Source organism: Motacilla alba, chromosome 2 (genome assembly GCF_015832195.1).
Source record: "Motacilla alba alba isolate MOTALB_02 chromosome 2, Motacilla_alba_V1.0_pri, whole genome shotgun sequence".
NCBI classification, from domain to species: domain Eukaryota; kingdom Metazoa; phylum Chordata; class Aves; order Passeriformes; family Motacillidae; genus Motacilla; species Motacilla alba.
In genome coordinates, this window is record NC_052017.1 from 88,234,252 (window position 1) to 88,305,820 (window position 71,569).

General features: G+C 41.1%; 2 protein-coding genes and 1 long non-coding RNA gene across 5 annotated transcripts; 2 read left to right on the forward strand and 1 right to left on the reverse strand.

Moving 5' to 3' along the window:
- Positions 1–22,755: 22,755 nt before the first annotated feature.
- On the reverse strand, positions 22,756–33,276 carry IRX4 (iroquois homeobox 4). 3 transcript variants are annotated; one of them, XM_038129652.1, is made up of 7 exons: positions 32,627–33,276; positions 32,033–32,229; positions 27,375–27,440; positions 26,174–26,425; positions 25,496–25,602; positions 24,247–24,569; positions 22,756–24,056 (listed from the first exon to the last, which is right to left on the reverse strand). In XM_038129652.1, exons 3-7 carry the CDS (start codon positions 27,417–27,419, stop codon positions 23,284–23,286), a joined length of 1,500 nt encoding a protein of 499 aa, XP_037985580.1. In that variant the 5' UTR covers positions 27,420–27,440; positions 32,033–32,229; positions 32,627–33,276; the 3' UTR covers positions 22,756–23,283. The 3 variants fall into 3 exon arrangements, with proteins under 3 accessions (XP_037985580.1, XP_037985579.1, XP_037985578.1); XM_038129651.1 differs by having other exon boundaries at positions 27,375–27,533; positions 32,033–32,140; positions 32,627–33,270; XM_038129650.1 differs by having other exon boundaries at positions 27,375–27,533; positions 32,627–33,270.
- LOC119696952 (collagen alpha-1(I) chain-like) lies at positions 32,071–37,883 on the forward strand. Its single transcript, XM_038126912.1, has 4 exons — positions 32,071–32,250; positions 32,702–33,368; positions 33,843–33,878; positions 37,737–37,883. The coding sequence occupies exons 1-4, from the start codon at positions 32,071–32,073 to the stop codon at positions 37,754–37,756; spliced, it is 903 nt and encodes a 300-aa protein (XP_037982840.1). The 3' UTR covers positions 37,757–37,883.
- Positions 37,884–40,489: 2,606 nt separating this feature from the next.
- LOC119698103 lies at positions 40,490–43,203 on the forward strand. Its single transcript, XR_005256066.1, has 3 exons — positions 40,490–40,678; positions 42,937–43,003; positions 43,132–43,203. It is a non-coding gene; the product is annotated as an uncharacterized LOC119698103 (long non-coding RNA).
- The last annotated feature ends 28,366 nt before the right edge of the window (positions 43,204–71,569 follow it).

A 71,569-nucleotide genomic window follows, 5' to 3' on the forward strand; every position in this document is an offset into this window, starting at 1 on the left:
TTACCCTGCCATGTTGATTTTATTCTTAAATGTTATGTCTGTTGCTCCAAAGGTTTGTCCTGTTTAGTCTTTTATTTAATTAATACATGATCTTATTTACTCTTTCTAATGTTAAAACATGAAATTCATTTTTATTCCTTGTTGAACCATTGTCCTCTTTACTCTCAGCAATCCACACTGGATAATAACTCCATGTAGAAATTGGCCTGCTTAAAACCACTCTTGAATCATAATCGATGGGTACTTAAGTTCACCAAACTGTTTTTCGGGTTCATAGGATAATTAGGTTTAAGGATGTGCAAGCTCTTTAGAAAAGAAAATTTAAATCTCACACTCTGAATTTTCTTGGGTGTAGACTGACAGGCAGAATATATGGTATTGAGCCTCAGTACTTGGCTAAACATCAATGTATATGCTGGTAATGACTCCAAAATGTACTCAAGGAAGAGAGCTTTACACTGTGAGGACAGTCTGCATGCATTGCTATATTTGGTACACGCTTAGTAAAGTACACACTTCTAGGGATGGGGTATTCACCACTTCTCTGAACAACTTGTGCCAGGGTCACAGAGAATTTCTTCCTAATATTGAATCTAAATCTACCCTCTTTGCATTTAAACATGCAGATGTTGGGCTTTTTGGGTTGCACCCCTTGCTTTGGAGCATGTTACGGCAGAAGGGATCTCACACTTGCTGGGAGCAGGGTACACCTGTGTCCCTGCACTGCAGGAAGATGGGCATTCTTGTCCCAGCCCCTTCCCTGGCTGACACTTTCTTATCCTCACCCATCCTTTCTTACCCTTCAGCCCATGAAGCAACCATTGTGTTTGGCAATACTTGTAGAAATAAGCAAAGCAACCAAAACCTCAGATGATGAACCTCACAGTATTTATTCCTTCCCCCTCTCCTTGCACTTCTTCTATAAAGGGACCAAAACCCAGCCCCAAACTGACCTAAGTCATGCATTTGTAGGTTCAAACAAAGATATGAGGGATTCCATATGTCAGTAGCTGGGCTTGTAGCTATGTTCTAAGTTGGGTTTATAACTTCTTATTTCAGGTGCTCTGTAATGGAAAAAACCCTGGTCACAAAGTCATTTACACTGTTAGAAATAAATGGGCTTCAGAAAAAAATTAAACATCCATCACAAGAGCTTTTAATGAAGGAATCTTTATCATTTAAATCCAGGCATTATGAAATCATTTTAAAGGTTGTTCTGGGTAACATTTTAAAATTTCAGAATGGCAGGGAAATTCTAAAGGATGGCAGGTAAATTTGTACTTTAAAATGGTCATCACAATAAACCTGTAAAGATGACATGGAGTTTATCAAAATAATAGGATAACTGATATGAAAAATAAAGGATGAGATTACAATTCTTTTCAGCTGACCTAATTTTTTTTAACATAAAACTGGTTTTGCTGGCCTCATTTCCTTTCTTAAGAGATGATGAGTTGATTAAAGACACCTTTATTACTCTGTTCAGGCTGAATATCTGTACAGTTTTTCACATATTACCATGCAAATTTCTCACTATCATGAGACAATATGATATGTGATATGTGAATGATAAATATCCAACAGAGTAATTAGCAAAGTATCATAATCAAGTATGCTTCCACTGAGGTCTCACACAGACCAGCTCTTGCTCTAGTGCAGTCACAAATCACTGAAAAAAAATATAAGAAATATAAAAGAATTGATACGGTTTGCAGGTGCCACAAAAACAGAAGCTGGGGTAAAAAATTCATGAAGCTGGATTGTCTGTACATGATCTTCTTAATTGTTTAATACTCTGGGGGAAAAATTACATATTTTAATATAATCAAATGTAAGACCCCCACACAGGATAAAAAAGAAGATTTAACATTAAGGAGAGAATACTTTGAGAAGCACTGAGCCTGGCAAGGTAATAATACTTTTTCAGTGGAAATATTTTCTCATCTGGTGCTACAGCCAAAAGGATTAGTGTAAGTCTGTGGATTTACAAACAAGAAATCATGGAAGAGGGGGAGAGAGCTGTGTTCTGTCTGTCCACAAAGTTACTAACACCATTGCCAAAATGCAGTCTGATATCTGTTCTTCAAAAAAGAGTAAAAAATCTTGCAGAGTGCTCAGATAAGGGCTATAGAAATGATTTTACAGACAAAAAATTCCACTTTGCAACCAAACCTACAGGAAGCTTAAGGATTTTAGCTTCTCTTAAAGAATCATTCTCAAGAGATGTATGTGCCCTGTATGTAGTTCTCTAACTACCAGAAGTAGTTCCTTTCAGTCAGGCACTTGAATTCAGAAGACAACAATACTCATTCCAGTAATCAGAATATAAAGTGATAACACTGGGTATAGAAAGATTATTTTTTGATTTAAACTTGTACATCAAAACTGAATGTTGAGATTTTTTTCTCCTTCCTAAGTGATGTTTTGCAGTCAGTCACAAGCCTTTAAACACAACACAATACTAGATGAAATTAAATGGATAAATCATAGAGAAAAACAGATGGTATTCTGGTTTTTAAAATCTATTAACCTCTATGAATCTTGCATACACCAACAATTCTCTGTAAAAATCTTTGGCATAATGCCAGAACAAAGGGCTGAGCTTATCATCCATATTTGTTCACATTATTTTTTTCTCAAAGGTGAACAGTTGTTAAACAAATACCACAGGGGTTTTTTTTTGTAGAAGTGTACTCTTCTGTCATCATATCATTATTTCCCCAGCTCTCTCTTTTTAAGTGCTTGAAAGTTGCTTTCAATTGCAAATTAGCCAGGGCAAAAAGAAGATGGGCTCTGAGATCTCTTTTTGTGGAACACATATCTGATTTTAGTGACCTGTGATCCCAGATGTTTGTTGTAAATTAGGGTTGTACGATAAAGAAAGGGTTGATAGAAATATTTGACCTAGTTCTGGTTATTCCTCGTGAAGCCTGATATGTTTTCCTCCAAGGTTTTGCATATTTCTTCCACTGTGTGAGGTTAGGAGGAAGAGCTGCAGATAAGAAAGTATCTGGAAGACTCAACAAGTTATCTGCCTTGACCTTTGGAGAGCCTTAAAGGGAAGTGTTGTCACTCTGAGGAGATGTAGAGGTCATACTAGGCACAGAGCCAGCCTACAACTTTTTTTAGAGTGTGTCAGAGCCAGGGCAAAGTGAAGACAGACTAGACTTAATCCTTTAACCTAACCTGTCAAAACTGCATCAAGTCAGCACTGCCAAATCTGCAGCCACCTCATAACTCAAAAAGGTATGCATGAGTGCATTTATGAATTTGCTTTTGAAAAGAGGTTTTATGGTTTGGTATTCACAGCATTATGAAACCTGGCCACATCACTGGGTATGCAAACATAAACCTAAATGCTGCCAGCTGCATGAGCAATTCATCCCACTGAGGAGTAAAAAGATATGATGTAAGGTTACTGCAAAAGATGATTGTTTTTAAGGGAGATTTACTTCCAAATGTAAAAAAAATGAAGACTTCAAAGAAACCAGGTTTGTGTTGTTTTAACAAAAATGGTGAAAATAACCTATTTGTCAAATCCACAGTAATAGATAAAGCACACAGCACATTAACCTGATATTTTATAATCACTGAGAGTGCAAAAAATACTGTTCCTTTGTAGTGATGATTTCATAAAAGGAGCAGGGGATTTTAGTTATTTGGGAAATTTACCCATATGGATGTGTGAGTGCTGGCTTCTATGTATGTATTTTCACGTGCATTTTGTGTGAACCTGCAAATATTTATAAAAGGAAGCTTCCATGTGAAAAATAACACAAATGCATGCAAAACACGGGGCCATATCCTTACCACTGCAAACTAGGTTGGCTGACAGTGGCATCAGAGCCACGCTCAGACATGACACTTGTCACAGCTCTCTATATGTCTATGAACTTTAAATAATGAATATACTGTGATGCAAATGAAAAGTGCTAGAAAGCTCATTTTGTGCCATTAATCCTTGAGGTTTTCCTTTAGATGGGTAAAACACAGTAACAATTTTACCTCTCCTCAAGGACAATGTTCTGAAAGCTATAGCCTGGGTACAAAAAATGGCTGAAGACTATATCCTTCTCTTGAAAGGTGGGATAGTAACCTGCAAAAAAAAAAAAAAAATCTAATTTTTTGGTCCTGTGTCTGACTTGTGCTGAAAACCTACAACCCCCCTTTATCCTTGAGGGTTTACATGCTCAGAAGCACCCTGCAAGCCACAGCACAGGCTCCTTGTCTGACCCTGGGACAGGCCAGGGATCCAGCCCGTGCTCCAGTGTTTGTTTAAGACTTTACTGTTGGTTCCCTGCAGCACAGCATCCAGCTTGACTCACTGAAGTAGATGGAGCACCCAAGTGGACCTTGCCAGGTCTATCTGTGCCCTCCCAAATGCAACAGCAGGAGGGCAAAGCAATTCCTTCTTTTCCCAGGCTGATGGATCAGACAGCGAGGGGGTTTGTAGGGATCGAGGAGCCTTGAAGAGACTCTGTGTGTGTGTGTGTGTGTGTGTGTGTGTGTCTTGTAGGGAGCTGGTGCTTTAAAGAGATCTGTGTCTGTGAGGGACAAGGACAGAGCACAAGTGTGATCTCTGCCTTAATGATCAATTAAATAGGAAATTGTCAGAAGGAAACACAAAAATGTCAAAATTTTGTTAATAGTTCTTGCTTTCGAGCTCGGAAGCACTATTAATGGCACTTTGAGATTTTCACGCTGGAAACATCAAAACTAGAATGTGGTCTTCCTCCCTCTCAGAAAATGAGTGTGCTCTCATCTTAATGAGTCACCTGAGCAATTCCAAGACTGAATAAAGAAATTCTGATATTTACTTTCCACATGGAACATGACAAATCTGGAAACCTGTGAAAAGTAAACCAAATCATGAAAAGAAAAAGGAAAAGAAAATATAATGCACTGTTGAAAAGAGCAAGGTTATCTGAATTATGAGTAAAGTAGAATAAAAATTATCATAAACACATGTGCCAGGAATTTTAATTCATATGTATCACTGATCTCATGTGTAAACTCCATTGAGGAATAAAGAATTCTACTTTCAGAAGGAGAAATATGTTGGCAGATGTTCCCCTCAGCCTTCATGCTTTCCTGAGGAATGACTGTGACAATCTATTTATATTGTGCATATTAGGCACAAATATTAACTTTTTCAAGTGGATACAAATTGAGTAGTCTAGCTGATTGCTAGCAGGAGGAACACAAGAGCCTGTTGCCATCAAATCAGAATAGGATTGAAAAATACTCAGTATCACTGCTTTTTCTAAGGAACAGAAAGTGTATTGTTTCATGCCTAAATTACTGAGGATATTTAATAAAACATACATACAGAGTAGATATACTCTGGGATATGAATCATAATGCTGACATAAAAGTGAAACCTAGATTATCTGTTACTACTGCTTTTGGATAGAAATTAGTAATTTCAAAAGAAATGTTTAGAAAAAGAGGTTTCCAACTTCAAATGGATACAAAGGACATATTTTGACTTACTGCAAGAAGGCCAGTCCAGGTGTCTGGGAGCACTGGCAACATAACCCAGGCCATAACTCCTCAAGCCTCTAAAGACTTACATATTGCCACAGACCTGAATTTATACTCAGAGCTAAGGATTTCCATAATTCAAAATATATTCACCTGTTTTTCTCATTCACCACAGTCTTTATTCAGGCTTCTATCTGTGCCTTTAGTAGAAAACAACTCCTCTTTAGCTCCTCTTTAGTGAAAATGAGTGTTATGACATGCTTATTTTGTTCAGCAAATATTAAAGAGCCACATCACATGTTTCACAAGCAATTCAGTAAGAATATCCTGTAAAAAGGCAGAAGTTTCTCCAGGACAGACATTGTAACTTTGGACAGTTTAGAATGTATATAGCCACATGTAAAATTATTCTATAGCTAATATTACTGGTGTAGAAATAAATTCAAGGTGGCTGTGGATTAGAAAGTCTCCAGTAGCTGTACTTCAACTGCACCTCAGTATGAAAATTACTGGCTTTGTTACCTTGGAATGAAGAGTGGGAGAGATGGCCTTGCCATACTCCTGTTAAGTGTTTGAGTATCATCCAGTAACTTCAGAATGATAAAGAAGAAAATCAGTTTTTATGTGTCACACAATGATTGCATAATGAAAATGGAGCTCAAAGTAGACTTTGGCCATGCAAACCTATTTTAGTAAATGGAAAATCAGATTGGGCAAGTTTGCCATTTCTAACTTGTCATTTTTGACTGTTTTGTTGTTTTGTCTTGCCCAGATACTCCAGAGACAATTGTCACTGGCAACTAAGCATAGCATTCATGCTATCTAAAGTATACAGGGCAAAGAACTATTTACAGGTATGACTCAAAATGTTGAATATGGTGCATGTTGCTCTACTGAGAAAGTGACACAGGAAAAGATATCAAGAGAAAACAAGGGATGCTTATCAAACAGCTTCTTGGATGTAAATGTATATTTGCTTCAGCTATTTAAAACTTTTTAGCAGGTGCGCCTGCAACTGAAACAGCGAAAAAGCACAAGATGTGGTGGCAGGAGGAGCAGGTATCCATCTTCCAGTGCCACGGGGTAGTCTGTGCTGGCAGAGCATTGTGCTGTTCAGCTGGCAAAGGAGGAGGCATCTCCTGTGCTGGTGAGAATTGTAAGCAGGAAAGCTCTAGTGTGGGCAAAAGTCCCAAAGTCTGTCCCCTGTGTCTCAGGAAATAGAGGTTATTCCAAGGGTCTCGGTGGTGCAATGTAAGCCTTTGTTGTGAGCCCATTCCCAGGGGTGAGGTGGGTTCTTCATATTCGGAAGTTGGTGGTTTACTTGACATTATTCCAAGGAGACAAACTTTTTATTCTGATCAGACTCAGAAACACCCTCTTTCACCTCTGACAGGAGCCTGATTGCTCTAGTGCTTTAGATCTGAGTTACTTGAAGATATCGAATGAAGCTGATCAGATGCTGAAGGGCTGCCAAGATTACAGGACCCTCGTCCCCATCACTTTTGTTATTAATTATGATAAAGCTGTACAAGCTGCAACCTGGTCCATTCAGTGCAGACACTGGGACAGCTTTCCTCCCTTATAGTTCCGTCTTTTCACTTCTCTAGCTATTCTTAGCTTGGGGAACAGTCCCTTGTGGGATGATTGTCATCTGGTGTATATACATTGCAGCAGCTGACTCAGATAACCAGGAAACTACAACCAGCTCCCTCACTGTCCTGGAAACTCAGCAGCTTCAGGGAGCCTGGCCCAGTACCAGGAACAAGAACACAGCCATGGACTGCATTTTATAGAAGAAGAACACGTGTTTCTGATGCTTCATTACTTTTCAGACTAAGACCATAAAGACCTTTACAAAGCAGTGAAATGTAGACAGATACCCAAATTGCAAAAAAGAGATCTGGGTTTGTACACAAACAAGAGATGTCCTAAGGATCTTGATGATGTTTCTATGGTTCCTGCCTTGTATCATCACTGGCAGGTGATGATACCAGAGGTCTCTGCCTGTATTTAAGTTAAAAAACCAGTATATCTTCTTTTGAAAGTATTGCTAACTCCCCTACACATTCCCCTATTGGTCATCTTTTCTGACTGTATGATCTTCTGTCAGTGTGTCTGTTCATAGCAAAGCAAGCAGGGCAAAATTATTAAGTCATTAATAACCCCAGTTGGACAAGGTTACCACATCCACAAAATCCTTTTCTGAAAATCTCTATTACTAAATTCATCCTGATCTGATTTCTGAAAATTGGTTTTCCACAAAAAAACCTGAAGAAAGGAGGAGAAAGGTTGCAAACAACTGTGTGGCAGGATCTCACAAAGATGTTGGAGCCTTGAAGCTGGGAGACTTCCTTCTTCTTGTGTCAGTGAACAATTCTTTCAGCTTGAAATGGGTGTGTAACTTCACCCCAAGGCTTCAGTTTCATGAGCAGTTGAGCCCACAATGTCCTACTGCAGGCAAAAGGAGGAAATCTGGTATACTCCATCCTGGCTTCCTATCCTCCTTCCCCTGCTCTTCCTCCCTGTCTCATCTTCCAGCTGTAGATCTCTGCCTGCTCTTTTTGGATCCTTTGCTGATTCCCACCAGCTCACTAAAAAAGAAAAAAACCTTTTTTTTCCCCATGGGGTACCTTTCCACTGTTTTGGTGGACTAAGTTAGCTGGTGCAGAGCACCCTTGACCTCTGTATTTTGACCCACAGAGACAGCTGAGTTAGAGCAACACCCTTCTATCCCCCTGCAAAAGTGGAGGAAGAAGCTGGGGCAGTGTGCTCCCTGCTCCTTGTCCTTCCACTGCCTAACAAAGGTTTGGTTGCTCCTTCTGTTGTCCCTGAAGGACGGGGGTAGGCTCAGCCCTTGTTTTATATAAAACCCTTGGCCACATTTGAACTTGAGGTCTTCTTTCTATCAGCCATTCTGAATGACAGCACTGCTGCTTAAGCAGAGCACTAGAAGCAATTAGAGGAAGTGGTCAGGGCAGATCCATCACAGCCCCCTGTGCAGGGACCCTTTTCCTGAAGACTTGATAGAGTTGTTCTCCTTAGTGGCCAATGAGCTGTAATTTCAGGCTTCTCTTGACAGCAAATATTTCTGCCAGCTTTGCAAGTCTCTGCATTGTTCTATGACCTGTCATAGGAGCCATCCTGTCACTGTTTCTACTCTGGGGTTCCTACAGCTTTCTGTTTGCAAAGTAAAAATCCCTGGTGCTAAACCTGACTTGGCCCTGGTACAGCCTTTTGCTCTCAGCTTTTGCTCATTACTGTCCAGCATTCAGCTAACTTCTGTTCCTTTTGAGCTGACCTCACAAAGAAACCCTACATTTCAACAGAGTTACAAGGCAGTCAACACACCAGGACAATTTGCCTTTAGGGCCAAGTCTAAGGATCTTAAGGAACTTTAGTATCAATGAAGTTGTCTCCTCACATTCAGAGATCCTCCCCAACAAGCTCTAGCCAATCCCCCAGAGCCTCAGCGCACAGATCTGTGCAGACCAAATGCAGCCTGTGGACAATAAGCAGAGTGGGCAGCTGTTCACACTCTGGAGGAGTAGGAGGCATGAAGCTGTCACAAGGGAGCATGGCCAGTCAGAAGCTGGTATCAGGTTTTTCCATTTATCACTGCTTGCCTTCATCTGTCCTCATGTCAGGTTCAAAATACCCCTTTTCCTCAGGTAGTGAACAGTAAAAACATAGGGTTTTTTTTTTTCTTCTTCTTTATTGTAGGGCCATTTAAAGGAAATTACTTGCTTGAGAAGCCACTCAGCTTTGAGGAGCTATTTACAGCTACTACTGTTATGAGTGAATGGAATCTGCAGGGAAATAAGAGATGCTGCAAATGAGGTTCAGGCAGACAAGTTTCTCTGGATATAAGAGGAGGTAGAACAGTAGCAGTGAGAAACTGACAGAAGAAGGAACAGCATACCTAGTGGGAACAGTGCCAGTCCAGAACTAGGATGAGTGATAAGGGGCATGGGAAAGGAGGGAGAAGAAGAAAGAGAAGATTATGATTCATGAAAGCAAGCCAATTCACCCTTCCTAATTCTGCAGCATGTTCCACTTTAAAGCCTTTAGTGTGGTATCAAAGCAAAGACTGTATCACACAGCCTGAGCAGCTACCACAGTTGCAGGCTAGCAGCAAAGGGAAGAAGTAGCAGCACGCCTGTTGGGATTGCAGGATGCTGATAGCAGGCCTTGCAGGATGGAGAGGCATGCTAGCAATGTCTCCCTTATTTCAACCGGTGTGAGAGGTATTTAGCTCCTGGCTTTACTTGTGAAGATTAATGCTGCTCCCTCTTAACTATTGCTTTGGGGAAAGTCCAGATCAAAAGACACAAACCAGCTCAACAGAGAGTGCTGTTCAGGGGGAGACAGAGAAGTGGCCACCAGATTATTTCATACTTGGGTATTTTGTTTGAACCAGTGCTGAAGAGCTCTGTGCTTGGATTAAGAGAAGTTTGAGAGTGTTGCTGGAACAGCTGGGAGGAAGCTCCAGCCAGGTTGACTTACCCATAGGGGCTGTGCCCACGTTAGGACACCATACCTCAATGCTTAGACAAATTCCTGTTTCTTCTGTCCACCCTATTTTGCCCATGAAGGAAAACTGAACAAGCAAGGAGGGAGTCAAGATCTCTTGCAGCAATCCCCTGCTGTGGGTAGTAAAGGGACTGGGACTGGGAGAGTGAAAGCACAAGCCTTCAGCACAGACAAAGCTTCAGCGTCAGCAATTCTGCTGAGGTCTCTTGTACAGGTCAGCTCCTGGGACTTCCTTCAGAGTGTTGTTAAAAAGAGTTTGAATAAACAGATCTGTTTTGAGCATGTTAGAATGAAGCAACAGCCAGTGAATAGGTAAGGCCTGGAAAGTACTTTCCTAAATTCACAGCAAGAATTTGGGATTCCTCTAACCCGTCGTGGATACTGGAGATCAGAGGACCTGCCATAGGAAGCATCTCTTTCCACTGGCTGTAGAGTAAGTTGAAGTTGATTAGGAGAAACAGCTTATTTTTTTACTTGTCTGTAGGTGGTTTCCCTACTCTTCTCATTATGCAGAAAAAATTCTCTGTAGGGCACAATGAGAAAGGTGAAATTTTAAAAGTAAGAATCTAAGATGAGGCAGTAAGACACATACTTCCTTTGGCTTAGGATGAGACACTTTAGTTACTGTGAAGAAACACAAGATTTTTGAAATGTTTAAAATCCTGTATTTCTGTTGACTTTGATGTGTTAAAAATCCCCATAAACTATTTGTTAATCTTCTGTCTGTGACTGTAATCAAACATAATCCTTTGAAAAATGAAAGTTTTGGAAATGACAGGAAAGGCACAAGCTGTCCTAATTTTCCTGTGTCTACTGCCTTTTTTCTGCTTAAAGCATTCTCTGCTTTCCCTTAAAATTTCAAAGCCTTTGAAATATTTTTTTGCTTTGCTCCTATTTATAAAGAGTATCCAGAGAAGAGACCAGGGTTATGGGTTTACACAATCACTCATACATAGCTGAAGATGCAGCTCCGCATTTGAAGACAAAGCATAACCTGACATTTGTTCACATAAATGATATGATTAATAATTATGAAAAATGATCCAATTTGTGAAAATTACAATCAGGTCATGCACATTATGGGGAAGAGAACCAAATTAATTATGTACAGTATGTAACTGTCAAATAGCAAAACATCTGTAATGAAAAGTCAACAATATATGAGGTTCCAGCTGATTTCTATAATTTTTTCTGGGTATTCATGTTCCTGAGATTCCCAAACTTCTGTACTCCAGCTTATCAAGCTGTATTTGTATAAAAAGAAGATTTTAATGAAGATTTTTGTTCTGTAGAATCAAAATCATAGTCTGGCTACCCATGGCTGCACCCTCCTATGAAGTCGGATTGCAAAACTCCTACCAAAACTGCAGGCAATTACTGAGTTCCCAGTTTTGGAAATCAAACTTGTCATGATAAATAAGCTAACTATGAATCACTTGTTCACTTGAAAAGGTCTAAAGAGTAAATATCCTCTAGGAATTTTGGTCAGAATTGCATCATCAATCCCTTAAATTCTAATAGTGGAGTCACAGATATCACTGTTCCACTGTAAAATTGATTTTGTGTGAAAATTCTGTGAATTTTTACTGTACATATTTGCTTTATAATTAAACTATTTAAGACTTTTTTAGTTTTACTTTCTTTCCCAGAGACTGTAAAAGCATCACTATATCTGAATTGTGCTAATAATTAAAACACAAGCAGTAAGGACTGAAAAATTGCTAAACATGGCAGCATAAAACCCCATCTGCTTTTTTAAAATTGCTTTACTTACTCAAAGAAATCTAAAAATGGGAGCAAGTGTGCCAACTGTGAAAAGTGAGAGCCTCAACTTGCAGTTGGATTAGCTGATATCTTACCCTTAGGTGGGACTATTGTGGCTGAATTCAAATTGTATTCCAATTATAACTTTGGAAGTTGCTAATAGAAAAATAGTAATTATTTTAGAGTACCTGATCCTAACTTAGAAGTAGGAATTTTTCCTCCAACTCTATTTTCAAAATCAATAATCTTGTGACTCAATGTGTACATTTACTTGAAAATGGAAAGCACACATTTGTACAAAATACAGATTAGGGAGAATAAAACCCCATTTCAGAATAGACTGGGTGTTCACAACAGACTCACTGGGGAGTTTGATCTTATAGTCAATGACCACGTATTTCCATCTGCTTAGTTTTTCTTATATGACTACCTCAAAAGAATTCTTGCCATATGACATTTGAATCCTTTGGGGTCTTTGAAAACAAGAAGAAATGAGAAGACTACTTCAGCAAGGTTTGTAAATATATTTGTCTGTCCATATGTATTAAAGTATACATATAGTTTTTATCTTATGCTGTACTTGAATTTATTAAAAATAAATGAAATGCACTGAATTTTATTAAAGCTAAAGTATGCAGCTTATATAGTGTATTTAATTTAGCTTTTGATGTAATTTGTCGGTTAAGGAACAACTCAAGTATTTATTTTAAAAGAATGAGGAAAAAAATCAAAAGTATGCCCATCAGAAACATTTCCTTTTTCATGTGCAGAGATATATTAATGCAAATATCTGACATAATTCAAGTAGGGTTTTTTCCTTTTTATAATCAATGTGAATAATTGTGGTAATCAAGAAATTGATTTTACTTAAACTTTACTTAAGGTTATACAAAGTACTATGCATGAATTATCATGACGCTTTCCTAGTGCACAAAAATCCCACCCTGAATTACTTGCTCACTTCTTTCCTAACCTGTAGTCTTAATATTGTCAAACTGCACTAAACAACAAAGATCATGATTGGCATTTATGTATCTACCTGGTAGGAAAGTTCAGTCCAGTTCAGTTAAAGCAAATTACATGTATGGTGTGTCACAGTGAGAGAGAGCAGATTCTGTGATCCTTGTTTCTTTCTGTGCTCTTCAAAGGGGCAGGGCAAAGACCCAGTGGGCTGGTACAAAAGATAGGAGAAATCAGCATTCAAGAGGACAAAATACTGAGCTTCCAGGCTTTTAAAGCAAATTTAATATCAATATGGTCTTTGTAATTGCCAATTTCTTCAATCAGAATCTTCAGGACCTTGCAGAGGAAAAAAGGAGGGATGGGATGTCCTAGACTGGTCTGAGCAATGCTTTTTCATCAGTATTATTTATGCAAGTGTCAAGGCCCAGATCTAGAAGGATAAAGAACCTGCTTAACCACTTTGCAGTTCAACAACAGCATAGAGTGGAACATGCTGCAGAAACAGCTCTGAAGTGAAGGTAGCAAACTGGTCCAAAGTGATTAACTCCCATTTTTCAGAGAATTGCCCAGCCCTTAATCAAAAACCCCAACACATGTGGCAGCCTGTCATTGCTGAAGCTGTTAGATAACGTGTTACTGATTAACAGCATATATTGTGTTTTTTCAGAGTGTAGTCACTAAACATATTCAGTCTTAAATTAGTTTTACTGTTGCCACAAAAAGATTTGGTGACATGGGGTACATACTAAAGTACCTTTGGTTTTTATCACATGCTTGAATCTGCATGTGGAGTGGATTCAGTCTCTTTGCTCTGGCTTTGAAGAAGGAGGCATCCTTTTTGGAAGCTGGATGCAATAATCATGGCCACACATCCCTCTTCAGTTCAGAAGTCTCACTGGTGAGAAATGTGCCAAAACCTGCCTTTAAGACTGCATTATCTGACTCAATTTTGGTAACATATGCAAAGTCAGGAACTTATCCTTTTCTGGATCACAAACAATTAGTATATTACTTCCTTCTGGCAGAGCATTAATCAGGATAAGTCAAGAGGAAGGCTGAGACTCTTGTCTCCTTACATCTCATTGCCTGAAGAATTTATAGTAGTTAAAGGCAATGGAATGAAAATAAAACACTTTCTTACATCCTCTTCTTAATGTTGTCCTATTTGTAGAGCCACCTGTCTAAGAGTCAGCTACCTCAGTGACAGCAGCTATCACAGCTCTGCTACAATGCTTCCTGGCCCATTCTCCTGGCCATCTACAGTGCCAACTGCTTAAAAATAACACCCCCATGGGCATTGCTGCTGAAATAAGGTATGCCCAATGGAGGATTCTCTGCAGGTAACTTTGCAAGAATCCTTCTTCATCTGTATCTCTCCCATATACGTAGCCTCACGTAGCAGCCACGCACTGGGAAAAACAAGCTGCTGTTATTTCTTGGTCTGCAGAATCTCTTCCTGTGCTCAGCTGACTTTGTATCAAATTTGGGAACACGCTTCCAGTGAACAGAACATTGCATTTCACCACTCTCCTGAAAGTGATGCGTCACAAAATGAAATGTCTCTGATCTACTCTGTCCCTGTGTGCCCTAGCACTGGGATTCAAGAGAGGAGGATGTCAGCAGTTGCTCACAGTCTGTTGAGAATCGGCTGCATCCTTTCTCTAGCAATCCTGGCAGCAGCACTGAGAAGACTTCAAGACACATCACACTGTCCCCACCCTGTGGGTCCCTCACACTCAAGAGTAACAGTCTTCATTCTTCAGCATCCAGGCCTGAAGTTAGGTTGTGAAGAGCTTGGGATGATTACAAAGGGTTGGGATACTGATGTATGTATACTCAGCTTGGGAGATAACCCTGAAAGGCAGAGCACAGGGCTAAAATTCAGCCCAAATCATCTCTTTAGGAGGGTGATCAGAGAGAACAGTAAGTAAATGGGCTGATTCTCCCATTAATTGTCACTCTGGTTTTCAGACTGATATTATAGTACTGTTTGCCTGGATTAAAAACTGGGCATTTTCAGTGATATCATGGGCTCAGTTATGCTCTTCAGGATTAAGAAACTATACTTTTGAAATAGTGGCAGCTGTGAATTAGGTCTACACATATCATGTTCTATATGTATAATATTTTTAATTGTTATCAATTGGAGAAGGATGGCATGAAAGAATAATCCATACATAGTTAATTAAAGCCTTTCCAAAAGCAAGAGTTTAGTGTTTGCAGGAAGCACTGATAGATATGCTTCAAGAGGTTGAAGCATTATCTGCTTATTGTTTGCTTTCTTCCTACTCATACTATGTGCAGTCCCATTCTCCCAGTTTTCCATCAGTCACTTCCAGCAACTAGGAAATTTTATTTTCTTCATGTGCAATTCAGTTTCTGTCTTGTTTGTTTGCTTTTCAGCTTTTTCTGTTTTGTAACGCAGATTCACAACATAATAAGATGAAATATGGCATGCATCTTGCTCATCCATTGATTTGGGCTCAGGATTTGGTGTTTGTGCCCTTTTGTTTTGCTCTTGCCATGGAACAGGGCTCATTTCTCAGAATCAGGTGAGTATTTTAAGTTACTTCTTTTCTGTCAGCTTGCAAAATTGGCTCTTTTTCTTGCTATTTTTTTTTTTGTTAGTAAATTATAATTTGAGTTTTGTATGTCCTTTCAATTCAAAAGTCTTACTTTAGGATCTTGGCAAAGTTTATTTCATTAAATGTAGTGAATGTGTGAAATGGATGTGTTATGGCTGTTTCCAGGATTACCTTTGTTTTACACAGTTGCTCAAAATTGCAGAATTCAGCCCGGTACTGGCAATGCCTCCCATCCACAGTGGTAGGCACAAGCTTGCATCTGTGAGTACAGGTTCAAGTGAAGGACATTTTTTCCTACCTGATTTTTCCTCCTTTTTCATCACTTCTCCTAAAAAAGGAAAAATTCAAGCAAAGGAAGAGCAGCAGCAAAGATTTGTGCATAGCAAAAGAATAGTTGTATTTGAAGACCTTTTACAGACTAGGTTGCGTGGCAATAGAGGGGAGAAGAGCAGTTCTGTCAACCAAGAGAGGCTTTGCATTCCTTAGGATGGGAAGATGAAAACTCTTGATGTTTCTCTCTATTGTGTCACTGTCAGAGGAAAGGGGCTTAGTGGAAATGTTTGACACTAAACCTGGAAGTAAGTTTGAGAATCTGACTTCTGGCCTCCACATTTGTTGATTCCATTTGCTTCAATTTAATACAGAAGTAACATAACATGAACTGGCCAGCTTCATGGAAGCACTCCATTTATATATCTAAAATCCTCAATCTAAACCAGTTACGTACTGTGAGGCTCCACTCATATACTTTGTGAGTGTTGTTAACCCCCAAATTTACATGCAGGAACTGTGTCAGCAAGGATTTACCCTTCACACACAAGGATCCTTCCTGCTGTCTGACATGTTATCATAAATATGGAGAAGCTCCAATGAGGCTAGTCTTAGTTAAAGCTAACTAAGTCTAAATGAAGGCAGAAATCAGTACTGGGTTGACACATGGATTTAAAACCCCTTCAATTCCTATCACAGTAATTTCCTATCCCCTGTTCTTTTTCCTCTAGCCCTCTGGCATGGTGGAACTTTCTCATCTTACTTCCCCAGTGAAATCAACATGGATATATAATTTTTTTGTTGTTATTTATTTCAGCTACTGTGTGCAAAACCTTCCTGTGGTAAACAGACTACAAGACAGTCCAGGCTCATTCAGATCTGGTTTACCTTTACCTGTAAGATTATGAGACTGCTCCTTTAAGTGAGCTGATTTCTACTTGTTTCTCTCTGAAGGCTGTAACCAAAGAATTAAGTCATGAACACTGGAGTTTGTGGCAAATAAGACTCCAAAAAATAATGTTATCAATACTTGATCACAGATTTGACATTGGACTAAAAGACAACATCTTCCAGCTTCTGTCTCCTTTAATTGGAGTATGGTGCCACCAAGACTGTGGCTTCAATCCCTGTATGGATCATTCATTTAAGAGTTGGACTTGATGACCCTTGTGGATTCCTTACAACTCAGAATATTCTGTGATTCTGTGATTTGTTAGCCACTTGTGTCACAAGGTTTGGGAGAAAATAATGGTATGTCCAAAAAGAGGGTAACCTAATGGCATGAAGGCTCCAAAGCAAAGCATTCTCGTCACGAGGCTACCAAAAACCAGTGTCAAGAGGACTGACATATGTGACATCATCTTCACAGATCATCTCTAGAACACATCTATAGAATGATGACTAGATCATCTGATAGAATGATAGAATAGATCATCTGTAGAACACATCTTTACAGTGTTCATGTGAGCTGTAATCTAACCAGGACAGACGAAAAAACATCATGCTGTGCTTCATGTACAGGAAGGAAGGAAGGAAGGAAGGATCCCAGTCGCAAAGGATTCCCAAGCACTTCCCTCTTTATTCATTTCTCCTACCACAGAAGTGCTCTACTTCAGCTCATTCCCTGAGCACTGTTCTACCTTTCCAGCAGTAATTTTACCCTTGGCAAAAATACTGATATAGTGAACCTGTTTGTTAGCTGAGCACCTTCATACTGAGGACAGCAGAACTCTGAGTGACTTCTCAGGTCATTAAAGCCCAGTATCAATAGACACCATAATGGAGAGCAGAATTTTAGGACACACATTAGCCTTTGATGTAGCACCTCTTCTGTCATAATGATATAGATAAGTGTTGGTTATTCAGATTTGTTCTATATTTCTAGCAAATGTTGCAATCCTGTTTCACAATACAGTGCACATAAGAAAATATCTGATGAAATCTCAAGTACATCTTTTTTAATTGTTTGATTTTTGGCATTCTATATGAGTAGTAAAAATTAAAGAACTACTGTAGACAGTAGGTGTTTCCTTGGTTCTATTTCATTGCCACCATCATTCTTTGCAGTATTTCAGAAAGATTTCTGAGGCAGTCTTTGAAAAATGACCTGATTATGATTCCACATAAACCACTGAAAAAATACTAACCAACTGAAACCCATTTCAAAATTTAAATAATGACATGCTGATTTGGAGAAAGGAAATGGAGGTAAAACTGAGAAGAGAAAGATTTTTTATGTCCTCGCTTTTATGTAGCCAAATGAATGAATAAAAGATTTTTTTTTTAATGTCAGGCAAAAAACTCAAAAACATTAAGAGAACATTTTCCTTCAAGATATTTCCTTCATTTTCATGCTTTCCTTAAACAGGGATGGACAAGAAATAGCTCTTGAACACTGTAAGTAGGTCAATCACTGTTCTCATGCCCAGGCCACATTCCCCACTGTGGGAAGCAGGATACCAGCGGGGCTTGCATATATGCACTCTCTCTAGGTCGCACGGAGGCTTCTTTCTTCCCTCCCTGAAAACAGTCCCATTTCTCATTGGAGAGGGGGCACACTGGGAAGCAATTACTATCATTTTCTTTTGAATTGCTCCCAAGCATTTCCTCTTCCCTTGGTTCTTCACATTATGTCTTAAATGTATCTTCAAGTTCTGAGACAAATTCAGGTTTTGCTATACAGTCATATGGTATAGGAGACCAATGATTTATGTATTAAACTCCTCCAGACACATACAGCTAGTGTGTATTTTAAGACTGCTTTTTGAGGGGGTCTACAAATCGAGGATTATTATCTGCAGTGATGCCATTTCACAAGAAGGATGAAGAGAATGCTTCCCACAAGTCCTAAGCACCTTGTAGACTTTTTGACAGTAAATGTGAGTTGAAACATGCCAGATGTCACATTTCAGGACTGGTGCTTTGACCATTAGCTCTTCTATTAAAAATAGCTTCCTCTTTAAGAACAAGAACAATTTTTTTTTTTTTTACCATGCAAATAAAAACGTATAATTTGACCGTTAACATTTCTTCATTCTTGACTTTTTTAAAGGATTAAGTTACATGCTCGACCTTCAAGAGACACAGGACTCAGATACAAGCTCATTGCTTCATAAACTGAACTAACTTAATCTAAGTGGGGACCAAACAACTTTGGCCAAAACACAGTGGTGTTTGATCTTTTTTCACCTCATTCATCTAGAAATCACACTCATTGAAATAATTTCTAATCTCTCACAAAACCAGCAAGTTATAATATTTTCTTGCATTTCACGGAATTTCTGCGTGAAATGGTACTATGTGAGCATTAACTCTTTTCTTGGCATTTAACTGGATACACTTTAACACATGCAAGACTTCATATTATTTGAAGGTCAGATTTAAATGGAAAAGGCAAACGTGTAGCAAAAAGACTGTCGTAAGTCAGCTTCTCCTTCTGAACCATTATACCTTAAAAATATATAGCCAGTCTTGCCTAGACAAAATCTTCTTGGACGCAAAATCTTCCTGTGGCCAGTGGGAAGGAGCTGCTACACTGGGTTGTTTAACTACAAATTAATTACGTGAATTTAATAGTCAAATATTCACGCTGGATGAAAAGAAATGTGCTCCTGGACATTAGTGGATAATGTGCGAATAATTTCATCTATCTGTCTTTTAATTAGACACCTATAAATAAGCTGGCTGTTGCAAGGTTCTCTGTAATCAGGTTACCTAAACACAAGTCCTTTCCTGGATCATCATTTGCAGTTATGTGTGATAGCTACAGATTGTTAATTGCTACTGTTTCTTCTATTATTATTATTTTTATTATTATTGGTATTATCATCATCATCATCATCATCATCATTTAAGGATCAGGCAATATGCCCCATTGCAATTTTGCATGCATGTCCAGGAAAAAAAAGTAGATGACATAAATCGCATGCGTAATCTCAGGAGACAATCATTTTAAATCTTAATTGGCTGCCTTTTAAATATCATTTAAGGTCTCGTTTTCTCTGCCTCTCTCTCTCTAGTTAAGAAGGTGTTGTGTCAAAGTCTATTACCTTGCTGGACGTCTCGCCTCTAAGTTTTTTTAAAAAAATAGAACCATCAGCAGAGGTTTGAGAGGTCGATAAAGCTTTTAGATTTGGAGATGTTTTCAGGGAGCCCATTTCCTGCGGCTAAGAGTTGTTAATGGAGCTTAAGGAATTATCTTATGACTCGGGCTGGGAGAGCCGTATATTTCTTTGCTCCTGTTCCCTTGTCGAGGCTGAATATGCTCCTGTCAAACTCGCTTAATGAAAAGTAACGCGTCGCTGATTACAGTTTTATTTGGGCTCTATGTAAAAAGCACTGTTAATTTAGCATCCCCTCCTTTGTGTGTTTGAATTTGCCATGGCTGAATGATTTAGAGTCTCTCAGTTTCAAGACGTTTCTCTATGATTTTTTTTCCCTCCTCCTCCTTTCTCAGTCTGCCTTTATATTTCTGCTTTGTACAGACATACGAGCTGCACGGCTTTCCTTTTCAGCGCTGCAGCTTCCTCTAAAGCAGCAGAACCTGATCTTTGACTTGTGCTATTGAATCAAATGGCAAAATTAATTTCTCACACTCTTTTGTTCATATTTAAAAAAAAAAAATCAAAGCAACCAAACAACAAGAACCCCAACCCTTTTGAAAGACCTCTGCATTTCATGGCTGATCTAAATCATAAGGTTTGTGTATTAAAGCAAGAAACCCTTTTCCCTCCCCCTCAACACGGTCTCCTCTCAGGATGGGCAATGTTTTGGTGAGAGCACACACGGATTTACCAGATACCAGATTTACGGATTACAGATACAGCCTGTTCCCTGGTCTGGAGAGCCCTGCTCTTGTTATACAGCAGTCATAAACTCACTCAAACTTGTTTTATAACAACAATAACACGAAAATTAAGGGATAAAGTGTTGATCTGCTTTTCTTTGGGCTTGTGGTATTTCAGTGCGCCTGTGCTTTGCCCACAGTGTTATCACCTTCATTTTAAGTCCGGAGGAGGGAAGGAGCGGGGGGAGAGGGTGAGTGTTGCTTCCCAAACAACTGGATGTCCGAACTGAATCCTGGACCTAGGCAAAGCCGGCCGGCAATGACTTGGAAAATGACTTTTATGGCTTGCGGGGTCACTCGCCGAGAGCCAGCCCAGGGAGGCCGGCGGGGGCCGGCGTTCCTCAAAGTCAGGGAGCTTTTCAGGCTGAGAGAAATTTTTGGCTGCTCGGTGGACGAGACCTCTCCTTGCATGCAGACACACAGAACCCACACACACACTCGGCTGTCGCTGTGTTAGGAGAAAAAATGGAGTTCCCTTCCACTCCACAGAGCCTCTGTCGCATGGAAACCGAAGCCCACCGGGAGCCCCCGTGTCCCCTCCAGACCCTGCACACCCAGCAAGGCTGGCACATGCAAACCTCCCCGCTTTAACATCACCCTCTCAGCACTCTGAGGGGTTTGTGCCCCATCCCTCTTGGCTCTACCAATGGTTTGAGGGCAGCCCGAACACTCGCCTTTCTCCCCTTCCGTCTCCTTCGCCTCCTTCATCCCCGTCTCTTTAGTTTGGCTGAAAATAATTTGCTTTGTCTAAAGGGTTTCAGAGGCAAAGCTCGCCGGCCGCCCCGGCTGCATTAAAATTCCTGCCGGCCCAGCCTTTAGCTCAGATCGCGGCTCCCCCGAGACTCCACTTTCGCTATTACTGTCAAGTACCCTTGACTCTTTATTTTTGCCCTTTTATCTATTACAACTAATTCGAGTTCTTTTGCCCTTTTCAGTTTAAGACGTGGGCTTTCTGTAAAGCCTCCCCCTGCCACCGAGCTCTCCGGGTGCAGAGCCTTTAGAAATTGAGGGGTTTACTGTCAAAATGAAAATTTCACTTCAAATTATCTCGGCTGATGCACGTTTTCCAGGCCGGGGGCTCCTGTCTGAGCCTTTTGACAGCCAGATCAGCAGAGGGGTTCAGTGATCTCGATAATATCATCCAAGAGAGCGAAAGTCAATACAATGACAGGGAATATGACTGGATACAATCCAATTACGGCTGCTCGCGGAGAGGGGAAGGGCTTGATCTGATCTCCGCACCTGGATTCCTTTATTCAGTCCTTGCACTAACAGGTCTCGCTAGAAACTTCGCAGGCTGGAGTATGCTATATTTTGGCTGAGTGTTTTCTCGGTTGCGTCTATAGTTGCCTTTGTATATTTCCCCCCTTTACTGCATACTTATTTATTTATTGTGAAGAGGGGTGGACCGACGGGGAGCCGCTGGGGTGGGATGGGCGAGAATGCTGGGAGGCAAGGAAGGCTCTTCTGCTTGCACCGATCTCAGTTTGGTCCTTCGGGTGCTCTCGGTTTTTCCACGCCGCGCCGGGCGCCGAGGCTCAGGGTTTTAGGCCGGCCCGAGGAAGCCGGGATCTATTATTGCCTCGCAGTTTCTTTTCCAGCAGTTCTCCCTGTCTCCCGGTCCGGGGATCAGTGAAGTTTGTTCCCATTCCGGGGAAGGAAATGAAATCTTTTAAGCGCCTGTTACCTAGGTGGTAAATTGGCTGCGAGTGCTCCTGAATCACACGTCGAGAGCGCTCTTCCTCCCTCTCTCTTTTTGTTGGCTGCACTCTATTTAATGTCAAAACGGTAAAGCATCTGTACTGAAGTGCTGAAATATTCATGGCGGATCAGCGATTCTCCGCGTTGGCAGAGGAGCTGGAAAGCTAAAACGGTTCTTTAAAAGATCAAATTTTCCATGTGAATCAATTGCTCCGCGCACGGCGGAGGCGACGCCGCGGCAATGCCCGGCCCTTGGGGGCCGACCCCCACCCGCCCGCAGCTCGGGAAGGAGGGGAGGGGGAAGAGAGGGATGCTCCCGCTCCGCCGGGCCTCGGCGGGCAGCCGGAACCCCCGCTGTCGGCCCGGGAGGCGGCCGGGGACCGGCGCTGCCCCGCGGAGGCGCGGCCGGCGCGGAGCGCAGCCCAGCATCCCTCCTGCGCGCAGCGTGCCTCCCGGGCTCCGTCCTCAGTCCCGCGGCAGCGCTGCGCTGAGCCTCTCTTCCCCTCTCCCGGCAGCCTGTTGACAGTCCTTGGAATTACCGGGATCGGCTCCGAGGGGGAATTCGAAACACAGAAGTTGTTTGTTGCCCAATGCAAAACGCCACCACTTGTGTTACCTCTGAAACAGACAATTTATTGGAGTGAGCATACCCTTTAACATATTTTTTTTTTTTTGTCAAGATAAATCTGTGCAGTAGGTGTAAACTTAGTAGAAGTGCTGTTTGTGAATTATATGCTAACAAGGAAATCAGGAGGAAAAACTCTCGAAAAGTCTTTACAACTAATGTCGGCATGCCTTAAATTAAATCTGAATTAAAATTTCCCGTTTGTAAACTTTCGGATGTAAACTTTTTAAGTAGGTCTACACTAGAGCACGTGCTTTTTGGACATGGAATTAAATAACTTTCACGACATTGATCCCTTAAAGTCGCAGCCAGGAGAAAATGTTCAGAACAGCAATGAGCAAAGTCTTTCCGTTGAACTGAGCAAACTGAACTTTAAATCCTCGTTTACGTTGTTTGTTTAAAAAAAAAAAAAAGGAAGAAAAAGTTTTATATTTAAATTTAAACTCTTGCAAGTCTCTTTTCAGTGTAGCTGACTCTTCAAGCGTTAGAAAGTCCTTTGCCCCTCGGCGGGCCTGTTAGGAACAAAACATTTTGCTTCCTGATTTGGGAAACGCCAGAAACTCTTTGTTTGAGTCATGGTGGGCCAGGTTTGAGAGCTGCCCCTTGAGCACATTGGCGCCGTTCCCCACCGCGCGTCCCAAGGCGCCCGTTTCCAGAATGGCTCCTTTGGTGGTAGCCCAGGAAACTGTTGTGTTGCTCAGGGCTTGGTTTAAAGTACTGTGCCTGAACAGGGGGTCGTGAAACACCCCGTCCACCCAGTTCCTGAGGTTGGTGACCGGCGAATCCTGGTGCCTGTCCATGACGCTGACCGGGGCGGGAGCGGCGGCGGCGGCCGAGCCCCCCGGCCGTTTCAGCATGCAGGAGGGGTACTCGGCCTGGTTGAGGGAGGTGGCGGTGTGCGCCAGGGACCAAATCCTGGGCTTCGCCTCCAGCAGCTGCTGCCCCTGCTGGAAGCACATCTTGGACTCGCAGCCGCGCTGCCGAGCGCCCAGCGGGTCGGGGCCGCACTCCTCCGCCGCCGTCTTCAGGCAGCTCCGCGCCCGCTCTGCCGCCGCCTCCTCCTCCTCCTCCTCCTCCCCGGCGGCAGCCGGCGGCGGCATCTTGGCGGGGAGCTCAGCGGCCCGCGGCGGGTGGCTGCCGCCCGGGAGCGGGAGCGGGTGCTGGTGCGGATGCGGGAGCGGGTGCGGGAAGGGCCGCCTCAGCTCGCACTCCGAGCTCTCCGACTCGGCGGCGTCCAAGTCCTCCAGGTCGCTGAGCTCCAGTTCCTTCTCCTCCTTGCCCGTGGGTTCTGCGGGGCGGGGGCGGGGGAAGGGACAGCAAAAACAAGACACACGGTCACTGTCGGCGCCGCGCTGCCCCGCGGCCGCCCCCACCAGCGAGGCCCGCGGCCGCCCCCACCAGCGAGGCCCGCCCCGGGGGCGAGCTGCCGGCCGAGCCCCCGCGGCCGCACCGCTAAGTGCCTGGTTTTAGCAGGGTACCCTCGGCTTTCCCGCTCTTCATCGCCTCTTCCTGCGAACCGTCCTCCTCCTCCTCCTCCTCTTCCTCATAGGGCCGCTTCTCGTCAGAGCACTTGTTCCGCGGGGGCCAGGTCATCTTGTTCTCCTTCTTGAGCCGCCGGCGGGCGTTGGCGAACCAGGTGGAGACCTGGGTGAGGGTCATCTTGGTGATGATGGCCAGCATGATCTTCTCGCCCTTGGTGGGGTAGGGGTTCTTGCGGTGCTCCTGCAGCCAGGCTTTCAGCGTGCTGGTCGTCTCTCGGGTGGCGTTTTTCCTCCGCGTCCCGCCGTCCATCGTCCCGTACCTGCAGGCACAGGGAAGCCCCCGGGATGTGACAGCTTGCTCTCGCCCCCCGCGCACCTACCCGACGCGGGGTCCCAGAGCCCCAGCCCCGGCCGCTTGCCTGCGGCACCCCCAGGAGGGCAGCTGGACCGGAGAGGGGCGAGATGAATGAGGACAGCTCGGTTTTAAGAGGGATGAGGACAGCTCAGCTTTATGAGGGAGACCGGCCTGGAAAATTCAGGCCGAGGAAGGAAAGCAAGAAGGAAGGGTTCAGTCAGCAGCAGCAGCGGGCAATGCAAATTTCTGCTCTGCCTTGGCGGTGGTGGCGGAAAGAGGGAAGGAATCGTCTGCTTTTATTTGCTGTAAAGTCAATGTCAACATTTCGGGCAGCAGGAAAATCCTAGCAGCTTGCAAACTCACAGAAATATCACTTTCCTCTCGTTTTATTAGTCCTCCCCAAACAAAATTCATCGGGGTGACCCCAGGGTGTAAGTGTTAATAGAAATATATTTCCTCTTCCTCCTTTTATTAGTAATCTCCTCTACCCTTTTGTTCCTGAAATTGTAGGAACCGAACGCAGATGACACTGGGCTGCGACTGAATATTTAATGCACATCCTCCAGGAAAGGTCACTGGTGCCCAATGGGCCTCTGAGCTGCGAGCGGCGTGTAAGGGGGTTTGCTCTGCTTTAAAACTAATAAATATACACGGGATGCCCAAGCCTGACTCCGCGCAGGGAAAGATAATTACCGCCCCGGTTAAGAGGGATTGCCCCCCGCGCTACCGCCCGCCCGGGGGGCGGAGGACCTCGTGTCGGCGTGGGAAAGGGGAGGCGACACGGCTGGGGCCGGGAGATGCTGAGAGGCGAGGAGGCAGGTTGGCGGGGTTGTCCGGGGCGGGGCGGGGGTGGAGGGCAGCGAGCGGGGCCGGGCTGGGGATGGCGCTTACCTGTCGTACTGGTACTGGCTGAGGGTGTGATCGTAGGGGTAGTAGGCAGCCGCGGGGGCGATGCCCGCATGCGCGGAGCCGCTCCCGTCCTTGGTGTCCAAACTGTTCTGCAAGAGACGCCGCCCGCCGCCCTCAGCCCCCGCCGCCGGGAGAGCCCGGCCCCCGCCCGGCACCGCCGCCCTCAGCCCCCGCCCCGCGTCCCGGAGCGGCGCGACCGGGCCTTCCCGGGGGCCCCTCGGCCGCGGCGCCCAGCGACATCAATAGGGACATTAACTCGCGCTGTTACGGTGCAGGGGAAAAAAAAAAAGAAAAAAAAAAAAAAAGAGGGGAAAAAAGGAAAAAAAAGAAAAAAAGGCTGTGTGGAAAGACCGCGCATCATTTTTGTGCAAGCCTGGGTCTGGGTCGCCCTAAACTGCCTGCCCGGACGGGCTCTCTGCACTCGGCAGCCAGCTCGTCGGGCGCGACTTTTAATTGCGTTACCGTGAGGAGCGAGCGCCGGGCTGGAACAGCTGCAGACCGCGGGGCTGGACGCGGGGAGCGGGGCGGAGGAGAAGCGCCCGGGGCTGCCCCCGCCCGGGGAGGGGGTCCCGCCGAGCGGCCTCCGCCCCCGGGGGCACGGGGGGAGCGCGGGGGCCACGGGAAGGAGGGATGGAGCGAGCATCCCCCGCGGCGGCTTACCAGGGAGTAGAAGGCGGGAGCCTCGGTACCGTAGGTCACGTAGTTTCCATAGCCCTGGGGCCCGGCGTAGGGCCCGCCGTAGACCCCCAGGGCGGCGGCGGAGTTGAGCTCGTGTCGGGCGGTGGCGAGCAGGCGGCTCTCGTACACCGGACAGTACACGGGGGTCTGGGCGGAGGCGGCCGCCCCCGTCTCAGCCAGCGTGCGGCTGCTGGACTCGCAGCAGGTCGTCAGGGAGTTGGTGCTCATCAGGAACTGGAGGGAAAGAGAGCGGCGCTGAGGGCGGGGTGGGGGGAACTTCCCAAAGTGTAACCAAGTTTGGGTTCGGTTGCTTTTAGATTGTGTGGGTTTGGTGGGGTTTTGTTTGGGTTTGGTTTTTTGGTTTGTTGTTTTTGTTTTGTTTTTTTTTTTTTTTTTCCCCCAAATCAGGTCGTAGCTTTGAGGTGTCGCCCTCCCTCCTCCCTCCCCTGCCTTATTTTACTTCAATCGTGATAGAAACGCTTTGGAGAAGCGCAGAGGTGCAAGTATTTTATCATTTTTTTAGAACGACTCCACAACAACAACAACCAAACGCCCCGTGACTGTGTATGTTTAATCCTCTATAACACATTCCTCAGGCCCTCTGCATTTAAAAGCTAACTTTTCCTGGGGTGTTTTCACAAGACTGGGGTTTACACCGTTTTCTCCTCTTGCAGCACAATGATCCCCATCTGCGTTTTAAAACCCTTTTTTTCGAAGTCATTCATGCATATTTATTTTGACTGCAGATTTGTAGCAGCCACGCACGCATCTGTTATTAACCTGCTGGTTTAGAATATCCCATTCTTTTTCTACGGGCCGGACCTCTGTACATCCATGTTTAATTGATAAACTGTGAATTTAATCGTGAAAGAGGAAAAAAAAAAGGGGGGGGGGGTGCTGGTGGGGGTTGGGGATCTCCAGCTCCCCTGCTCGCCTCTCTTATCTCTGTAATCATCTCCCTCGCTTCTTTTTCACCCCCAAACACCCTAAACCCCGCGTGTTTCATCCCATTTTAAAACTGGTGCCCGACATAGAACTTGGGCGTCTTGTAAAGCTGTGGAGCGAGCATCTGCTTTGCCGCTACCGCATGCGGGACAGGATCGCTGCCGCCCTCATCCCGGACGGGAGGCATCAATAAGGACTGAAATTCAATCAATTAACGCTGGTAGGCAAAAAGTCTTACCTGGGGTGCAGAGGAGTAAGGGTAGCCAAACTGAGGATAGGACATGGTACAGAGGCTCCCAGTTATCTAGAAACAAGGCGAGGCGTCTGATCTGCACGCTATTGCAGCCTGGCTCTGCTCTGTTGTACCAATTGATTGGTAACCACAGGTCCCTAGATGCTTATAGGACGAAGCAGAAAACCACATTTAATTTATTTACATGAAAACTTGAACTTTTTTTTTTTCCTTTTAAATATGTACGGCGATTTTAGCACCTTCCCCGCTACAACTACGACACAGAAATAATTGTTACATGTAGGCTCCAAGGCTGGCAGATGTGACGGCAAAAATAAATACTTTGCACCCACGGAAAAATAAAAGGTGGGAAGAAGAAAAGTGATATAAATGCATCAGCTCACAAGCACGTTGTTTTAAAAGAGCCGAGCCTCTGACGTCACGCAAAACCCACTCAAATTAACCTGCCTGTGAGTTTAACACTCATTTTCGGGAACCTTTCCCCTGGCATGGAAAATAGACTCTCCAGCATCGCCTTCAGCCTTCCTAACAGGGGAGAAAAGTTTGGGAAGCTCTTCGGTAGCGGCAATGCCTGCTTGCAACACATATATTTCTGCGGGCAAGGGAAGGAAATGAATGTTTTTAATCTGAAGGATCAATGTTGTATCAGCTATTTTCCCCACCCTCCTTAGTCTCTGAAAGGCTAGTAAGCACTTTTAATTAGAAATTAATTAATGAGCAGCTGCTTCTTCCCACCCCACAGTAATAATTAGTCTCAATTACAAACAAGACATATGAAGGGACACACGACTGAGTCTTCATTTAAGATTTAATCAACAGTTAAAATTAGCGCTAACGCTGACAATAAAGCACATGATAAGCAATCCTCCTTTTCTTTTCGGCTTTTATTCCAGGCGTGTGATTACAGGTAGAAAACCCTACAAGCGTCTTCCGGGGAATGATGGAAAAGATGTGACTTTTCACGTTAAAAAGACTTTGATCCCATCTCTAACTTCCAACACCCCCTTCTACCCGACCCATCAGCCTCCCTACCCTCTGGGGCTCTGGGACCCCCCCCCCCCCCACACAAGCAGGCAGCAATCCCCCCCCCTGCTGCACGCTCGGAGGGAACGGGCCGTGGGGGGAAGATGCTGGCAGCCCCAGCGCCTCTCCCCCGACGGCCGGTGCCACCGAGGCAGGGCGAGCAGGCAGCCCCCGGCTGGACGGAGGAAGCGGAGGAGTCAGCTCCGAGGCTGAAGCTGGGCTGCTGGTGCAGTCGAACGCTGCTCCATGGTGTGCAGACTTGCTCAGAGAGATTCCTGGGTTCAGACATGTGAATAGCCCCAGGGTCACACTCTAATTAATGATGATATTCTCTTCTTCTCCCCAGCTGGAAGACTGCCTCCCAGAAACGAATCTGCCCACACTGACAGCTCGATTGAGGGTGATTGATGACTATCTGGAGACCACAGTACACATAATATAATATCTGCTGCGTAATTGCTTTAATTTACAGATGAAAATACTAGTCCTCAGATCGAGTTAGACTACAACGAGAGGCGTTTTATGGCGCTTTAGAGTGTTTGCAAATAAAAGATATCAGATACAGTACATGCAAATTATCCTGACAGCTCAGTATCTGTAGCCGGGAGAAACGTATAAAGAAAGGGAATCAAATGACATAAATAATCGGTTTGGAATTCTGTATTGATTTTTGGATGGGAAGAAAGAGCTTTTTCTTTCCTCACCTGAAATGCTAATTCCTTTTTATTTCTGAGAGTATTAAGAACTTTGCCATTGGGTTTCTTTTATAGAAGGGTTTCTCTATTCCTCCTCCTGCACTATATCCCGGTGCTGCCAAGGTATAATGATACTTTTAGCCACTCTTTACCAGCAGCTTCCTTCTGTGCGGAGTGCTGACGGACTATTGCATTGTTTGGGCAGAAAAGACACCCAGTGTTTACACAATGGTCTGCACGCAGTGTTCCGTGCTGCTCCCTCTGCCTCCTGTGCCCATTGCTTTGGGGGATGTTTGTTTAAGCTCCGGAATAAAACTCACCGGTGCTAGGGAAGAAAATAGTTGCACTTATCTCAAGAGCGGCTCGGTGTAAAGCACTATAATTAGCTGGGAGAGCTGGAGAACTGCCTGAAGAAGTCCTCCCAGTTTTCCAAGCTACAGTTTGGGAAATGTCCTGGAGTTGTGTTTTTTTGGTGTTTTTAGTTTTTATTTGTTTTTATTTTTTTTTATTTCCACTGCAGATGTCAACTCCGCAGTGGCCCACAGTGCACTACAGGTTTTGATATTTAGATGAGTCTATTAAACTTTAAAATACAAGGAGAAATTCAATATTTATAGTCCTTGTCTATTTATATATCACAGTTGTCTTTCACTGCGCCATACAAATACTCTGGTGCCCATTTTTGCGCTGAACTTTCCTGTATTAATCATGATAATTATTTGTCATTTTTCTTTGCAGCCTGCCTGCTCTATTACTTTACCCCCGGTCAGCTTTGTGTCAGTTCCAATCTGTATTCCCTAGAAAGCAGTCATTAAAAAAACCCCCACCAAAACAAACAAACAAAAAGAAAAAGCGAGAAAAAAACTTAATAACCTTAAATGCTGAAAGCTGACACTACGTCCTCCCCCATTGCTGATGTCTTGTTTCACTTACAGTCTACAAATAATGGCCCTTTGTTGATAAGAAACTCAACACAATTATATTTCATCTTGAATTTTTGGTGCCAGAGCACAAACATGCATTAAGCCCCACAATGATTTAAAATAACCTTTGTGGTTCTTGCACATAAACAAGGTAACACTGTTCAAATCCAAGCAAAGACGCTTAATGCTGTGGGCTATATCCTTAAGCATTTGGAAAATGCAAGTCTTTGCTGTGCAATAAAAATTGATCCTCGTCAAAGCCCCTTTCCTGTACAATGCAGTTAACAGCTTTCGAGAAAGAAACACACACAGCTTTCTCCAAAGTTTGAGCAAGGTAACCCATCACGATCAATAGGAAACACTGGAGAGTTCCCTTCTGGTCAGAACCAGCCTGCACACTCAGGCAAGCGGGTATTTCCCGCCCAAAGCCCATCCAGGTCTCTCTCTCAGGGTTATGAGCTTTTCCTCTGAGTATCTGGAGCCAATGCTCATACAAGTTTTATTGTAAAAACATGGAATGAGAATGAAAGAGTATGATGCTGGAACAGGCCACAGCAGGTAAAACAGAACTTCTTCAGGACTCAGGCTTTGATGGACGTCTTCAGGGACATGATCTAGAGGCAGTTAATGCAGCTACACTTACTATCTGCATTTTCATCGCCTTCTCTTTTGGAGGGGTTATTGCCACTCCTGGAAATTTTTCAGCAACGGAATTTGCTTATGGGCTAAACAGACTTCAGTAAGCTCTTTCAGTCGAGTTTGCTTTGTTTTCATGCTACAGACTTAAAGCAACATTGACACCGCCTGATAAATGCTGTGAAGCTCTACGTGATGCCCATTTGGAATCTGACACGGAACCGTGGGCAGCCTACAACATTTTAAAGTAGGTTAGCTCCCCTAAACTTGCTATTGGCAGTAAATATGATTGGTTTTCCCCCCTGAGCCAGTTTGAGGTATAACTGCACCTCCTGCACTCTGAATCGAGGGACAGCGAGATGATGCTTCCGACCTGCACAAACCCATGCCATGGCTTGGGATTGGCAGAGCCATGATGACCAACAGAACAGTTGCATAAGAAGGCACTGCTAATTAATTTACTCAGTTTACAACTACATGTAAAATCAATTTGTTCAAAGCTACCCATTTGAATGCTTTCATTTTGTAAGGCTTCAATCCTCTTGGCAAACAATCTAGATTAAAGCAGAAAGGCCTCACATGCTCATTTTGTTCTTTGTACTTATTAACTTTTCACACTTAAGAACTAGAACCAGCATTCTCTCTCTTACATGCACATCTACACACACACACACACACACACACACACACACACACACACACACACACACAAAACTTTTCAGCAAGAGAAGTAAATGCTGCGACCTGGGCAGCTGCTGCTCTATGGCTACAGATAGACCCTACAACATGCCCACATTTACCTGCTCGTTGCACAACATTGCAATTACACCTTCACTAGCAAAGCAAAGATTGTATAAGACTTCCTTTCTCAGTTCCTGTACCCCCAGTGCTGCAGATCCACAGTCATTTAGACGCCAGCACCTTTGAGCTCTCTGGCAGCCGACAGCTTCAACTTACTTCCCTGCGAAGGTAAAACTTTCCTGCTTGCAAGGTCAAATTCTGTTTTTTAAAGTTTGCCTTAAAATCCAGAAAGTTTGACTCAGTACCTTACCTTAGTGCTCGCCGAATATCATATCCACACCCCCTTCCCAAGAAATAACACACGTATGTTAAAATACATTTACCCTCTGTCCTAGGTAAAGATTGCACAAAGCCAAATGATTCATCACGGATAGTTTCTCTTCCCTCCAGCAGTTCGGCTTCAGCTGCCTTGCTGCTAAAGCAGGCTCCGAAAGAGAAGGGGGGCGGGGGGGGGGGGTAAGCCCCACCGCTCCCCTCCACCCCCCGCTTCCATAGAGACACAAACACACACACACACACACACACACACACACAGGCATCACCACCAAAGGAAGAAATTTTTTACCTGCAATCACGCCAGGCTTCGGCTAAAACCTGGTAGCGATGGCTGTGCCATGGCAGGGCTTCTCTCCTCTGGTGAGCGCTGGCTGGCGTGGCCGGGAGCTGCGGGGAGCTAACGCAGACATGTCTCAGTGCGCGGTACCTGCGCGGCGCGGCACGGAGCCTTCGGTCCCCAGGCGCCACAGCCACTTCACTAACCCCCTGTACCAGAGTGACGCTCAAGTGAATAGTTCCACTGATCACACTCTTTCCTACTGATTAACACTTTCCAACACGACCAGGCATTCCACTTCCAACTTTTCCCGTTTTAAAACAGAAGCAGCCAGCGCCGCTGCTTCCGCGGGTTATAAACGCCGTCTGGGGCGTGGGGGACACCATAATTAATAGCAGGTTAGTAAAATTAGTGCTGCCACTCCAATTGTTGTCCTTGTTGCCAACAATAATTGCATTGATTCTGGAAGGACACGAATGTCCTCCATTTAACCTAATGATCTGCGGGTTGCACACGCTGTACGGCAGCCGCGGCGGTGATTAACTGCGCGCACCTCCAAACTATCATTTATCTCCGCGAGTCACGACTGAAAGGCGCTAAACTTACAGGCAACTCTCCCTGCCTCTCTCGCCGTCTTTGTTTCCCTCCCGCTGGAGGAGGCGGGCTGGGACGTCGGCGTAGCCCTGCGCACAGGAGACGGGCACCTGTACCTGTCCCCCCGGCCGCCTCGGCTTTATTCATAGCCCGGGGGCAGCGCGGCGGAGCCGGGCGCCGCGGAGCTGCCGGGGACTGCCTGGGCCAGCGCCCCCGGCCGCGGGGAGGGGGCAAGGGGGGGCGGCGCGGCAGCGCCCGGCACCGGGGACCCGCTCCCTGCAGCGCCCCCGAGGCGGGCTACGCCGTCTCTGCCCGCCCTGGGCGCAGCCCCACAGAGGCTGCCTGGGCACCGGGGGCTTCCTCCGGGCGGAGGTGGGGGGCAGCCGAGCGGGGAGCGGAGACAGGTGCCGGCGGCAGCCGAAAGCAGGTCGGGGCAGGAGCGCTTGCTCCCGCTTGTCCTCTCCGTCCTCCTGCTCCCGTCCCTGCGTCCGGCCGTCCGTCCCGCCCGGCCTCAGCAGCAGGCTGCCACCGCCGCTGCCGCCCTCTCCTGAGGAGAAGTTACGCGGGCCCGAGGCTGGGCGAACCGGCAGCGAGCTCCCAGGCAGAAATGCCTTTCCCGGTGCGCAGCCTCCCGCCACCCTCAGTCGGTCCCGGGCGCCCAGGGCCGCTTCGGGCTCCGGCCCCGTGTCCGGGGCCGCGCAGCGCCCGGGATCCCCGCGGGAGCCTGTGCATGACAAGTTCCACCGCGCGCTCGGTACTTTCTTTTCTTAATTGTTTGTTCAGCAGGAAAAGGGACAAATCGGGATTGACAGAAGGGGGAGGAGGGATCAATATCATTCCTGTTTAAAGGCGTGAGCCTGGGCAGACGTCTCAATAAGACAGAGGAGGAGAAAAAAAGAGTATTATATCCTAGCTAATTAAGCGAAGACAAAGAGGTGTGGGGAGAAAGGTTCAGCAGAGGTGGGGTGGCAATAGGAATTTTTAATCCGGTGTCTTCCCACAGTAACCACCAAGGCTGAACAGTAACGTTAATAGGGAACATCTGTACATCGACAGATTTATTCTTGCCAGGGCTCTTTCACGCCTGTGTCATTTGCATGGCCCCGCGCTCGTAATGTTCGACACACGCTGCACCTTGTAGTGCAGTGACAAGGTAAATCTGATGAATGCTGAAACTGGGAAATCCTCTTCTCTTTCCCCTTTCTCCCTCCTCGGACCGCCCTTGCAGCTTTAAATGTGGGGAAACCACACGGAGAAAGAAAAGGTGAGCCTTCTCCCCGTCTGCGCTTGTAAACAGAAAGCCAATCATGCCACGAGCCTTTGCATTTTAAAGCGGAGTTAACAAACCCACAGCGAGGTGGACGCCCCGGTTGCCCGCCCAGGGCTGCCTCCCCGGCGGCGGGACGAGGGCTCTGCCGTGCCCCCCGGGAGTGCGGGAGGCGTGTGTGCCGTCCGCGTCCCGGCCCTGCAGGTCTGGACTTTGCCTCCAATCCCTGGGGGAACCTGTCCCTCTGCGCTACCCCCCCGGGCTCCCGCCCCGGGCTGCCTCTGAGCCCGGCCGACTTCCCCAGGGCAGCGCCCTGCCTGTGCAGGGGGAGCCCCGCCGCTCCCCGGGGACCCCGTCCAGCCGCCTGCCTGCCCGGCCGGGCCCGTGTTTTACAGAGCGGGGTGGCACCATCCGCCGCCTGGAGGTGACACCTGCCCTTCGGCCCTAGTGTGCTTTGAGGGGACCTGGACCTTTCAGTGTTTTCCTCCAACCTTTCCCCGTCCCGGCGCCGGGTGCTCGGGCAGAGGCCGCCCCCGCTTTTCCCGACGGCGGAGTTACAGCGGGGGGAACTCTGGTGGTGAGGTGCTGGTGGGTTGCTGGGTTCAGCTGCCTTCCTGCCCTGAAATATGATGTTCAAGGGCAGGAGGCATCGTTCAAAGAGTAATCTTTTATATTAACAGCTACAACCAGTAACAGTACATTAATACGAGTCTTTTGTAATATAACAACCGCAGGTCCACGAGATCAACATTTTTAATTATTTCAGTGATGCTTAAAGGAAGTCAGCAGACTCGAGTCTGTCTTTTCCAATTTGCTCACGTCGACCTGCACATCTTGGAAATTGCCATCCACTGCCACTCTGACCTACGTAGCAGAAAGCACGGTGGCTTTCTGTCAGAAACTGGTCTAGCCAGGCAGGAGGGCAACAACACTAAGTGCAGCTGGAATCCCAGTAGACGTGCAGGCAGGTCTACCATAGTGACATGATGGACACTGAGGGAACACTGGCCGCTGATAAATCTGGGAAGATACTTGCAACAAGAGCAAAAGCTTTTGGGCAGCACTCCTCAAAAAACATGGGCCAGAATCCAGGGCCGGAAGGGCATTTGTAGATCTTGCTTTATGCCATTCATAATGCTGTTAGGTTGTCTTTCTCCTTTTTTATTTTTGTTTAAATGACCAATAATGCTAAGGTTTCAACAATTTTTAATGTTTAAACTATTAAAAGGTGCTCTTTTCACTTTAGAAGTGCTGCTGGCCCTGCCCATCCTGGCATTCTTTGGCATTCTTTCCCATTTCTGTAGCTAGTGCAATGCCCTCTCTGCTGTGAAAAGGCCATTATTAAATGATACCAAGTGGTCATAGCCCTTAATTTTCCATGTCATTAGCCAAACAGCACTGGTGATAGCACCACATATTTCCATTCAGAAAGGGAATATAATTTAATTTTCAGTGTCAATTCCTTTGGCACTATGGCTGTATTTTGAAGACCTACTTTTTAAGATACCAGATGGGAGAAAACAGCAGCTTGATCTCTTACTTTTTTGGCCTTTATTTTCCTGTAGAGGTTACTAAATCACACCTAGTCAAGGAATAATATACTAATGCATGTATCATAACTCATGTTCACTATGAAGGTCCTAGAAACACATTAGCTTAATCATGAAACCTCTGAGATAATTTACTTAACTGGAATAATTTCACAGGAAAGCCAATATAATTCAGAATGTAGTAAATACATGGATAGAAATCAGATTTTCAGTCAAACTATTTTTGTCCTCATCTGGTTATATGGTGCCAAGTTATGTGGTAGCCTCAGAGCAGCAAGGTTTGTCTTAATTTGCAGGGATCCATACAGGTACATTTCTTTTCCTTTTCTCACATTAAATTCATTATGTGATGTTCAAAAGACTGATGCACACTAGAAAACCTTTAGGCATTTCTGTGTAACGGGGATGGTTTATTAAAAGGATAGGTTATTACTTTGAACAATGACTTCAGTGAGTACGTTAAAATGTGAAATGTTTATCTGCTACTGGCCTGTATTGGCCAGAATCTGTACAACTAGACTTTTATTCATAAATGCATGCCTAAGCTAATAAACCACATTTATTTTCAGATCCTGTGTGGTCATCTGAGCGTCTTTTGTAGTCTACAAAGATGTAGGTTCAGGATTATGTTTTAAAGAATTTTGTAAGCAAGCATTACCATAATTCCATTTGTGAGCCCATGATTTTGAAAAGATATTTATTTTGTGTTAGAAAAAAGTTTTTGATGTGCTTAGAGAAATGGCTAAGGCTGTCTTAGTGTGCTCAATATGTGGATGGGTGGAGAGGATTATTTTTTAGTAGAAAAAGAGCATAATTTCATAGACTTAGAAGCAGAACCAAGCCTCTTGGAAGATGCTGAAAAGGCAGAAGACACTGAGTGAGTCAGTGGCACCAAGTTCTCCTTCCTGCACTGATCTTTGCTGCAGGCTTTGGCCAGGTGAGCTGTGCTGCTGAGGTGGAGCTCCAGGGAAGCAGCAGAGCAATAAGCTTCTTCCTCCGTGTTTCACAAGTGAGGAGACGTGGGCCGGGGGTGTAACCCCACGGATCTTCCTGTGAGTGAGCAGTTCTGCAAAACTGCAGATACAAAACTGCTCCTGAGCCATCACTTCTTGCACAAAAGGGATCACAGAAGAGAGCTGTGAGTGCCTCAGAAAACAAAGATGCAATTAAGGCAGCGTTTGTAGTTTTCAGTTAGGGTTATCTTTCAATGCAGGATGAACCATCATTTTTTTCCTGCTAATTATTTTCATTAGCTGTTTTAACTGTTCCTGAGAGTCCTTAATAATGGCTTCAGAGCAGAATGTGTAAAACTGAAAATTATTTATGGCAATGATTAGAACTACAGAATACTAATATGGGTAGTCAGGAATAATTCACCATAGCAGGAAAAGCACTATTTAATTGTTTAATATGGAAGTTTAATTGTGCTTGCATACAATTATCATGTAAATATCACTGTGATCACTTTTAGAGGTTATTTCTAACTGTGCCAAAATTCTGAAGCAATCTGAAAAGAATTAATTTTTTTCTTACCTCCCTTCACAAGTCTCTCAAGTGTACTATATGTTTTAACTTAAACCAAAATATAGCCAAAGGCAGACAGGAGTTCCAACAGTGACCAGTGTAATACTCACTGCTTTTAATTACTGTAACAATAAATCACACAGGAATGTCCTCCAGGTACTAAATGATTTTCTAAAAACATTTGAGAATATTTTTGAAATTCAATTAATTGAAGGCACCAGATAAAAGGTACACATTCTTAATGGCTATAAAATAACCCTAAGGGATGTAACTGAGCTCCAAGCTTAACTTCAAAGTGTGACAGAAATACTTACTGTATTACTTTAAAAGTATTCAGATCAATGAATCAGTTAAAATTACTTATACATTTACCAACCTTTTCATTTTCTTTCTGAATATGATAGAAAGAATTGCTCTCATTTCCCAGGACACAAAAAGCAGTCGAGACCTGTAAAAGAAATTGTAATTAAAGCCAGCCTTCAGTCAAAATTGGTATTATGAATTTTTGGTTGACACAAGATAAAGGGGCCAGCGGAACATAAAAGTGGCTTGATAAAGCATACATTTAGACATTTTATACTGAAAATTAACTGGTTTGTGGAGATATTTCAGGGTCTAGGATTAAATCTGTCCTTGTTAGGCCAGTAAGCAGTTTTCTATTGAATTCAATAGAGGCAGTGACACCCTGAAATCTGTATGGTGCACAGCCGTGTGCACCTGACTGGCTCTCCTGTTGTGGGCCAAATCTGTTCTTTTTTTTCCTTTTTGTTCCTGCTCCTAGGATTAATCACACTACCCTGAACACCCACATGGCTTTGCAAGGTGCTGAAGATCTCGAGCAGTCACGGCATGCCTTCAGCTTTTGCAAGCACCCCTCTGACGCAGGACGCCAGCTAATGCTCAGCAGGATCTAGCTCCATGAGTAAATACCTTGACATTTGGTCTATAGTTCATGAGCATCTCAGGCTGTTGTAAAATAAAAGTGTTTAAACAATCACCATTTTCTGATTTGCAAGGTGATTTTATAATGAAGTGTGACTCAACAGCAGGAAAGTGTTAAGAAATATGTAGAGGCTGAACTGTTGCTACCAGCCAATTTTTTTTGGCAGAGGTGCTCTGTTCTGCAGGAGGGCTCTTCCTTCTCCTCTGTATCTCCACTGTGCACCCAGCTTTGAAAACAGATCACAGACCCATGGTCATCATACCATGGAGATAAGGGTTAACTGCTAACCTTTGCAAAATGATTGCTTGTTATAAATATGTGTCACAGTTAAACTGCACATGTATTATTCATTAGTGCAGAAAGTTTAGAAATAAGTTTAGAAACCAGAACTATGTGCACATGTACATTCATGCACATCTGTGTCTGTACATTTGTGTGTACACAGAAGGAAATAATGTAGAGAAGTGTCTGTAGTGCTTGGAAGAGCTATATTCTATGAGAAGACTGAAAACACTCTACTAAAGACTAATTACAATGTTTTCCAATGGGCATTTATTTTCAATACTCACTGATAAGTTTGTTAGTAGCATGTTAACATTTTCTCCATGTTTAAAACACATTAAATTGAGACAATAAAAAAAATGACAACAGGGATAAATGTATCTTTATCCCTTTTGTTTCTTTTCCTTCTTTCCATAAACATCACTAGAATTTTTGAGCATTTAATATTGATGATCAGTCATGACCATGTAACTATTTTCTATAGCTCCATGCAGTAATTCCCCACCTTGCAGGTGTGAGGTGGGTGGGAGGATCACTGAGCCTTGGAAACATCCACAGCAGATTGCAGTTTTAAAAATACAGTCACTGACAATACATGTGTAGTGGAACAGTCATTTTAAAAGTGTAATAAATATAATGCAACACTAAAACCACCAACAAGACTCAGGTCTCATCAAAGAACTCTGCTTCATCAGAGTAATAAAACAGTAAAACCATTTTAATCAGGGACTGCAGGCTGTAGAAGACAGTTTAGTATGTTTATTTTTGACAGCAAATACCCATAACACTCGTAACAGACACATCCACCAAATTATCACATGTGATTTGCAGCCAGGTCAAAGTCAATTCTACATAAAAAGCCTGAAGTTTCTGTTAAATGTTTGTTCCACCAATTACTCAAACCACTGTTGAGAAGTATTTTGGAACTTTTCTTCTCTGGAGACTTTGCAGTCAAGAGATTTTTTTTCCTGAACAGTTAGGTTGTTTATCTCAAAAGGGCTGTTTGTCTAATTAGAAACACATGGATTTATGAGTATAAATAACTCCACAAAATCCGAGAAACTGTAGAGAAATCCTGCATTTCTCCCTCTTTCCCCTCCTGTTTTGAAACTCAATAAATGCTTGAACACTTTTTCTTTTTTAACCTGTGGTGAAATGGTTGCAGTCATACAGAAGAGATGAAGTAAAAACAAGTCAGAATATTGGCTTCAGATTAAAGCTGGGTAAACCTGGGATAACTTGTCTAGAAAGTAGAATAATTTTATTGTAAATACCTGTCAAACAATGTTGAATATGGTTCACAAAGGAAAAGGTATGCTCATATGTCTAATTTTTAGGTTTGCAAGAGCCTCTGCAGTCAAGATATGAAATGAAATCATGTTTGTTGCAAGGCGCTGTTTCCTCTGCATTGTATTTTCCAGTTAACACTCCTCCTCCTCCTCTCCCAAGCATCTGATTTCACAGCAGGTAGAGCTCAGCCCTAAAGACACAGGCAGTGGGAGACAAGGGATTTCTGCAAAATCCTCATTAATGTTGAAGGAAGAGCCTGCCTTGGGAGGATGACTCAGATTCCTCCCTTTGCCCATATCCAGAGGCAATTGTGGGAGGTGAAAGACAAAGAGCAGACACCTGCAGCCACACGTGTCCCCAGAGAGCGTGTCCTGTTTGACATTTAGGCCTTGCACAAGTCTCCCCAATGTGCTCTGTTCCTATGCCAACCTAACTTTTCATCTAGAAGCAGAGCAGAATAGGACAAGCACTGCATTTGGTTCCTTATCCAGGACCAAGAAAATGTCAGTAGCACACTCAACCCCAGCATGCTAGGGGATGTAGCAGAGCCAGGAGTGGCATTGGTGGAGCTGGGCACTGCAGCTGCTGTGCATCACCTGGAGGAAAATTCACCTGAGGCGACACAGTGGAGACAAAGGTCAATGACAGCCCATGGCACCGCAGGCATTTCCAGATGCTCCAAGCTGCAGAAGTATGAAAGGATGACAATCACCAGTCTGGCCAGGTGCCCGTGCCAGCTGCTGGCTGCTCGTGGTCAGCCCAATGAAGAAGTCAGAGTGGACAAGCGTGAGAAAATCTGTCCCTCCCATTACCAAAGTGCAGGCACCCTGGGGCTTGCCCAGGCTTGAAAGTGGGAGCTCTTCTAGCTTTAATTGACTTCAAACCTTGAGAGGCCAAATCTATTTTATTGTTCCCGGTGTGACTATTGTTGGTTTGCAGTTTTTCATCAGATTTTTTTAGCCAAAGTCAGAGAGCCACCTTACATCAACGTGTACAGCAAGATCTCCTAACTCTGTCAGCTCCTGGGCCTCAGACGTTGCTTTCTAGGCTTGCCAAGCATTTGTAGGAGGACTTGCTGGAAACATCAATCCCAGCTGACTGCTCTTTCATGAAACTTTAAAGATTTGAAGCAGAAAGCACAGTGGAGTAAAACCTGAGAAGATCTGAAAATGAAAAAGCTATAGACAGATGCTGAGGACTACAGAAATGTGAGTAGCACTTACAAACCACATTTTTTCCTATTTAAAATATTTTATGCAACTTACACTGCTGGAAAATGGCAGATGGAGGAACCACAGTCGATCCTGAAAGCAGAGAGGGTCACAGGAAGATTGGGAGGGCAGCTTGTTCTTCTGGTCTATGTTATGACTGTCCTTGAGATATGTGTCCCTAAACAGCTTTTTTTTTGAGCAAATTGAGAGTCATGTGGTTGTAGTAGTTGACCTCTTTGTAGAAGAAGTAACAAAACCAAAGGCAATTTTTTTTGTGCCTACTTAATGAAATATATTTACTTGAAAGGATCCTAGCTTCAGTAATCACTGATAAATATATAAGGTTCTCTCACACATCATTTTTTCCCCTGGAATTACAAAGTGCTGAGATTTGGTAAACAATCCCTAGAACTGATCACCTGCAGTTAAGATAACTTAAACTTACTCAGATCAGCTCTGCAAAAGCACTTCAGAATTCCCAAAAGAGACAGGCAGAGTGGACATTTACGAATTTGTAAAAATACAGTCATTAAAACTGCAATTCAGGAGTCCAGTCGGAATTCCCTTATCCTTTTATTTCTTTCTTTCATTGAGCCATATGGGTTTCCTCTTGTCTTGCCTTGATTGCACTTAAAATCCACATGAAACTCACTGAGAAACAGGACAATGTTTTTTTAAAATTTTTAATTCCACTTTTATTTTTGTTGTTTTGTTATTTGTATAGAAGTCCACATGCCAAGGAAAATTTGTTGAATAGTATACAATTTACAGTTGAATATTTTATAGATAGAGGAAGAAAAAGAAAGTTTTAACAATACAAATAAAGAATGTTTCTTGTGTTATATATGAATCATGCAATTAGTGAATTCTGCTAAGGATAGTAATTGTTCATTACTTTAGATCTGGAAGCTATTTTGAAGTGCTTTGGAAAGCTGAGTGAGAAGACTATTATCTTCAAAATCAAGTTCAAAGAACTTACCTTCAAGCAAATGACGGCATTCCCAACTAGGGATGACACTACAGAGTAAATGCTAGAGGGAGCTTAAAGCAGCCTAATATAGAAGCTTGGCTGAAATAAAACTTTGAAGATGTTTCCCAGAAGTTGATAAGAAAAAGGTTCATGGTAAAAAATAGCAAGACAGATGAAGTCCTAGGACATTCACACCAAACACTCCTTCTTTTTTTAACATGTGCACTGCAGAAACCATGTGCCAGTGCAGCTGAATCCCATCAAAGGTCCCATGGAAGTCTAATATTTTTCTTTTCCTTGGAAGTAAAGGTTTGTGTTAGTAGTGTATAGAACTGTGTAAGTGGTACAGGTCCTGTGCATGTAACCAATTTGGTCTTATTTCCTCTATCAGATTTAACTTCATAGAGTTAGCAATAGATGAAATGAGTAAAATTATGTGGCCTGTCCCAAAACACTTTTAAATACATAAATAACAGTCTGGCTTTTATACCATCATTAATCAAGATTCCAGAGAAGGACAGTTCTCCACGTAAATAAAATGCCGAGAATCTTCTTATTTTATCAACCCACCAGATTTGTAAAGACAAAATCTATCTTGGGGCATAAGCCAACTGATGAACTCAAGCCGGTTTAAGCGAGGGCTTTTTAGTCTTCCTCTGCAGCAGATGGTACTAGTCAATGTTAGAAATAGGACGCTTGATGGATATACTGTAGTTCTGTTTCAGAATAGCCATTCCCATGTTTCTTCCAGATTCCGCTTTTCTTTCCCCTTTCTTGACTGCCAAGATTATTGAGGATATTTACCCCAACACAGAACTCATGGTCCCGTTTTTAAAATTTCCATTGAACACAGATTTATTCGGACTGCTGTTAACCAGTCTAGAGGAAATTGCCCTTCTGGCAGCAATATCTCTTTGGGAATCTGTCAGCGTTAATTCTTTCTTTAGCTGTTGAACCAAACCAGGAGTCAAAATACACATTTAGGAACCCACGGAAGTTTTCCAGAGTTTCTGAGCAACAGCAGCTTCCACTCTGGTAAGTAAGTTGCTGCTGATGCTCAGCATCTCTTCGACTAGGTAACATTTTTGGAGAAAGCTCTTAAATCTTTTGTCTGTCAAGGGATGAAACTCATTTCCTTATGCCTGTATTTGCAGAAAGGGATGCATAAGTGATGTTTAGGATAGCAATTTCATTTACAGATTAAACAAATACAAAAGTAAGATAAGATTTAGTAAGTCAGAAGATGTAGAAGCAAAAAACCCTCTTATTATCTTCCCTGTTACAGGTAAAACAGAGCAATTTGTGGTGAAAGATTCAGGTCTAAAGGACAGGAACCTGAACTCAAGTCTTCTGTGAGTGTGATTGAATGCATGCTAATAATGTCCCTCAGTCAAACCATTTAGATTTTAATTCCAAGTTAGAAATTCTACAATATTACAATATTTCTTTTTTTTTTTTTTTTTTTTTTTTTTCCTTTTAGCATATTGGAAACCTTGAGAGTAGAGGTAGAACTGAACTGGTCCTTTCAGGGAACTTTTCACTTAAATGCAGCCTGATTTTCAACAGTTATATTGAGCTGTCTGTAAGTATCTGTAGGGTCTGAAACAAGACAAAAGAAATGTAGACTGGAGAGTTGTGTGGCAGAAGAGTTCTCTATTCTGAAATCCAGAAAAGATTGAGGAATTAGATATAAGGGAAATATATATAAAGAAAAGACTATTTTTCATCTCAGTCCTTGAATGCACTATTTCTAAAAGTTTTAGAATGCAACTGACTTAAAAACAATTTAAATGAGTTAATCTCTTATGGAATGCTCAGAAAATTATAATCATTCCTTGAAAGTATAGTCTGTCCTAAACTGAAAGAAACCTGCCCTAAACTGAAAGCAAACCTGGTTGCAGCTACTAAAAATTGACGTTGCAAATGCTTCAAAAATTAGAAATACCTAGTATGTAGACAGAAGAAAAATTTCTTTTGCACCTGTAAGTGTCCAGTAACAAATTAGATTAGGTTAACAGTATGCACTTGACTAGAAGACCAAAAACCACAAATTGGATTCTTGTCTAACATTTGGTCCCTCTATCATTACATTCTCTAAATTTTTGATATTTACCCAAGGCCAATGCTTTAGACAAAGATCTATTCACACATTTTAGAGATAACAGAGAACTCCTAGAAGGGAGGTTGAGAAAACCTCTCGAATGCTTACTGCAATTAAAGTTTTTTATTTATTTGTTTGTTTGTTTGTTTAATAAATCCTAGTAGCATGGACTGTATCTATACCAATCTGGCAAATAGACCAGATAAAAGAAACTTTGTCCTGCTTTCCCTTGAACTCATATTCTTTGATCCATGATTTGTATAAATAAGACAGAGGCTCCCTCTCAATTGCTGACCCGGGCGTTGTTATCTATTATTTGGTTATGTAGTCTGTGACCATTAGATTTTTATTTCTGTAGACACAGATATGCCATTCTACAGGTTCCACTTTCTTTATGTAGAAAAATTATTATTCCCTGGGCTATCTGTTTCTTTAATGTTCTTTTTGTATACTCTGTTATGGATTACATCACAGTGTGTGTAATTTTCACAACACTATTTCAACTTTTGCTGGTTTATTAATGACTGCATTAGACTGCTTTTGCAAAAATCAAGAATGTACTTTAGAATTGCAAGAGAAAAGAAAAACCTTTGAATAACTTTAAGTCCAATTAAATGTGAATATTGCTCTTTGTAAATTCTCATTATCAATACCTAACATCAGATGGCATCTGTATTTTATAAAATTTTAGCACGGAGGGTATTTGGCTCCTAAAAATCTGTCTGAGGACTATGACAGACATATGTTCCTTTGTGGGCAGAGAACATTCAGTTCCAGTACTGGGTTATGGCTTATTATCTTGTCCAGAGCTGCGGCCACCAAAAGCAGAAAGTTGTTCAATAAAATTTTGGTAAGTTTTCCACAGAGCTTTTGGCACTAATTCCCTGTTCATTGGGTGACATAAACAGTCTCCAAAACTCCTCTGTCTATTATGATAGAAAGAACACCTTCCACCTTGTGCAGTTGAGTATTTTGTCAGTGTAACTTGCCTTCTCTAGCAGTTGAAACAGACCCTGCATTCAAGACTTCCTTGTCATTGGGGCTTGTGGATTCCCTACAATCTCGAGGAACCATCAGACTAAGCTTCCGTTGTTTACCATCGCCTTCCTGGTCAGAAGTATTTGTCATTTCTTTGGAAGTCTTTATTCCAAGACTCTTGCAGTCATTTGAACAGGCTACTTTGGCAAGTGTTCTTTGGCCCTCCTTAATTCACTTTTCCTGGGAACAGTTCTGGACCACTTCTATTGCATCATTGCTTCAGAATATTTTGGGCAAATTTCTTTTCTTTCTCAATGAGATGTCTTGTGAAGCCTTTTAAGAGGTGGCTGCTAAAGTATGTAAAAAACATGCACATTCTCTTTGAGGAATATGGATTTTTACTCATGCAAATGTTTGGAATATTACAGAAAATAGATTTTCTAATTACATAATGAGAATATTTGCTTTCTTTATGGCTGCCTTGCTGCTCATTGCTCTATTAGCTTAATGTGAAGAATTTTTTTTATTGATATGCCTGTTTTAGACAATGTGAAAGACATGACTTGTGGGGGTTTTGAGATAAGAAAGGTAAGAGAAATTCTTGAAAAAGGAGGAGCCTGCTAACCATCTTGTTGTCATTACCTCCCATTTCCTATTCTACATCCCTTTCTGGTTCCATAACTAGAGGCTCTTTGTGCCAGATATTTGGTTTAGATCTTTTGGTTAGAAGAATGTTTTGGATGGACAAAGAGCTACGTTGGAGTAATTTGTACTCCCTGTCTCCTGACCATGGAACCGTAATTTAGCTTCTAAGAATAAGCTGTGATTGTTTACAAATGGACTTTGAAAAGGAGATTATGAGAGACTAAATTAGTTGTAAATAATTATTTCCATAGAAAAGTGGTTCTGTGATTCTGTGGAAAGGACTTACAGTCATCTCAGTAAGTTACAAATTTGTTTACCTTCAAGCAAAATCATCTCTCTAGAGCCAGCCAATTTTTATACTGAGGTGTAGAAGAGCTGTCCTATGTGGCAACGTGATGGATAACTTCATTATACAACTTAAGAAGCTCTTCTTCCCTTTCTTGTACCTTTTCACACTCTAGTTAATCACCTCGCCCTGGTTAAAGCAACTGACTACTTCAGCATTAAAAGTATGCAAAATTAACATTTTTCTGCACCAGGGCCAGATAAAGGCAGTCTTTTCCATCTGGAAAACAGACAGCCTCTTTTAAATGATTCTGGTTTCTCTGTCTGATGTGTTGTCCAGCTGATGCCATTTCCAATCAAGGCATTGAGTCATGTGCTCAACTTCCATCCCTTCTCCATCTTTTTTCATTATAAGAATATAGTGTAAGGATGGCTGGTCTGGGCTGTCCCTGTCCTCAGTAGTGGCAGATATTGACTGCCGAGTGTTTATGAACAGAACAGATTACAGAGATTTACAACTTCCAGCGGTCTGTGGTTCAGGGACTTTCTGGGTTGAAGGTGATGAAGTTCTGGTTACTGTCACTGGGCCTGATCCTGATGTGTGGGCTGACATCCTGCCCAGCCTCAGCCCATCCCCAGGAAGTGCCCTGAAAGTTCCCACTTCTCCATTGTATCTAATGTGAAATGACTTTGATGTTTCTTTCACCTTGTTATGTAAATTTTCCATCTTTCTGAGATGGAAGGCAGAATCAGACCTGGACACAGCATTCAGCATATTGATCCACTTTAAATTTGTACAATGACATATCAAGATTTAAAAAAAAAATTATTATTTCTTGGAATGTTCCATAATCATGATTTTAGTTTGTAGTTTCATAAAACTGGGTGAAAATTGTTTTCATCCCTGGGGTCTAAATCATGTACAACCCTTTTACAGAAATTGCTGCAATTTTCAATAAAAAACTGTATCTGTTTGAGAGATTGTTCCCCACCACTGACAACATCAGGATTTTCAGTTTTTCAGTCTTCATAAGAGCAAGGATTTGTATCTGTAAGACCTTATCTGCCCTTCCTTTAGACATTGAGATGGATTTTCCCATTGTAAGACAGGGTAAAATTCACTGCTGTGCTTTCTCTGTGTAAGCAATGCTTGCCATTATCCTTAAATTCAGATATTCTGTTACCAAACAGTAAGAATAGTGCTGAAGCACAATCTAATGATGGTTATTAAATGTCTCTTTTTGTTGTTACTTTTCAATTGAAACGTTTCTTCCTCAAAGCTTTTGCATGAACACAGTTGGAAAAAAAACCAATATGACATCACATTTTGTCATCATCAATCATTTGCTATGCAAATTGAGATGCCTACAGAACTTCAGAGTTCAAGGCCTGCCTGCACACGGGGCTTGTACAAACAATGAAAGATTTACTATGTGAGTAATAAGTACTTTCAGGAAAAGATCAATTACAAATGAAAGTAGAAAAGATTATAGATAGAGAAAGAAAAAAGAGCAAATGTTCATCACAAAAGGGAAACAAAGGGAACAGTGACCACATCTGGTAAAATATTTTCATGAAATACATTTATTTGGAAAATAAGCATTAAATTCTTTTGCCTGAAACTTGTGCTTACTTTTAACATCCTGAGCAGCTTTGAAAATTAAGTGTTTTGCAAATAAATATTAAGGCCATAAGTTGAGATCAAAGGTTTGTTAGAAAGAGGTTCAAAGAGGATGCCTGTGCTAAAATATAGCACCAGGGAAGAAATATAGTGAAATTCTCTCAGGCTACAACCATCCTCAGATCAGGATCTTTGATAAAGGTAACACCCCTGTATTTAGTGGGCTCTGATTTTTTTTCCCCTCTGCATTAATTCCTGATTCCTTTTGACTTGCTCTGAATTCCAGCAATCCTGTGGCCAGGAGTTCCAACACTTGTGTGCTCACTGATTGAAGTATTATCTTTTCCTTGTTTTGAACTTGCCACATGCTGATTTCATGCTGTGACTCTTGCCTGCTGGCATTCACTGGAAAAGTACACTCAGGATCTAGTAACAAAAGAATGGAGATTACTGTATCAGGACAAATCAGGATGGTAATATATTTCCCATTAAGACAACACAGGCTAGATGGAGGTCATGTTAAATCAAAGTCTCAAAGCTGCCACACTTCCCAAAAGACAGAAAATGCCCTTCCTCCTTCTGTTGCAGTAGTGTCCAGTGATCTTCCCTAAATGAGTTTCTGAAAGGATTTTCCATCTCCTTTGAAGCCACTGGTACAGTTGGGCTAAAGGCAGGCTTTGTGTGCAAAAATAAAATAGACTTTAGGTGCACAAGTGTAGCTTGAATGTAGAAGATACTGCTCATTACCAATAAGACTGAGTGGCAAATCCAGGGGGAAAATTCTCAGGCCTAAAACTACCTCTTCTTTTCCTGGCTGCTTATGCACTCATTGAGGAGGCTGCATTTACGGGCATGTTCTTTCACTCTGCCCTGCTGTTATGAGTGACTTGAGAATCACAATGAATTCTGATCAGGCTTCTGAACGTGTAGAGTTTGTAAGGAAAAAAACCTCTTCAACTCACAAGAAGGCTGGGGAATAAGAATTTGAGATACCATTTTTCAAGAAAGAAATGTCTCTATGTGTAATGAAGGACACCAAACCATATCCAAGTTTTGTCTTGAAAAATAAAACTGAAAAATGTGAGACAGAGTAGGTTTTGAAAAAAGGTCTGCACTCAGATCCTTGATAGCAACATTAAGTTCAGATCCCTTTTGGAAAAATAACTTTCTACTTTTCTGATAACAAATTGGGCAGAATTATGTGATGAGGTATGATAAGCAGAAACTCTGGATGAATTAATGCAACGTATATCAGGGTCTTGGGGAAACCCCAAGAAATCATATATAAGAGCACTGTGCTACTGCATGAACAAATTGTCCATGGCACTGGCCACTACCTGTCAATGAAAGCTTTAAGAATAACCTTCTTTGAAGGTAATTGTCTATTCTAATTTTAGTCAGACACCTGTTGGTTAATACACTGAATAATGATGTGTTCTATCCCTAAGGAATTTTTACTCTGTGGGGATGTCCTTAGGGTCCCTGCTGGTCCTCACCTGCTTTCAGCACAGTACATGTCTCCTGTAGGTTTTCTGTCATATTTGCCACTCTTAGGATACTGTTAGATCATGTTAAATGTCTCTTTGTGCCATGTTAGGGCAATTGAATGCCCCTCTTCCATCCTATTCGTTTTTGATCTGTTGTGTTCAACTATATCTATCACAGTAAGTTCTTCTACTTCCCTTCACACAAGGAAAGGATGAAATTCCTTTTTTAGGTCATTAAGGCATTAATGTTTCTTCAGTTTTATTGTTTTATTGTTTTAGTTTTTTTTTGTTTTGGTTTTTTTTTTTTTTTTTTTTTTTTTTGTTTTTTTGTTTTTTTGTAATGAGGAGATGAACAAGAGTTCACAAGTTGTTCTTGCTTTGCATGTATTATTTTATTGGTCTCTTACATGTTTCCTCTCCAAAGAAAAGGATCCTGGTGCTCAGCCACCCTCATTTCATGAAAATCTAATATTACAGTAGCATTTACATTCTCTGAACACCTTCCAGTTCCACTTTATTATTTGTTTTAAATAAAGTGGTTAGACTTAAGCACAACATTCAAAATGAAAACAAATGACTGGTACACAGTAGTATGCATTAATTTGTGGTGTGTTGGCATCCACAAGATTCCAGGCTGCATAAGGTTCCTTTGTGCTGTATCCTCTGTGCTGTGCAAACACAGAGGAGCTCTTGCTTGGAAGATCTTCCAATGAAATTTTAAAACAGATGTTAAAAAGGTGAATAAATTACAGAGATGAGAAAGGGAATAAAATGGTTTATGAGCAGAAAATGCAAGCCCAACTAATCTGATTGATGACATTGTATAATTTTTTCAGGAATTATTTTAACCTAATTTTTAAATACATTTTAAAACTCAATCCCCCAAACAGTTAATAATTATATTAAAGGAGATGCCAACAATGACTCAGTCTCCTGTGCTCCACTCCCAAATGATTGCAATTCACTTAGAGCTCATGAAGGTGTATCATCAGCTCAAATCATATTGAATGTTTTACCTCCCACCGTACATTAACATGCCTTTGTTAACACAGAGTTCTAACTGCAGTCAGGCAGCACAGTTGTCTATCTTTTAAAGTGCCTCTGGAATTCCACACACTTCTTTCTGGTTTTCAGTAACCTAAATTATTTTGACATCTGTGAATATGCCACCTTGGACTTCACCTTTTCCCAAATAATTAATAGACACATTAATTAATCATTTCCCTGCATTTTTAAACGAGTTCCAATATTAGCTCTATTGTTTATGTGAGGAACACAGTACAGAGGAAATCACAAAGCCAAAATGTTAACCTGTTTCCTGGGTTATTGCCTCTAGAAATAACCATTAGCTGGTATTTTTTAAATTAGAAATTATTGCTAAATAAAATCTAGAGGTAATTCCTTACTCTAGGTTTGCCTTAAATAGAAGGAAGTTGCAGACTCTGGTTATTCTGTGCCAAGGGGGAATACTAATGCCAAAATGAAAATGTCTTTAGAGAGAAAATGCTGATTGTACCTCTTCTGTTGGAAATGAAATGTATCTGCAGGTCTCAAATGCAGGAATGTGTCTTGGAAAAACAGTGTCTCAGATAAGAAAGACAATTCAGCACACAGGTGAATAACAGAGTCTTAAATTTCACCTAGAAGTAGATTTTGCAACCCACTGAGAAGAGCAGAATAAATTTAAAGATGTGGCTTCAGATGGATTTCACTGCAATATTTTTATTTAGGAATACCAGGTTTAGCTCTGGACTAATAGTAATAGCAGTCGTAGTTATTTCACAGGTAAGATGGTTACATCTTAGGAGAATAGAGCTTCAAAAAAAAAAAAAAAAGGAATCTGGTCAAAGTATCTTCTTTTACATATTCAAATGGCAGAGAATCCCTGTTTTTGAAGTAGCAGCCTTTTGATGAAGAAGGAGGTGTTCTAATTTTCCTCATGGGGCTATTCATACTTACTGTGGTTTTCAAAAGCTTATGAATTCCTATGGGAAGCATCAGAGATTAGGCAATTTCTAAAAATCCACAAAGCATCTGCTTGCATGTCCCTGTGTTGAAATAGTGGTAGTGTCATCTTTATTTCTGCATTTTTGGTTCCTTTTCTAAATTATTTACAAGCTTTTAAAATTCTACCTTGTCCCACTTTAGTGGGACAGTGATTGAAGACTGTCTTTTTGCCATGACAGATAATTTCAGTTTATGAGAATGAACAAAACTGAGTAAAACTGAGAAAATTATCTCTGAACAGATTAAAGATTAATTAATGGATTTTCTGTGGAAAGTAGATAGAAGTCACTTTCAGGTAATCCATTCTTGTTTTTTTTAGGAAGGAAAATTGCTTTCTTATGCACCCCACCCATTTAGAAAGACAAAGATTCACATGGTTGTAATACAGTTGGCACATCAGTTACTATCAGTAACTTTTGTCAGTTCTAATGCCTGCATTTTGTTTTCTGCCCTGGAAGAGTTCCCAGGTACAAACAATACTTTACACAGCTTTGTTGGTGGCAGCTGATATTCTTTCAGCTCTGAATTTCATATTACTGAAAAGACCTGGGGAGAAAAACTTAGGGAACAGCAAAAATAATCCAGATGGAAACAATGGGAGACAAAACTGGTTTGTGGGGACAGAGTATATAAGTGAGGCATACGCAGCTTTGTCAAGAGGTGACTGCAGAGGAAAGGTGGTAGGAGAGAGCAGTATACTCATAGAATATAGTGGCTGAAGGTTTTCAGCTCCAGGAAATCCACATGGTTTAAGAAGATACAATTATAAGTAATACAATGAAAGTGAGAAGAGAAAATAAATCAGGTATATGAAGAGTTTAGTTTGTGAAGCAGTTTAGTAATTAAAAGCTTAAGTTAGGAGAGGATTCCTTCTAAGAAAAGCAGTGGCACGTGTGCTGGGTGAGACTGTGGGTGAGATTCAGCTCCAGATTCAGCAGAAGTATTGATAGTGGAGATGCTCACATGTGAGTGGGAGTCTCAGTCTTGTCAGAATCAATGGGGCTCTGGGACTTGTTCATTTGACTCTATGTGGGCATCCACTGTCATTTAAGTTGCCATCCAAAAGATCTGACAGATCTAGCACAGCTTGTGGGGAGACTTGTGCCCCACTGGGCTGGGCAGGTTTCAGTAGCGGGAACCTGCTCTGGGGCTCCGTGTGCTACCAACCGTGTTGGCAAAATCTCCTTCAATTTAGGGGAAGCTGAGCCTCCCCCACACCTGGCTTATGTGCAGACACCCACTGTAAACACTCAAAGTGATGCTTCAGAGTCCAGAGCTGAACCTGCCTTAGCTGTGTTTTTCATTTAATCTTTCTATGACAAGGTAATTTCTGTAGTTAAATCATAAAGTCATCTACAGATTATAAAATAACCTCAGCTAATAAAGGATGTGGAAATTAATTCTGATGCACAATGAAAACGTGTTTTCTCTTACAATGATCTTAGAATAACATGATAACATTTCAGTGTTTAACTGAATGAGATTTTTACAGTTTTAAAAATGATTTTCATTTTTCCAACTTCTGTAAAATCTTTTGGGGTAGTAATAAACTAAGCAAAAGTATTCCAAATCCCTTCCTATTACCATCTCTGTTTATTTTGGTAATGTCACAAGTTCCATAATTCTAAATACCTTAATTATTTAGCATTATCTGAATAATATGTAATAAAAAGAGACAAATCATCATGTTTTTTTCAGTAGTAAGTGCATCATACCTGAGTAAATGACCTGACTTTTCCATTAGAGATGACATGGCATGCTCAGAGTACTCACACTCAAAAGAAATGAAGATTTATTTTTAACAGTTTGATGAACATTTAAATACAGAAATGCTTCAGCAAATCTTTCCAATAGCTTTTCTCTTTTTGTATCTAGTTCACATTATAAATAGATTTTTACTTTTAAAATAGCCTGATATTTTAGGAATCAAAATATAAGTGTGCATCTCAGAATTTAGTACATGCAATGTTTAGGTCAAATGACTTTCCACTGTCACTAGCTGCCGTGGCAAAATAAAGTTTTGCTAAAAATTTGAGGACAGATGGAGAGGAAAAACAACAGTAAAATCACTTGCCTATTTTCAAGTAAATTTTAGTGAAATATGATTTGATATATTTTACCATCTACTTGACATGCAGTGAAGTCAATTAACTATTTTCTCTGAGGACTAAATCTATTTGCCTAACTCGTGAACATCCGCTCCATAACAACACATAATCAGAAAAGCTGAGCTTAACAGCTCAGCCTCAGTGGCTGGTCATAAAACCACACTTCAAAAAGATGACAGAACCAAGATAAACTGTAATTCACAATGTAAAAACAAAGCAAAAAGCTTAAGCCTTAAAAAAAAAATTGTTTTATTGTCTGAAGCTGAAAGAATTGACACGTTAATATTCTGTATTGTGCTTTGCTCCCGCTTTTATCTTCAATAAAGGATGACAGTGTTACAAAGTTCTGGAAGAGGTCGAGTACTGTCACTTTTATCAAATGTGGTATCAGCATTTTTCTTCAGTGGTTTTGGAACAACATTAGCTGCTCTACCTTTGTTTAGCAAGTGCACTGACTGCTCTCTTTGTACCAGCATTTGATTCTTGTATTGAAATTTGAGGTAGCACTGAGGAATTAAACACTCAGGAGACAAGGGAAATCCCTATTTGGGGTGTCTAAAGGAAATGGTAGCTGCCTTTGAATGTATTTTGTTATTGGTTTGCCCTCTTTGTCAGTATATTTCCAATTACTGAATCACTATGTAGGTTGAAATCCTTTATCATGCAGTTTCACTGAACAGTTTGTTAAGGCTAGGAAATGGAGGACTAACCTAGTTGTTGAATGATATGCTGGCATTTTCTCATGTTTGGCTCTCAGGTGGGTAACCCTCTGTCTGAAGCTCTACTTGTAGTTGCATTTAATATTACTATTTTATGTATCTTGTTTAACACTTAAAGGTATTAAAGACAAAAACTCTTCTGTTAAATAAGAAAGTTACAAATTCTGGCTGTGTGACAGCTGTCAACAAAGCAACCTTGTGAAGGAGGAATTACCTGAACGTCTTAGCTATGTATAGTAGCCAGGGATATATGACCTGGTTTTTTTTTGTAATTAGGTAGCTGTCTTACTCCAGCACATGTACAGTACATGTCAGTGTTTGTTTTGCACAGGGATATTTGCTGCTAATTTCACGTGACAACAAGATTATGCAGCTTAGTGCACAGTGGAAACATAAAGAAAAGGACTTTGGTTTCTCTTTTCTGATCTCTAAGTTAGTAGAACTTGTCGGATTAATCTGAATGAAAGACATTGTGATATATATTTCAGGAACATAAATAAATGTTGAATATCAGTGGATACTTGTGGAAAATTCCTTACAGAGCAACCTCAAAGTCTTAGTAATTATTGAATTACTGAATAATTTTATGTAAGCAATTTAATGTCACATTCTCTTACATTCATACGTGGAGTCAGAAAAAAACCTCTGTTTTTGCATACTAGATTGCAAATAATAAATTTAAAGGTGGTGCATTGATATATACAATGTATATGGTACTGGACTGATATATTTGTGATCTAATACTTCTTAAAGGAGGAGACATGAGCAGAAGCAATCAGCCAAATAAATTTTTATTTTGTTCCAATGCACTAAAGAAATCTCTAATGACTCCTTTAAAAAAAAAATAGTAAGAGAGCTTGTTTTACAGTGATTGTACCTATTAGGGAAACACAGTAGATTCGATTGGAAATAGGATACCCAAAGCACTTGTGTATTTAACTTTGAGGACAGGCTTGTGATATGATGACTCCCCAAAGTCTTCATCGCTGTAAGTAGGAGCTGAACAAATAACAGAACGAGTGGGATGCCAGGGGTTAAGGAGCCTTTCAACTCCAAGATATTTGGCAAGTGAGAACAGGGAAGCACTGATGAAAGTGGGGGTTGGGGGGAATAAAGTGCACTGGTAATTTAACGCTTCCTTTGATAGAACAGCGCTCTCTTATTGATCAAAAAGTTACAGATTTATTGGAGACACTCAGATGGACTTTTGGTGTAGTGTATAGTAAGAACCTATTCAAAATTTTTTGCCTTTTAGACCAAGTCTGCTCAGTCTCAGATCTAGTACTCTACCAATTATTACTGAAGTCAGGATATTTCAGGTAAGTAAGAATACAATTCCGTTTTTATTGTTCCAAAAAGATACATTAAAAAAGAGCAAAACAATTCTGCATATTTTCAACAAAGAAAATAAGATTTGAAAGCATAAACCTAGATACAGCAATTGCAGTAGGAAACAGAGTAGAAAAGGAAGCTTAGTTCCTTCAATCAATAGTCTTCTCTGTACCTTTTGTGCATGCTCCAGTAGTTCTTCCATCCTTCTGTATTAAGCCACTTTGTAGGATTAGGACAGATGAGTGATTATAGCTAAAATCTAAACCCCACTGGGATTAGGTCAAAACTTTCCTAATCTCTTCCTACTCCTTCAGTGATAACATTTTGTGTGTTTTTCCTTGAAACGGCCCAATGTGGGGATCTCAGTCCTGTGTGCCACAAGTGTACTGAGGGCTTTATAGGACCCACCTCAGCATATTGTACCCAATTACGCCCCATTCCATGCTTATTCTCAGTGGAATTTCAATAGGATTACAGTCACTCTAACAACTCGGAAATACCTGAATTTTCGCTGAGCACTGGCCTCCAAGTCAATAAAGCTGCAAACTCCTGTAAGAAGGACATAATTTGGTACTGGGCTAGAGTTTGTGTTTTGGGATTTTTTTTCCCCAGAGCCAGAGTAGCCAGAACAATGTAAAAAGGTTTTTATGCAAATGAAAAACAATCTATACAGGAATACTTCCCAAAGGTGAGCACAAAGGGAACATATTGTAGCATGTATTTGGTCAGTCAGAGGAATACTGGCCACACTCTTCTTGTGTGTGTAGCAACACATCTTCCTCCATGGATAATTCCACTGATTTCAAATAAGTAATTATGTTTATTAATATAATTATGTTAGCACAAGAGCTCTCTCTAGTGGAGCCAATGATGCTTTACTGGTTCTGTTGCTCAGATACTGAAATGTTTAATGTGGAAATGTTTAATCCTAATATCTCCCAAATACAGCTACTGTCAGAATGGCATTACAGCCACACAGCATTTAAGGAATGCTGTGTTTAATGAAATACTTTAAAAACATAATTCACAAAAGGTGCTAGAATTAAGTTTTTGCAACTCTCTGACATCACTGCCCTCAGCAGAGCTTGGATTTTTTTGAAGGTCTTAATGAGCTTGTTCAAGAAGAACATGGGATTGTTTCTGAATTGTGTTTGTCAATTCTCATCTTCCACTTTTATTTTATGAGATATGGTGACTCGTACTTGAAAAATTGCTGAATGTATTGATGCTAAGTCTGTTCCATAAGGGAGCTGTGACACTGTGTTACAGCTATGTCTTTCATCCTTCTTCTTAAAGAACAGACCAAGCCCCACTGCCAGGTGCGGCAATTTTCAAGAAACCATTGTAGTAGGTAGAAAATTTCAGGTCTAACACAAATGGTCCATCCAAACACCATTTTCTGTCAGCTGTGTAGCTGGCTTTTATGTCCAGAAGGAAACAGACATTGGGAGAAAAATCTTAGAGATGTGTGCAACATAATAGCTCATTTTATGTTAATTAAACACTGGTTCTGTTGACTTACAGGGTTCCTTTGCATCTGCTGGGAGTGGGTAAAGGGAAAGAAAAATTTGTGATACTGTTTTTGGAGAAAGCAGGAATCAGTTTATACTGCATGGTTTTTTAAATATATCTATATTTTTATTTTAAAAGGAGTTTTCAGATTCTGATGTGTAGATTTCATAGGTACAGTTGTTTTTTCCTTGGATTTTGAAAAGCTGCTTATGAACTGCTAAAGAAACAAACTAGTTCTGCTACGGAAACTATACTGCTTGGCTTGGAAATCAGTTAAACTGACTGTAAAATAGCACGTTTCTCTGACGGAATATGGTAAACAGGGAAGTGCCCCAGGTTTATAATTTCCAGAATGGTCAGTGTTGTTTTAACAAATTAATTTATGCTAGTGAGTAGTGAGATGATAACATCTCACTGTAGCAGTTAGTTATCTGGATTAGCTACTATCAGGAAGGATTATGACAAACTAGGTGAGTTGTGGAGCAGTTGAGGAAGTTGAGGTAAACCACAGCTGGAGGAATCAGAGAGCTCTTGTAGCCAGGCTACTCCATTGTCTTCCTTTCAGATCAGGCAAAGAAGTGTAGACCTGCCCTAGATAAAAATCTTAGTGGGAGCAGTTAAAAAATGTTCCACTGAAGCAAAAAGGAAATGTCTCAGAAGGTTTTATGCTTAGGGCATAAAACACAGAGGTCTGAGGGTTTTCTCTTGGCTTTGTGGCCTGCATGGTGTCACCAGAAGAAATGGAAGATATTTCATGAAGGATTTGCAGCCTGGAAACCTATCCTAAATGTAAGGAACAATGCCCTATTCTTAAAAGAGGTAATTTTTTCTCTTGTTGCTGGTTTTTTATTTGTTTGGTTGGTTTTTAAAAATTATTTTAGATAGCAAAATGTGGATTCATCTTTCTAGGCAGTATCCTGGTTGAACTTCATGTAGTTTCAGATAATTGAGGAGCCAGTGGTCCAGTTTCCTCATTTTCCTCAGAAATCAAGTCTTTTCAAAGAGAGGCATGTATTTATATCTGTCATGGCTTCCCCACATCCTCTTCATGTGCCTTGCCCATGATGAGAGTTGGGCTGAAGAAACCATCTAATAACAACCAGTAATTTTTTCTGAGGAGTCTGTTTGATGAAGAATTCCTCTGGAGTCTCTTAAAGTCTCAACGTCTGCCAAACAGCATTTATTTGCCTCCTTCTTCCTCATGCCTGCTCCATGCTGTAGCTAAGGATATTTACAACTTTGGGTGTTAGCTTCTTATGATTTGTCTGTTTCTTATAAGCCTTTAAAACTCCTTTAGTAGGAATCATCCTTCTTGAATATCATCAGAGGCAAATGGGATCGTATTCTTGCAGACATTTGCAGTCCTCATCTCTGGTTTCTTTTAGAGAAGAGAAATGTGCACCTCTAAGGGCTCAGATCCTTGTAAAGTAGGTCATGTGAATCCTGACTTCAAATGCCTTATTTTATGCCCAGTTTGAGTAGGAATAGAAAAGTGAAAGGACAGTCTGCTGCTGCTACCGTCTTCATGACCAAGAGTTTTCTTTCCCTTTTTATGTGACAGCACACAATTACTCAAGGGTATTACCAACAATCTAATAGAAAGCATTTTGGAGGGCTGAAGAAATACAGCTGAGAGACTGATCTTGCTTGCAGCAGCATTATTACTGGTAAGGAGAAGAAGTGCATGGCCTGTCTGGACAGACATCATCCTGTTTGATTTTGGCGGGGCTGGCAGGTGGAAGGTTGTAGCTTTTCTCTAAGACTGAACACAGTGATAGGACCATCATTTGGTCTGAAACTTCAGCTGTTGAAATGGTTACTTTTACACCTTTACTTCCTTGAATAGGTGTTCACTTCAGAATTAATTTTGCATGTTGGCATTTGAAGAAGAGTAAGCCTCCTTCATGCCTGCCTTCTTTTATTCCTTTTCTTACTCAATTTGTGCAATACAGAGCCAGGAACCCTGACAACGGCAGATAAATTTCAATTTCTGGATTGAACAGTTAGTGTCTCAAGTGTTTTATTCATGGGCACCATACACAAAAAGTGTGTAGTTTTTTCTATTGTGGAAAATTGATGTTATGTTCAGAACTGCCAGAGTTACTTGAATTTGACTTTGCTGTGTTTTCAGGTGAACCTAGAAATAAATGGAAAGTGGAAAAAAACAGCTACATGTTAAATACATAGTATACCTGTAGTTTTAATTCTTTTAGGTCAAAAAATATTCAAATGCATTCACAGTATTTTTGATTGAAAGAATTTGTAATTGGATTTCCAAACATGCTGCTTTCATCTTGGGCAGTACAATATGCACTTTGATAATAACATGGCAATGTCATTAGAAAGAAGTCCATTTACTGGTTTAGGCATAAAATGAGATACAGAAGAAGACAATAAAATGCTTTCTAACATAATGCACCTTATTTTTTATTGTATTCAACAGAAGCATGATGAATAAGTAATCTTATAAGAGCACCAGAAGTACACCTTGGTTGATCTCTTAGAGGTGTTGAGATTTCGCTGCTATTGAGATTATTCATAATAACACTATAATTTCTAATAAAGGGTGTAGAACTTTATAATAGATCAAAATATGTGCCCACAAGGTGCTTAGATCATCATGCTGGAAGAGGTAAACTTCCACACTTTAGAAGTAATCCAAGAAAGAAAATTAAATGAAGATGAAAAGTAACATCTTCAAAATTATTTATTTTTCAAATATATAGCCCATAAATTATAATTTCCTTATTTCCATTTATTCACACAGTTTTAATTGTAGTTGAGCTATATATCTATAAGCTGTTCTGGGCATAAGCTACATTTTCCCCTATTTTTAATGGTATCTCATGCAAATTAGATTTGCAGCACACTAATCTGGTCCAGGTAGTAAACGTCACTGCTTGAATTATTTTATTCATCCATTCCTTTTTTTTTTCTACAGCATTTATGCAATTACCACTGCTAGTGGGATTCTCCCCTCCCTCCCCCCATGAAATCAGAAAAAATTAAATCCAAGGAAGCTAAATTAGGTTTACAATTTTTTTCTAGTCTTTAAAAAAAAAAATTCTCAGAGAAAGGGGAAAGATCTTTATTTGCTTTCAAGACATCCACAATTTAAAATTTAATAACAGAACATATGTAATTTTCCTGAAAATAACAGCACTTATAATATTTATAGGAAATTCTTGAAACTGGGTGATTTTGCAAGCTCAATGACAATAGCAAAGACATTGCAGTACTTCTTTGTCAGAAGGTGTGCATCTCTGGATTTGGACTTTCAGCATTTCATACATGGCAGGTCTGTCTACTCATTAATAGAGACATTTTTAGGACTACACGTCCTGATTACCAATAGTATTTGTTTTGAATTTTTTTTTTTGTTCATGGAGAGAAAAGGAGGCTTTTGAATTGGTCCTCGTTTCTTTTTAAAAATACATTTGAATGATATACTCTATTGGAAAAGGTATTGCAAAATGAAATCTGGTAATTGTTCTAGCTTTTGAAAATATGCATTGGTGCTAATGTTTTTCATGTTAATAATATATTTTCTCTAAAACTGGTGAAACTGAAAATGGTTGGGGGCTCATTTTGCATATTGAGCTTTCAAACTCTGAAACTGACTTGATGTTGAAAATTACATCTACTGAATGACAGATCTTTATGAAAGCTATGCTTCCTCTTGAAAAGATTTAATTTTTAACCTTAATGAATCAGTCAGGGACTTGTACTGCTTCTTGCCAAATATAGTCTCTGAGAGTTCTTTTCTGTTAAGTAAAAGGCTGGGTATAAACTCAGTTTAAGGATAGAAAAACCAAACTAGGGTGTATTGTGAGAATTTACAGTGGAAAATATCAGCTACTATAATGGCTGATCAGTAGAAAGTAGTGCTCATACAGAAAGTATATCATAGCTGGATTCCAATGCCCTCATTCTAATTGTTGCTATAGTGAATTGAGTCTTCTGTAAACAATAGCCAATGTTTTCCAAAATAGAGTCCCTTCAAAGGAAATAAGGGTACCAGAGATTTTGAGATAATTTTATTCACAAAATTACATTTCTTTAAAAATAAAAGGAGTCATTCCAATGTTTTCAGATAATCTTTGTTTTCCATGTTGAAACTGTTTTCATATAGAGAACTGCAAAAACGGAGTAAAAAAAAAAGAGATTCAGGTCATTAAAGGTTGAGCAGCAGCATAGAATAATAATTCTAGAATTTAGAAACGTCTCTGAAAATTACATATTTAACTTATAAACATAATACTATCCTTCCTTCTTGTTTTGTGACTGAAGATAAAAATGAATTACTAATTATACTGGTCCAATTGTGCATGTATTTCACTATTTCTCTTGCAAAAAGCTTCTTTATTTTAGTTGGTCTGCCTCGATAATAATGTAAAACTTATGTGACCAGAGATTTTTGCAGATGAGAAATTATGTATGACTCATGTAAAATGCAGGAAAGAGAAATAATCTGTAAGCAAATAAAACTTGTTTGGTTATATTTTCCGCTTCATGTTAAAAAAAAGGCTTGGTTAGTGATAGGAACAGATTTATCCTGGTTGCACTGATTCCTCTTCCCAGAATGTGAGAAGAAATCCAATAGTGACCTGTTGTGCTCAGTTTCTTTGCTTTACTGGAAGAGTGGACATTTTTACCTCTCAGCAGATTCTATGACAGATGACCTTACATACAGAAGCAGTCCATGTTTTGTTTTTTTCAATTATCCCCCATGATTTGCTAAACCAAATGAATTTTGCTCATAAAGTTGGCTCATAAAGTTTCTTAGATAGACTACAGTAGAAATGATGGTGTGCTGTGATACATACTGTGATATGTAATTAATAAAGTCAAATATTGTCTTCAAATTATAGGAAACCAAAACCTAAATCACGCTTCTCTCAGATTTTCCAAACTGACATGCAAGTGACCTGAAAAAGTGAGCAGAGAAATTATGTGTCCTCAGCAATGTTTGGTTTTAAAGAATTTTAGAAAAGTAGGAAAAGTACCAAGAAAAAGAGTGTCCCTTTTGTTACTCTGAGAAGATGAGAGGACATGTGACAAGGGTGGGTTTCATGCTGTGGCAAATTATGAGAACACCTTGTGGTGTTTATATTATTTATTCCTAAATAAACAAAAGGTTCAGGATAAAATAAATACTGGCCAGAATGGGTACATGTAAAACTGATCTTTGTTAATCAAACTTGCTTCTACTCTTTGATGATGATAAATATGGTGGATACACAAATAGGTGGGATGCACCTAGGCATTTAAAAGGCATTTGACTTTGTACAGCATGCTGTTCTAACTTTAAAAACTCCCCTCACAATACAATGTCAATAAACACATGTTCAATAGATTAAGATCTGTCTGGCTGGCAGGTAATGCAGGAAGCTGTCAATGGAAAGATGTCTTGGAGTGTAGGTGTTTCTCATGGTCTTCTGCAGACACCGGGCTCAGAGTGGTGTAACACACCTGTTACAGTGTTTGTAAAGCTCACATGAGATCACTGCTGAAAGATTAACTGAATGGTAAATAATCATGAGGACAACAGTCTTGTGTAGAGACTGGGCCACTTGTCCAATGCTTAATCTTGATTCATTTTTCTCCATAGGGAGCCATTGGTTTCAAATGTAGTCTGTGACATACATTCTCAGTCGCAAGATATCAGTTCAGCAATGAGTTGTGGCCTCAAAATCTATGCATTGCCGTAGTGATGGCATCTCTGTGCTAAAAGCCACAATGGAATAAGGTTAAGGGACTGGTGGGAAGATTTGGTGAATTTCTAATTGTAGGTTAGGGAGATCTGGCAGATCACATGTGGAGAAGCCTGGAAGAGGTTTTCAGGTACATCATAAAGTCTGCCTCTGAGATGAAGGATACAGAGCTGTTGTCCTTGCTGGACATTGCAGTTCTTCATGAACATAGGGACAAAGTATAAATTCTGATGAGAGAACATAGGGACAAAGTATAAATTCTGATGAAAGACATCGGTTGCCAGTTATAGTTCTTTGGGTAATACCTCATGCTGGTGGTATTTATTTTCAGCATTCAAGAATGCTGATGAGTAAATAACATGAAACGGAGAATACCAGACTTTGCTGCTACTGCTGGACTTTGTCTTAACTTTTTATTTCCTGGGGCTGTGTGTGTGCCATGCTGGTGGGGCTTGTGAATAACATTTTGGGTTCTGCTCCAATAATTTAGTCATAATTTTGTAGAACAATGAGTTGATGGGACTACTTCTGTATCAGCAGCATCCAGTGCAAGTCTTTTTTGCAAGTAAGGCTTCTAGTTTTCTGAAGTATTGTATTGGCAAGTATAAGTTCTGTGATTAATTTATTTAGAGATAAATGGATCTAGATGATTATTTTATATTTCTTACTGAATCAAAATAAAAGAGCACAAAACTTATTAAGTGTAATTTCCTAGAAGGAGGATGGACGTGCCTCTTAGAGTTTTCGGACAGGCAAAACTGACCTTGCAAACAGGTGCACAGGGAAATTCAACCCTTAGATATTTCTGAACCTCAACACTAGTTAGTTTCAAACTAACCTTTGGAAAAAAAAGAAAAAAAATGAAAGAATCCACTGTTTTTGAGAACATATTGAGGAAATAGTGTTCCACTGCTAGTGAGATAGAGTTTTTCTTTGTTTACAGAGAGCAAGGAAGATTATTTTTGTTGTTGTTTTTGTTTTACTTATTTAATCTGAAATAATTTCTACATCTAAAAGGGAGGCTAGTATTTTGTCTCTGCTGGTATGCTTTCTCTATTGCATTTTAAGTGAAGGCAAAGGGCTTAGAAGTCTGAGACAGATACTCTTTTGCTCCAGTATATTTACCTATATGAATATTTCAGATTTATATTTATTTTCTTACTCTATTGTTCTCTTCCAATGACAGTTACAACACTCCATCATGCTCTTCCCTTGAAACAAAAGTGATGAAAGCTGTGAAGATGTTCAGCATGTACAAGTGTTTCCTACTGAGTTTAGCAAAATGTAAGATTAAAAAACACTCAGAAGGACAAACATATTTTAAGAAGTTATAAAAGAGAGACTATTGAGCTATTGAAAATACCTTTGTTCAAAAGTAAAAATTTCTACTCATTCTCAGGAGACAGCCCTTTGGTCTTCACTTTCTAACTTATTGGAGCAAGCTGAAAGGGATATAGTTTCAGAAAGTCTGTGTATAAATCTAGACACTAAACAAATAATTTGGAATTTTCCTTTTAGGAAAAAATAAATGCTTATAGCTGTAATGCTATGTGTCTATGTACAGGCAACCACATGGGATTTTTTTCAGCTTTTCTTTGGATGTCTGGTTTCCAACAATATCTTTGCTCTTGCTTTCCTGGTATTTGTCTTATAACAACAATGTAAAGGATGTAATTAATGACTGTGTATGTATTGGAATACTTCCAGAGCCTTGCTCCATGTATAGACTGTATGTTTCCTCAGAAGGCCCTGGTATCTAAAAAGTAGCTGTACCTATTAATAGCTGGTGTACTTTTTCCAGAGAAATGTCAGAATTTATTGAAGAGATTACCTTTTTTTTCCCCCATATTTTTGACCTATTATTCATGAAACAAATAAGATTGAGATACTTTCCAGAAACACAAGAATAATCACATCTAATTTCTATCAGTCATGCATGGTTTGCAAATGGCATTGAAAAGAATGGTGTTGCAAAAACATAGTCAACAATAAACACAAAAAATTCTGTTATTTGTCTCCTATTTCAGCTTTTCAATCTGTACATTCTTGCTTATATTTTTGGTTCAAAATCATCATGCAAAAATGACAGAACTCCAATTTCCTTTCAGTCCATCCATTTTCCATCATGCTTAACCTCCTGGGAAACATTTTAATATATTCCTCTCACAGCATTAAAAGATCAACAATCACTTGTTGCTCAAGTCCTCATTCCCTGGATCTGTTTGTATGTGCTTGGTGATATTTCCACCAGATAATCAGTGTACATACCAGAAATTTTGTAATTAAGATTTTGTGTGTATATACCAAATCTGGGCTTCCCTCTTCATGTCAGCAGTGGTTGTAGTTCAACTATTTGGTACTCCTTCTACAAACTTGCTAAAAAATCCCTCAGTGTCAAATAGACAGGAGGAAAGCAGACAGGGAAATAAGATTCACAGAACTATTTGTAGTTTTCATTGAAGTCAGCTGTGCTGAGGGACATGAATATTTTTCAGATTCCAGGTTCAGTCCAACTAAAGGATTCCTGCCCACTGAAGCTCTGGGCTGGGACATCCAGCACCAAGACCCTGACTTCAGAAGGACCATCGATATAGACCTGTGCTTTTTGAGGTACCCTATCTGGCACTCGTTATCTCCCCATCAAACAGGAGAAGAGTCTGTGGGATGTTGCTCTTTGTCTCTGGAGTCAATCCAACATCCTGGCAGCACGGAAAGGAGCAGGCCTATTTTCCAGCCTAGGAGCCCTGCTGTTCTCCTTATGTCAGTTGAATTCAGGTAATGGGAATGAAAGAAAAGCAATCCAGGAAAACAAGCTAAGGGTTTGGACTTTTATTTTATTTTATTTTATTTTATTTTATTTTATTTTATTTTATTTTATTTTATTTTATTTTATTTTATTTTATTTTATTTTATTTTATTTTATTTTATTTTTTAATACCAGGTGGATGAGTCAGACTTGTTTGTGCGTAGCCGTAGTGATTGCCACAGTGACCTGGATGAAGGAAACACTTATTTCATGAGTGAGAGACCAAAACTTTATTATTTTCACTCAGTAGTGTCTAGAAGTAGCATTTATTTCATAAAATACAGATCTTGCCAGAGCAATTTGTGTCATGGTGCCTTTGGGGTGCGTTCTTGCAGGTTGCATTTGGACATGGTGGGAATTAAAAAGTCCTTCCTCCATCTTAGGGTTTGGCTGCAGACCTTTGCCTTTGTGGGCTCTGTGGGAAACTCACATCATTCCCCCCTTGCCTTCTGTCAACACCCAGGTGCCTCCACTCCCACAAAAGAAAACCAGCTTGCAAGCTGAGAGAGGTCTTTGGTGTTTCAGCCAGATCCACAAAAGGAAAACCAAATGCTTGGTCCACAGCATGTACTGACCTAGGAGTTGGGGGTGAATGGAAGTGTAACAGGATTCAAATATACAAAAAGCTTCTGACAAGACAAAATAAACATTGATTGAAAAAGAAAACAAACAAATTTTAAATTTTTTTTTTATTTGTGGTGGGTAATTCAAGGAGTAATGAGTTTAAAATTCACAAAGGAATACACAGGGCACAGGTTAAAACTGTTTCCTTGTGGTAAAGACAGAGGAATAAATTGGTTGTATGTAAAGACCTCCAGTGATGAAGGTGCCAAAACCTAGACAATATGTCTCAAGAATAACATAAATGTAGTAGATTTTCTTTAGGGAATGAGACTGGACAAGATGACCTCCTGAGGTACATTCCAGACCTTTGCCTCTCTAAACTTTATTTGAACTGACCTGGAGACCACAGGCAGAATGTTTTAAAGGAAGTCTATTACCCAGGTTGTCTGGGGATCACATGCCTCCTTATTTCCTAAAGCAGTTCTGGGCTCATCTCTACAACATTCTGTGTTGTCTGGGCACTGACTGCCTGAGGCAAACCCATTTTCTGTAGGAATATCTGGCATCAGACATTGTGATTGAGTCCTCAGACCTCTGATTTTACCCATGTGAAAGACACAAGCAATTATTTGTGGTTACAATGCTAGACTCTAATGTCCAGAAAGGAATTAGACTTACAGAATATTACTGGGAGCAAATATCTCATCCTTAAGGCACCCCTAAAGCATCATTAGCAAGCTTGGACTGGAGTGATTCAGCAGAAACAGAAATTAAAATGTTCAGTTTTGTAGATGTGCCACAGGATGGGACAAAGCATATGTTTATATCCTATGAAATAAAATGTGAAAGAAAATAAAGATTACGACAAGCCTGTAAGAAACACAAAGAATTTGTTGCTGCAATATTGTTTGTCTTGTGAAGGAAACCATGGCGTATATTTCTTAGTAATGTCAGCTGATGGAGCTGAGACCATAAAATGTTCCTTGCCACTAGCAGAACATTTCTATTGCCAGTTATTGATCGTATTACTAGTTATTGTGAAAAACATATATTATAAATTGCATTCCTTTTTTTTTTCTTTTCGCTTATGTGAAAAGTTGCTGTGCAGTGAGCAGAGGAAGCTACTGCCACAGAAATTGTCTGGAGAAACAGGGGGCATATTTCCTCTCCACAGCCTATGTTTAGAATGCCAAACAACAGTCAGGCAGGCAGGCAAGCAGGCTTGTCAAGTGCCTTGCTTTCTCAAGAAAAGATTGTTGTGATGATTGTTTGTATGTGGTGGCTGCCCAGTTCTCACTGATGCCTGCAAGTACCAGGCTGGCTGAAATAGCAGTGTGCTATTCATTAAGAGTGTCTCAGTACTGCAGATGATGTGCTTATATAGAGGCACACAGAACTGCAAATGCTACTGAACAGTGTTCAAAAGCAGTGGTTAACACTCAAGTGGTGGGAAGGCAGGTAAAAACAATTTGGCATTTAACCTATTATTAAATGCACACAAGGAAAATCAAATCACAAATGGCAAAATACCAGGAGATGGATCAACGAAGTCTAAATAAACTCTTTGCTGTTATGGCTGCCACAGATCAAAATGTTCCAGACAAAAGAAGTCTCTGTTGTGTTTCTGATGTCATTTAAATTTAAATTGTAGCCTTCAGTTTCATAGCATTTGACTTCTACATTTTTCCTCCTGATCAGGATAAGTGATTAATGTTTTTTTTTCTTTTTCAGAGGTGTAAAAATAACAATAAAATTCTACCTCTCCACCCCAAATTTTTTTGAGGTGCATGTAACCCCTCAGTTTCCCCATTGTAAGGCCTATCCCTTCCATCCAGCTCCCTGTCTATTGCTTTCTAAGCACAATATTGTCGGAATATTAATAATTCATGTTCTTGTCTTGCTTTCATTTTCCTCTTCCCAGGCTCAGCCACAGCTAAGGTTGAGGCCCTGCACAAAACGCTGGCTATCATTGCACACCAATTGCCTTGATGTGCTCTTTGGCTTCTCCTCGGAAACGACCCCCCTGGAAAGCTGGTGGAACACCCTTCCCTCCATAGCCAGGTGCTGCATGGAGCTGTTTTGCCTTTGCTGCCTCCTCTGCCCACTCTGGCAGGCTCACCGAGTGCTGGGTGACACGGATTGCCCTCTTGGCACAGGGGCTGACAGGGGCAGAGGCAGGCAGGGGTGCAGTGCCTCGCGCTGCCCTGCTCCTCTGCACTGCGGCTCAGTGCTGGGGCGCTCCTTCTCTCCCTGATAGAACACGTATCTGCAGCTCTCACTGCTGCTTCCCAGGCCTTCTGACTACCCAAGACTTTTTAATGCAGTTTATTAGTTTTCTTCCTCCACAGGAACTCAGTGGTTTTTTGTTTGATTCTCACCACCTATCCCCACAGTTGCCCTGTGTCTGGTAGTTATCCTCTCCTGGCCCTCCCATGGCCACCAGTTTCCTTCTGTGTCCCATCATCAGGACAGTCACACGTCTCCTTTGCCATCCCCTGGATTTCTCTGCCTTTTGGACCCCATAAAATCATCTCTCTCATCACAGAGGAGTCCAGCTGGAGCTGACTCCTTACTTGAAATCAATCTTTTCTTGCTATTCCCTTTTCCATTGAGTTTTCTCCTAGTGGCTCATTGCTGCAGCTCTTGTCCTTCAGCAGCTTTCTGCCTTCATAAAAAAAGCAAAATGTGATATTAATGGTTAATTTTATTCAGATCAGAACACCTTAAATCCTGGTTTACAGCACTGACTACATGCTTCCAGGACTGAATATCAAAATATACTTTCAGTTTAAATGGCTTCTCTTGTTTTTCATTTTCCTCAAAAAGTATCAAAAGCAGATAATGCTGTTAATCATATAACAATTTAAGATGATTTTAGAAATAATCCAAAATGTTTTTCTAAGCTGTTCCTTTCATATCCTGAGTTCTTCTGAGAAGGAAATTATTTTCATCCACTTTCTAATTGCTAATGATTTGTATGAAATGCAGACTTATTAGTTACAATAATTTCACATTTCTCAGAGAAAGATAAAAATATTTTGAATGGAAATGCTTCTGAACAAGTTATTTGAAAGACTGATTACCACTATTGTCTCTTATTATCCAAACATGAATATGCCACTTTAGTTGTCAATATCTCATGAGTTTAAAATTAGCCTTTCACTGACTGACTTTGTAGGTGAACAGTAAGAATTTCTTCATAAAAAGTGAAAATAATTTGATTATGTTTCAGTAGCAAAAAGAAGATTTTTGTCTGAAGTTGCTTTCATAGTTCTCATGCCTTTGAATAATAAAAGAAAGGCATAGATATAGAAGGAAGCAGAATGTTCCTGGTCAATGATATGTCAGGAAGAGGAAGCACAGTCAAAATCAAATATGCCTAAAATAATTACACTTTACAGCATTATATTGTGTTTCTTATAAAATATTTTAAGTGACTCAGAGAGGAGGATGCTAAAGGATACACTGACTGGAGATCTGTGCTAGTAATTACCAATCTTGCATCCTGAAGGCCTTATATGTGATGGCTTTCCCCAGTGCCAGAATTATTGTTCTGAAAATAAATGTTAGCTAATATATTTTTTTAGCTAAAATTTTGGCCATTATCTCTAATTTCTTCCAAGTACCCTACAGACAGAGCATTAGAAAAATTTCTTTTTAAATTGCCCCTTCCCTCCAAGATGCACAGATAAGAGAGGTCAAAATACAGCACTTCATGTCTGGGGCACAAGGAGAACTGGATAAAGTTTCAGTATCCCATTTATTCTTTGTGCATCCAACCCCACCTTTTACCCCAGAGCTCTTCCTGCTGCTTGGTTCTCCCTTTCCAGCCCCTTGCTAACCAGCACCACTGCATTGCACTTGACCTGCTGCTTTTCACGGATGAGATGGCAGCTCTGCAGTCATCCAAGATTGCTGACAATCTCTTCCAGCTGCTCATTTAACTCCAATAATACCTCAAATGTCCAGTTTATGTGTTACTTTAAAGACACCTGCTCCTACTCAACAGATTTAAACTCTCAGTGGGTAATCTCCCTACACTTGTGACCACTGCTCTGCTCCACCATCACCCTGCAGTTCAGCTGGTCTGGATGGCGCCTTTCTCCCTGTTTACTTCCATGTATGCAAGGCTGAGGGTTCTTCTGCAGCCAAGGGTAAGCAAAACTGCAGATCCTGTTGTGACGTTCACCCCAGATATTTAATTTTGCTCATCCTCCTTCAAAACCGGTAGCAGAAATTATAAGGAGAAAAAGTAGGGAGAACATAAAGCTGCACATTGTTCACATGGCCTTTCTCAGGCAGATACTCTAAGGAAGATGATGCTAGAATAAATGCTTCTTCGGTTCAGGTGCAGGTTTTTTGCCTTAGAAAAGATATCAAGACTTTCTGTTTTCTTCTTTACCCTGAGACAGAGATACTTGAACTATGTTGATAGAACACAAAATGGGGCATTTCCTCCCATAGAGTTTTTCCCACTACCTGTGTGACAGTAAGCTCAATAGTTTGAGAACTCATAAAACATTTTGATGGTACTTTTTTCAGCCTTCATCTTGGAGCAATACTCTAAGTGCAGACTAACCTACAGCCGCAGTTCTGCTTTGTCTAATGCTTGGCAGTCTCAAAATCAGGCACTCCGTGAGCATGGAGACAATTCATTCTTGTGGCATTTCCTGGTTAGCCAGTGCTGTGCCTTGAATCCCCACAGCTAGCTCTGCACAGCTTTTCACCTCCAGGAGCTTTTTACTTCTGTGCTCCTGGGATTTCAGATGATTCTCCACTGCTGTGGAAACGTGTGCAAAGTCAGGTAATGGTCAATGGATTTCAGCAGTTTTGTACTACAATGTTACATAGCCTTTAAAAATGAAAACTGTAAAAAAAAAATCAGAAAATTATTTTGATTTATCACTTATAGTTAGTATTACAGCTGTTCTTGGGATGATTACACACTGGTAGAAAGGTGCAAGGGAGATTAGAATCTGGTCACTCAGGTTTTCCTCTCCTGATCTCCTGCTACAGGAATGTAATTTCCTACTTTTTTGGTCAGTCACAGTGCCCTTTAAGCTGATTTCCTTTTTTTCCAGATTGTGGAAACAAAAAAGACTAAATTCACACAATCGTGCTTGTATCAGTTATAATGTCAAATAAATAAAATAATCTCCCTGATTCTAAATGCTTACAGAACACCCTTTCTTTTAGACACATAGCAGGGCTGTAAGTCAAGCCATATCTGAGGGGAAAATGGCAAGTTTTTTACCCTGTTATGTATTTGCTTAAGCCCTCTTTCCATTAGGGCACCTGGATCTATAACTTCATGTTATAAAATAAGTGTTATTCATTTATGAGTGAACATTCTGTACTGTTCCTTCTTGTGGGACTCACCGCTGCTAGTAGGGGACTCTTTTCTTTTACTGGAAGCAGTCAGGAAAATCTCAGCAGGCCTTTGTACAATTATCACAGCCCCAGGTTTCCATCTAGTGCACTTCCAGCTTTGCTGTTCCTAGCCAGTGGGAATTTAACAAACTACTTGGAAGGAGATCTGGTCACTGAGGCATCAAAATCTACCTTCTTCTAGCATACCAGAAAGTACGGCTGCAGCCTGAAAGCTGCACTGTGCCTTTTCACACAGAGATCTCATCAGGGAGAGAGTCCCAGGGTTGGGACACAGTACCCAAAAATAAACACCTTTCAGTGCTTTCATTATGGGGGCTTGTAGTCTTTCCTCCTTTTGTCTTGGCTTTGGAAATTGGATGAGATATATCTTGCCTGTTTGGCCATGTAGAGGAGAAAGTGATAATTTCAATGGATGTCCTAAATTTATTAACTTTCCCTGTCTACCATGATCAAAGGCAGGAAGCAAGCTCTCAAAACATCTCTTACAAGCACATCAAACCTATAGATGTCTGTGTCAGAAATATTTGAAAGCATGATTAAATAAAGTCGCTCGAGCCAGGCACATTTTAAAAAATAAGCACTGTATTACTTGGAGTTGCTGTAAATAGTAATTTACTTTAGTTATTTTCTTTAATTACAGCGCTCCAT

Coding starts and splice junctions, on each gene's coding strand:
- IRX4 (XM_038129652.1), bottom strand. CDS start 27,419: ATGTCCTATCCTCAGTTTGGCTACCCTTACTCCTCTGCACCCCAG. Junction 25,603..26,173: donor CTCCCGCCTTCTACTCCCTG/GTAAGCCGCCGC, acceptor CGTCTCTTGCAG/AACAGTTTGGACACCAAGGA. Junction 24,057..24,246: donor GAAGAGCGGGAAAGCCGAGG/GTACCCTGCTAA, acceptor CCCGCCCCGCAG/AACCCACGGGCAAGGAGGAG.
- LOC119696952 (XM_038126912.1), top strand. CDS start 32,071: ATGGCTGTGCCATGGCAGGGCTTCTCTCCTCTGGTGAGCGCTGGCTGG. Junction 32,251..32,701: donor TGTACCAGAGTGACGCTCAA/GTGAATAGTTCC, acceptor ACGTCGGCGTAG/CCCTGCGCACAGGAGACGGG. Junction 33,879..37,736: donor ACCACACGGAGAAAGAAAAG/GTGAGCCTTCTC, acceptor TCCTGCTCCTAG/GATTAATCACACTACCCTGA.